Here is a 70,649-nt window from a genome sequence, read left to right as displayed (position 1 = left end):
CTGACAGCAAATTACAGCGCCTCGCCCAACGTAAATTAAACGCATGCATTATTTAGTACAGATAGCCACTGATTGACACGCGCTGACTCCATAACGCTGAGCAAACACACAAGGTCACGAGGACTTCCTTCCACTCCAGACTAAGCAACCGACCAGGCGCAGTCTTCCGGGTTCATCGACTACAAAAAGATGACACCGCGGAAGCCTATGACAAGCACCCAGCGGCAAACCCGACAGCACGCCAAAAACGCGAAGAGACAGAACCAGAACCCACGATCGCCAAAACGGCGAAGTGCACTTTTGGAACCCGCTGACACAGCAGCACAAGGCGTATAAATAGTCGCCGGCCAGAACTAAAAGGGAGCTTACGAAAGATACCAGCGATCAGTAGAGTTATCAAATTAATACAACTCAAAGTGCTAAGATATTCGTAATAAAATGTCTAATTATCAGAATAATATCCAATTGAGTAAGTTCATTCCAATTAGCCGAGGCACCGACACTACCCCACCCCAACTCCATGCACACCGTTTAATATACACGATGAGCAGCGCTCGCCCCAGCCCCGATCCACCCTCTCTAAGATAGGCCAACCCCGACGTCTCCCTCAAAGTTCCATCTACTTCGACAAATTTATTGTGGATTGACCCCTGGACGTGACTGAGCTTACCTCAGCCTGAAATAGGTCCATCACAAGTGGCGCCCGAGCAGGGACCTCAGGGAACTGCCAACACTTGCAGGCCTCCGAGGGACGACAGATCTAACATAACATACCATCGTCATGAGGGACAACCGACCCATAAAACTACCCAAAAAACCCAGCCATGCGAAGCTGATAGCCGAAGACCTAATCGAACCATCTCGGAGCCCCCACAGCGCCCGACGACGGACCCTCGACGACATCGTCATCGTCGGGAAGAGCTTTACCGAACACCTAAACAACGTAAAGGAAGTTTTCGCACGACTACGCAAGGCGAACTTACGGATCAACACGGACAAGTCTGCCTTCTTCCAGCGCCGGATTAAATAACTGGGCCACATGATCAGCGAAGAAGGTATCCACACGGACCCCGACAAAATCGCAGCCGTAAAAGATCTGAGGCCAAAGATCTGACCAACTTAACAGAACTACGACAATGCGTCGACATGGCCGGTTGGTATCGCAGATTTGCCACCGTAGTCAACCAATATCGCTACTTCTGAAGAAAGGGAAAGGGGCCAAGAACAACAAGACGCTTTCGACGAACTGAAAATAGTGCTCACCACTGCTCCAGTGCTCGCCCGCCCAGACTTCAATGTCGAATTCTCCCTGCAGACGGACGCAAGCAATCTTGGAGTGGGCGCAGTCCTCACCCAAGAGATCTAAGGGAAAGAGCGGGTCATCGCATACGTCAGTCGGCGACTCAACAAAGCTGAGGAAAACTACTCCGCCACCGACAAAGAATGCCTGGCAGTCATCTGGGTACCGATTCGATGTGATCACCGGCGACCTAGCACTAAAGTGGCTGAATACCCTCGAGAGCCGGTATGGTAGAGTAGCAAGGTGGCCGCTCGAGCTGCAACAATATCAGTACGACGTGCATTATCGGGCCGGCAACCAGAAAGTAGTTGCAGACGCGCTATCGGGACAACCATTGGAAACCCTCTCACGCATCGAGGAGCAAGACCGCGCGGCCTGCGCCTACAGCACCCTATTGCGCCCTATTGATCGCCCAATTCGTCGAAGAACACCAGAATTCGTGTGACGAACTCCTACCTGAAATGACACTGGTAATCAACTCAAGCGTCTGCGAGACGACCGTATTCAGCAACGCGATCCTCCTACAAGGAAGGAAACCCTGACTCCCCAGACAGGAAGCACTCCAGAGACGGCCACCAGCAAAGCAACGAGGCTGAAAGAAGTATTCGCCATCGTCCGGAATAACATCCATAGAGCCAGCCAAGAGCAAGGGAGACAACCTCCGCCAGCGTTTATGGCGCCCCGCCATCGGGTCATTAGTACTGTTACGCCAACACCACCTACCGGGACAAAAGTTTCCCGTCGCCGAATATCGCCAAGTTACAACATTGCGAAAGCCGGAAACAGAAAGCAGCGAACATCAACGACCTGACGGAATTAAACGGCCACAAGTCCGCAGCGAAGCACGCGATCGCCAATTAACCGAACAGCGCTGACGCCAGCAAAAGAAGTAACGTAACGCTCACTAGACGCCACGACTATGCACCCCACGAATTAGCTGACGAAGCGAAGAGAACGCGGAAACCCCAACGGAGACCACTGAAGAAACATGACGCCGAGCCACAAACGGCGACACCGCCGAAGAGGAGTTTCCCAGATAAAAAAAACAAGAAAAGGGCACGCGGCTGACCCAAAACACACCCACCGCCGAGAACACAGGCGCAGCGAAGTACGCGATCGCCAATTAACCAAACAGCGCTGACGCCAGCAAGAGAAGTAACGTAACGCTCACTAGACGCCACGACCATGCACCCCACGAATTAGCTGACGAAGCGAAGAGAACGCGGGGATCCCAACGCAGACCACTGAAGAAACATGACGCCGAGCAACAAACGGCGACACCGCCGAAGAGGAGTTTCCCAGATAAAAAAAACAAGAAAAGGGCACGCGGCTGACCCAAAACACACCCACGGTGCAGCACAGAAGACCAAAGAAGAGCTGGCTCCGCGAAAATCGACTCCCAAAAACGACTTAAATAGCCCAAACTCGAGCTCCCATCCATCAGTACGCCCTCAGCAGAAGAAGACGAAGCCACCTGAACCCACAACCTCAGTCAGAGACTCGCCCGACGCCGCCAAACCAATCACCCTACCGAAACATTCCGCTCCCCTCCGGTGTCACCCAACGTGAGAAAACATACAAGCTATGAACACCCTTTTGCCTCTCCTCGTCCTCGCGGCCACCGCACACGTGTCGGTCAAACTCAACGATTACTCCACTGCGAACTACATCCCAATCGTCGACAGAGTGCTGCTTCTACGCGAACACCCACTGGCTGTATGATTATCCGATTATCACACGTAGAACCAACATTTTTGTATCTTACCGATCGATCTGTTGCAGCAGTTCACTACAACAAATATAAATCCCATTACTTTAAAAATTGCAGTAACGAGAATCGTCATTCATCTGTCAATCCAAATACGCAAAGCAACAAATTTTTTAAAACTCAGTATAGTGTGAAACTATTGTCAAAATAGGACGTAACCCAAGTGGTGGTATTTTTGTAAGATATTTTTACAGGAAAATGGGTAGAATTTAGTAAAAAACGAGGGGGAACGTTGTGAGTGGCTGCGTACACCGCAACTATACATTTATACCCGATACTTAGTCAGTATGGCTCTCCTCCGGCAGACGCAGCTAATATTAAACGACACGACAAAGAGTGCGTGCGAGAGAGACAGAAAATCAGTCTGAGCGTGACGTCGGGCGCTGCGTAGCCAGTGCAAAATGATTTGTTCCTTTTGGCTATAAAAATTATCTGATCTGATCCACATTCAGCAATCTGATAGATATGGTCGTTATCTATGATTCTGCGTTTTTAGTTTTCTCGAATCTGCCATATTGTGGATGCAACAGATTTTCGTCCTTTGTGTGGGCGGAAGGGGGTGGCGCGATATTTTGAGATATACGTTTTATAGTGAGATCTAACAGAAGTGCGGATACCAAATTTGGTTACTCTAGCCTTAATAGTCTCTGAGATTTGTGAATATCCCCAGATTTTCGTCCATTGCGGTGGCGGAAGGGGTTGTGGCGAAATTTTGAAACAAACTCGTCTCGGTCCGATATGTTAGGAGTGTGGATACCAAATTCGTTTTGTAGCACATATCCAAAGAAGGCGCCAAGCGATTGGCACCGCCCAGCGATAGCGTAGAAAGAAAATAGATTGTCGATTTATTCAAAAATTGCTATGACGCCGGTGATTTCCTATCTCAGCTGCCAGTGCTACATGATGGGGCATTCGTTATATTTCACATGCGCCCACATCTATGAAAAACTCTCTATTCTGCGAGAAAAAACCAGATTCTAAATTTTAAATTTACATAAACGTGTTTAACCCACCATAGCCGTTAGCTTTTTGTCTTGTAACGAACCTAAAAGGGTTCCCCCGACATATTATAAGCATAAAACCTGATACTAAATTACGGAGCCTCGTCCCACGTAAATTGAACGCATGCATTATTTACTACACGAGCACACCCCCCCTCCACACATAGATCCCGATCGACATGCGACGACTCCATAACGCTGCCCAAATACACCAGGTCACGCGGACTTCCCCCACTCCAGACCAAGCAACCGGCTTGGCGCAGCCACCCTCTCTAAGATAGGCCAACCCCGACGTCTCCTCAAAGTTCCATCTACTTCTACGAATTTCTTGTGGATTGACCCCTGGACGTGAATGAGCTTACCTCAGCCTGAAATAGGTCTATCACAAGTGGCGCCCGAGCAGGGACCTGAGGGAACGTCGACGAGGGTTTGTGGAATAAAACCCCACGGCCGCTAGAGAAACAGGAAAAACTAAGCGAAGTAAACCACGACTTCGCGCAATTTTGCGGTGCGGGTTGCGCAACGAGCTAACGAAAGCGCGGCTCAGCGACAGAGAAACGCGAACGGTGCCATCACCCCGAGAAGAAATTCGAAAGCCCGCGGCGAAGCTTGACCCAGTGGCCCAGTGCCCCAGTGCCGGAAAGCGCAAGCCAAACGAAATAGCAAACGCGAGCAATAAACGGAGCAATGGAATCCCATACAGACGAACAGCCCGGTTAATATTATCCTGGATCCGCCAACCCAAGGGTGAGTACCGGAAGGGTGAGCTGGAATCCTTCCCCGAGGAATTCGAATTCAGCCGCGAGGGAAACGTGGAAGATTTGCGGAGAAATTTCGCCAGGACGAGCCAGATGACCACAGCCGGGCACCTCGGCGGAGAAGCGAAAGACAGACCCCGAGCTCAGCCTACCAGCGTCCCGACGACATCGATAACCGCCGCAGGTCTACCTAAGAAGGTCTTTCTCGCAGAGGGAAACGGCCCCACAGACGGCCATTACTACAGTCAAGCCGCGCAGGTGGCGGAACGGATTCGGAAGTGGGGAATCCAGTTCGACGGGCAGGATGACCCACTGTCTTTCGTTGAGCTACTGGAAGAGCGTGCCCTCTCGTACGGGTAAACATGAACTACCTGCCGCGAGCCATGGCGGAGCTCCTCACCGACCGAGCCAACCGATGGTTCCGCACCAGCCGACTACAGAGCGACTTCCGTCAGGACCGAGTTCCGTCAGGACCGAGTTCCGTCAGGACCGAGTTCCGTCAGGACCGAGTTCCGTCAGGAATTCCTAGCCTTCTTCCTGCCTCCCAGGTACTTCGAGCAGCTGGAATACCAGATCAAGGACCGCAAACAAGCGGTAGGCGAACCGTTCAAGGACTTCGTCATCGAGCTCGTTTTGCTCATGCACCACGCCGGGTACGACGCTGCCAAAAAAATTAACAGGATCTACGACAACACTCTCCCATCGTACCAGCAATACGTGCGAAGACACGAACTAGGGCCCAGTTCCGAAAACCTCACTGGAAAGCCCCGGAACCCGCAAGGGGGCCACACCATGTCGGCGCTCCAGTCCGGGAAGCTACAGATCGAATGATCACCACCCCTATCGACAACCCACACGCGGCCTGCCGCCGTTGCGGAGAAGCTGGACATGCTTCCCGCGTGCTGCACCAACCCATCGATCCTCCTCTGTTGGGAATGCGTGAAGCGCGGAACACGCACAGTGGACTGTGTGCCGTCAACACCCGTCGGGAAACGACTCGCGTCCCCAGCTGACACGGGAACAGCCGGGCACGACGCTTCCTCAGACACGCAACTTAGGAACCCGCTACAAGTACACGACGGTCGGATAGTGGCGAGAATAAACATCGAAGGACGCCGCACGGAAGCCACGGTCGACACTGGAGCCTCGCGAAGCTTCATCAACGCCGACCTCGCCCGCCAACTCGATCACAACAACGACCTGCGAGAGGCGTGCGTCCAGATCTGCCTGGCCGACGGCTCCGCACGCGAGATAACTCAGATCTTGCTAGCGCGCGTCCGACTAGACGAGCGGGAGGTTCAGATGCCGCTCTTAGTACTATCGAATATGCTCGAGCAAGTCCCGATGATACAGTGCGGCACGCCTCCTCCATCAAGGTCACCAACGCCCCTTCTCAAACACGCCGATGATCACCGCCAGCCAAGTACACACCCCAGGACCCATGAACTCGAGAACCCCACCGCCGACGAATCCCCCGAAACGAAACGAGACACAAGCACAAGAAACGAGGAACACAAAACCCACGGCAGCAATGAGGCGCACTAGCCCCACGCCGATAAACCAAAAATCAAGCAAAGCAACGAAGAAAGCGACCACCGCCACACGAGGCGCAGGAGCCAACACTCCATTGATCGCCACCGACATCATGGAACGCCTCCCAGGCAACCCCTCGCACAGCGGCGGCATGCGGCCCAACACTACGCCTGGAGCCATGTCGCCACCTGCGTCGCCCAAACTAGCCGTCGGTCCAAAGCTAGGATCGCCACCGTGACCCACACGGGCACCCCTCCCATGGTCGACACCCCCGCTGTCGTCGCCAGCATAAGCGAATACACTCGCGAAGTCGAACCAACAAGCGCATTCGATGCGACAGTCCTCCCCGAGGACCCCGACCACACTTACAACCCAGCAATCGACAACCCGCCCGAAGATGATCCGGAACAAGTCCCCGACCCGTGGCCTCCCGACATCGCACCAGGGATACAGGAATGTCTGGACGAGGAGCTGGCAGCACTCGCAGACCACCGAGCGAGGCTCAGCTTACCATTCTTACGATAATCGAGCTTGAAGAATCTCAACCACAGTAACGACCTGAAGAAATTCCGCGAACGCGAGCCCGGAGAACCCACCGACCTACATGAGAATGCTGACACCGACGAGGAAAGTAACGAGACATTTACCCGACCCCAACCACGGCACCGCAGAGTCAGCAAAACCCTGGATACCCGGCCAAAAGAGACAGCATCGCCAAAACGCGAGCCGACGACATATTACCGCCGAGAACACAGGCGCAGCGAAGTACGCGATCGCCAATTAACCAACAGCGCTGACGCCAGCAAGAGAAGTAACGTAACGCTCACTAGACGCCACTACCATGCACCCCACGAATTAGCTGACGAAGCGAAGAGAACGCGGAAATCCCAACGCAGACCACAGAAGAAACATGACGCCGAGCCACAACCGGCGACACCGCCAAAGAGGAGTTTCCCAAATAAAAAAAAGAATAGGGCACGCGGCTGACCCAAAACACACCCACGGTGCAGCACAGAAGACCAAAGAAGAGCTGGCTCCGCAAAAATCGACTCCCAAAAACGACTTAAATAGCCCAAACTCGAGCTCGCATCCATCAGTACGCCCTCAGCAGAAGAAGACGAAGCCACCTGAACCCACAACCTCAGTCAGAGACTCGCCCAACGCCGCCAAACCAATCACCCTACGGAAACATTCCGCTCCCCTCCGGTGTCACCCAACGTGAGAAAACATACAAGCTATGAACACCCTTTTGCCACTCCTCGTCCTCGCGGCCGCCGCACACGTGTCGGTCAAACTCAACGATTACCCCACTGCGAACTACATCCCAATCGTCGACAGAGTGCTGCTTCTACGCGAACACCCACTGGCTGTATGATTATCTGATTATCACACGTAGAACCAACATTTTTGTATCTTACCGATCGATCTGTTGCAGCAGTTCACTACAACAAATATAAATCCCATTACTTTAAAAATTGCAGTAACGAGAATCGTCATTCATCTGTCAATACAAATACGCAAAGCAACAAATTTTTTAAAACTCAGTATAGTGTGAAACTATTGTCAAAATAGGACGTAACCCAAGTGGTGGATCTTTTGTAAAATACTTTTACAGGCAAAAATTTAGTAAAAAATAGCGAAATACAAAGTATCCCAAGATATATTCGGCAGCTTGCTCATTCCCATCATTCGCAGTAGAGATGCAAAATCGGACCAGAACCGGGTCCGGAATCGCAGAAGTTCGAGCACCGGAGAGGATAGCGGGCCATGCTGATAGATATGATGAGAACAGGCAACATACTGACAAGGTCTTCAATTAGAAGTCACTTAACAGGCCACCAGCCTTTGTCAATCTTTCCATATTTCCAGCCTTAATGGTGGGTTGTTTTACCACACACATACATATGTTTAATATTGATATATTTATACCTGAATCGTTTTGTAGCACATATCCAAAGAAGGCGCCAAGCGATTGGCACCGCCCAGAGATACCGTAAAAAGAAAATACATTGTCGATTTATTCAAGAACTGCTATGATGCCGGTGATTTCCTATCTCATCTGCCAGTGCCCCGAGATGGGGCATTCGTTATATTTCACATGCGTCCAAATCTATGAAAAACTCTCTAATCTGCGAGAAAAAACCAGATTCTAAATTTTAAATTTACGTAAACAAGTTTAACCCATCATAGCAGTTAGTTTTTAGTCTTGTAACGAACCTAAAAGGATTCCCCCGACATATTATAAGCATAAAACCTGATACTAAATTACAGCGCCTCGCCCAACGTAAATTGAACGCATACATTATTTACTACACGAGCACACCCCCCTCCACACATAGATCCCGATCGACATGCGCCGACTCCATTTCGCTGACCAAACACACCAGGTCACGCGGACTTCCCCCACTCCGACGTCTCCTCAAAGTTCCATCTACTTCTAAAAATTTCTTGTGGATTGACCCCTGGACGTGAATGAGCTTACCTCAGCCTGAAATAGGTCCATCACAAGTGGCGCCCGAGCAGGGACCTGAGGGAACGTCGACGAGGGTTTGTGGAATAAAACTCCACGGCCGCTAGAAAAACAGGAAAAACAACGCGAAGGAAACCCCGACTTCGCGCAATTTCCAGCGGTGCGGGTTACGCAACGAGATAACGAAAGCGCGGCTCAACGGTGCCATCACCCCGACCAGTGTCCCAGTGCCGGAAAACGCAAGCCAAACGAAATAGCAAACGCGAGAAATAAACGGAGCAATGGAATCCCATACAGACGAACAGCCCGGTGAGTATTACCCTGGATTCGCCAACCCAAGGGTGAGTACCGGAAGGGTGAGCTGGAATCCTTCGCCGAGGAATTCGGATTCAGCCGCGAGGGAAACGTGGAAGATTAGCGGAGAAATTTCGCCGAACTAGTAGACAGATCACCAGGACGAGCCAGATGACCACAGCCGGGCACCTCGGCGGAGAAGCGAAACACAGACCCCGAGCTCAGCCTACGACCCCGTGGAACCACGGGGGACAAAAGCAGCGTCCCGCCGACATCGATAACCGCCGCAGGTCTACCAAAGAAGGTCTTTCTCGCAGAAGGAAACGGCCCCACAGACGGCCATTACTACAGTCACGTCGCGCAGATGGCGGAACGGATTCGAAAGTGGGGAATCCAGTTCGACGGGCAGGATGACCCACTGCTTTTCGTTGAGCTACTGGAAGAGCGTGCCCTCTCGTACGGGTAAACATGAACTTCCTGCCGCGATCCATGGCGGAGCTCCTCACCGACCGAGCCAACCGATGGTTCCGCACCAGCCGACTACAGAGCGCCTCATGGACCGACTTCCGTCAGGACCGAGTTCCGTCAGGACCGAGTTCCGTCAGGACCGAGTTCCGTCAGGACCGAGTTCCGTCAGGAATTCCTAGCCTTCTTCCTGCCTCCCAGGTACTTCGAGCAGCTGGAAGACCAGATCAAGAACCGCAAGCAAGCGGTAGGCGAACCGTTCAAGGACTTCGTCATCGAGCTCCTTTTGCTCATGCACCACGTCGGGTACGACGCTGCCAAAAAATTTAACAGGATCTACGACAACACTCTCCCATCGTATCAGCTATACGTGCGAAGACACGAACTACGAAGCCTAGCACAACTCACGATATTGGCCATGGAATACGAAAGTATACAGGAGAGGAATATCTTAGCAACGCCCATCCCCCCCCGACAACCACCAAGGTACACACGGCCAATGGCACAACGAGCGCAAAACGAAGGCGAGACGAATCGGGCCCAATTCCGAAAAACCCACTGGAACGTCCCGGAACCCGCAAGGGTGCCACACCTTGTCGGCGCTCCAGTCCAGGAAGCTACGCAGCCCCCGCTACAAGTACAAGACGGCCGGATAGTGGCGAGAGTAACCATCGGAGCACGGTGCACGGATGCCACGGTCGACACCGGAGCCTCGCGAAGCTTCATCAACGCCGACCTCGCCCGCCAACTCGATCACAACAACGACCTGCGAGAGGCGTGCGTCCAGATCCTCCTGGCCGACGGCTGCGCACGCGAGATAACTCAGATCTTGCTAGCGCGCGTCCGACTAGACGAGCGGAAGGTTCAGATGCCGCTCTTAGTACTATCGAATATGCTCGAGCAAGTCATAGTAAAGATGGATTTCCTATGCGCCACCGACACGATGATACAGTGCGGCACCACACGCCTCTTCCATCAAGGTCACCAACGCCCCGTCTCAAACACGCCGATGATCACCGCCTGCCAAGTACACACCCCAGGACCCATGAACTCCAGACCCCCGCCGCCGACGAATCCCCCGATACGAAACGAGACACAAGCACAAGAAACGAGGAACACAAAACCCACGGCAGCAATGAGGCGCACTAGCCCCACGCCGATAAACCAAAAATCAAGCAAAGCAACGAAGAAAGCGAGCCGGTCCTCCGAGGCAACCGACGCGGCTCCACCAACGAAGGAAAAAGAATGAAGGACGCCCCTCCAGAAGACAGACCACCGAGAGAGGCTCAGCTTACCATTCTTACGATAATCGAGCTTGAAGAATCTCAACCACAGTAACGACCTGAAGAAATTCCGCGATCGCGAGCCCGAAGAACCCGCCGACCTACATGAGAATGCTGACCTAGACGAGCAAAGCAACGAGACATTAACCCGACGCCCCAACCACGGCACCGAGTGAGTCAGCCACGACCATGCACCCCACGAATTAGCTGACGAAGCGAAGAGAACGCGGACATCCCAACGTAGACCACAGAAGAAACATGACGCCGAGCCACAACCGGCGACACCGCCGAAGAGGAGTTTCCCAAATAAAAAAACAAGAAAAGGGCACGCGGCTGACCCAATACACACCCCCGGTGCAGCACAGAAGACCAAAGAAGAGCTGGCTCCGCAAAAATCGACTCCCAAAAACGACTTAAATAGCCCAAACTCGAGCTCCCATCCATCAGTACGCCCTCAGCAAGAGAAGACGAAGTCCCCTGAACCCACAACCTCAGTCAGAGACTCGCCCGACGCCGCCAAACCAATCACCCTTCCGAAACAATCCGCTCCCCTCCGGTGTCACCCAACGTGAGAAAACATACAAGCTATGAACACCCTTTTGCCACTCCTCGTCCTCGCGGCCGCCGCACACGTGTCGGTCTTACTCAACGATTACCCCACTGCGAACTACATCCCAATCGTCGACAGAGTGCTGCTTCTACGCGAACACCCACTGGCTGTATGATTATCGGATTATCACACGTAGAACCAACATTTTTGTATCTTACCGATCGATCTGTTGCAGCAGTTCACTACAACAAATATAAATCCCATTACTTTAAAAATTGCAGTAACGAGAATCGTCATTCATCTGTCAATACAAATACGCAAAGCAACAAATTTTTTAAAACTCAGTATAGTGTGAAACTATTGTCAAAATAGGACGTAACCCAAGTGGTGGATCTTTTGTAAAATACTTTTACAGGCAAAAATTTAGTAAAAAATAGCGAAATACAAAGTATCCCAAGATATATTCGGCAGCTTGCTCATTCCCATCATTCGCAGTAGAGATGCAAAATCGGACCAGAACCGGGTCCGGAATCGCAGAAGTTCGAGCACCGGAGAGGATAGCGGGCCATGCTGATAGATATGATGAGAACAGGCAACATACTGACAAGGTCTTCAATTAGAAGTCACTTAACAGGCCACCAGCCTTTGTCAATCTTTCCATATTTCCAGCCTTAATGGTGGGTTGCTTTACCACACACATACATATGTTTAATATTGATATATTTATACCTGAATCGTTTTGTAGCACATATCCAAAGAAGGCGCCAAGCGATTGGCACCGCCCAGAGATACCGTAAAAAGAAAATACATTGTCGATTTATTCAAGAACTGCTATGATGCCGGTGATTTCCTATCTCATCTGCCAGTGCCCCGAGATGGGGCATTCGTTATATTTCACATGCGTCCAAATCTATGAAAAACTCTCTAATCTGCGAGAAAAAACCAGATTCTAAATTTTAAATTTACGTAAACAAGTTTAACCCATCATAGCAGTTAGTTTTTAGTCTTGTAACGAACCTAAAAGGATTCCCCCGACATATTATAAGCATAAAACCTGATACTAAATTACAGCGCCTCGCCCAACGTAAATTGAACGCATACATTATTTACTACACGAGCACACCCCCCTCCACACATAGATCCCGATCGACATGCGCCGACTCCATTTCGCTGACCAAACACACCAGGTCACGCGGACTTCCCCCACTCCGACGTCTCCTCAAAGTTCCATCTACTTCTAAAAATTTCTTGTGGATTGACCCCTGGACGTGAATGAGCTTACCTCAGCCTGAAATAGGTCCATCACAAGTGGCGCCCGAGCAGGGACCTGAGGGAACGTCGACGAGGGTTTGTGGAATAAAACTCCACGGCCGCTAGAAAAACAGGAAAAACAACGCGAAGGAAACACCGACTTCGCGCAATTTCCAGCGGTGCGGGTTACGCAACGAGATAACGAAAGCGCGGCTCAACGGTGCCATCACCCCGAGAAGATATTCAAAAAGCCCGCGGCGAAGCTCGACCCAGTGTCCCAGTGCCGGAAAACGCAAGCCAAACGAAATAGCAAACGCGAGAAATAAACGGAGCAATGGAATCCCATACAGACGAACAGCCCGGTGAGTATTACCCTGGATTCGCCAACCCAAGGGTGAGTACCGGAAGGGTGAGCTGGAATCCTTCGCCGAGGAATTCGGATTCAGCCGCGAGGGAAACGTGGAAGATTTGCGGAGAAATTTCGCCGAACTAGTAGACAGATCACCAGGACGAGCCAGATGACCACAGCCGGGCACCTCGGCGGAGAAGCGAAACACAGACCCCGAGCTCAGCCTACGACCCCGTGGAACCACGGGGGACAAAAGCAGCGTCCCGCCGACATCGATAACCGCCGCAGGTCTACCAAAGAAGGTCTTTCTCGCAGAAGGAAACGGCCCCACAGACGGCCATTACTACAGTCACGTCGCGCAGATGGCGGAACGGATTCGAAAGTGGGGAATCCAGTTCGACGGGCAGGATGACCCACTGCTTTTCGTTGAGCTACTGGAAGAGCGTGCCCTCTCGTACGGGTAAACATGAACTTCCTGCCGCGAGCCATGGCGGAGCTCCTCACCGACCGAGCCAACCGATGGTTCCGCACCAGCCGACTACAGAGCGACTTCCGTCAGGACCGAGTTCCGTCAGGACCGAGTTCCGTCAGGACCGAGTTCCGTCAGGAATTCCTAGCCTTCTTCCTGCCTCCCAGGTACTTCGAGCAGCTGGAAGACCAGATCAAGAACCGCAAGCAAGCGGTAGGCGAACCGTTCAAGGACTTCGTCATCGAGCTCCTTTTGCTCATGCACCACGTCGGGTACGACGCTGCCAAAAAATTTAACAGGATCTACGACAACACTCTCCCATCGTATCAGCTATACGTGCGAAGACACGAACTACGAAGCCTAGCACAACTCACGATATTGGCCATGGAATACGAAAGTATACAGGAGAGGAATATCTTAGCAACGCCCATCCCCCCCCGACAACCACCAAGGTACACACGGCCAATGGCACAACGAGCGCAAAACGAAGGCGAGACGAATCGGGCCCAATTCCGAAAAACCCACTGGAACGTCCCGGAACCCGCAAGGGTGCCACACCATGTCGGCGCTCCAGTCCAGGAAGCTACGCAGCCCCCGCTACAAGTACAAGACGGCCGGATAGGCCATCGGAGCACGGTGCACGGATGCCACGGTCGACACCGGAGCCTCGCGAAGCTTCATCAACGCCGACCTCGCCCGCCAACTCGATCACAACAACGACCTGCGAGAGGCGTGCGTCCAGATCCTCCTGGCCGACGGCTGCGCACGCGAGATAACTCAGATCTTGCTAGCGCGCGTCCGACTAGACGAGCGGGAGGTTCAGATGCCGCTCTTAGTACTATCGAATATGCTCGAGCAAGTCATAGTAAAGATGGATTTCCTATGCGCCACCGACACGATGATACAGTGCGGCACCACACGCCTCTTCCATCAAGGTCACCAACGCCCCGTCTCAAACACGCCGATGATCACCGCCTGCCAAGTACACACCCCAGGACCCATGAACTCCAGACCCCCGCCGCCGACGAATCCCCCGATACGAAACGAGACACAAGCACAAGAAACGAGGAACACAAAACCCACGGCAGCAATGAGGAGCACTAGCCCCACGCCGATAAACCAAAAATCAAGCAAAGCAACGAAGAAAGCGAGCCGGTCCTCCGAGGCAACCGACGCGGCTCCACCAACGAAGGAAAAAGAATGAAGGACGCCCCTCCAGAAGACAGACCACCGAGAGAGGCTCAGCTTACCATTCTTACGATAATCGAGCTTGAAGAATCTCAACCACAGTAACGCCCTGAAGAAATTCCGCGATCGCGAGCCCGAAGAACCCGCCGACCTACATGAGAATGCTGACCTAGACGAGCAAAGCAACGAGACATTAACCCGACGCCCCAACCACGGCACCGAGTGAGTCAGCCACGACCATGCACCCCACGAATTAGCTGACGAAGCGAAGAGAACGCGGACATCCCAACGCAGACCACAGAAGAAACATGACGCCGAGCCACAACCGGCGACACCGCCGAAGAGGAGTTTCCCAGATAAAAAAAACAAGAAAAGGGCACGCGGCTGACCCAAAACACACCCACCGCCGAGAACACAGGCGCAGCGAAGTACGCGATCGCCAATTAACCAAACAGCGCTGACGCCAGCAAGAGAAGTAACGTAACGCTCACTAGACGCCACGACCATGCACCCCACGAATTAGCTGACGAAGCGAAGAGAACGCGGAAATCCCAACGCAGACCACTGAAGAAACATGACGCCGAGCCACAAACGGCGACACCGCCGAAGAGGAGTTTCCCAGATAAAAAAAACAAGAAAAGGGCACGCGGCTGACCCAAAACACACCCACGGTGCAGCACAGAAGACCAAAGAAGAGCTGGCTCCGCAAAAATCGACTCCCAAAAACGAATTAAATAGCCCCAACTCGAGCTCCCATCCATCAGAACGCCCTCAGCAGGAGAAGACGAAGCCACCTGAACCCACAACCTCAGTCAGAGACTCGCCCGACGCCGCCAAACCAATCACCCTACCGAAACACTCCGCTCCCCTCCGGTGTCACCCAACGTAAGAAAACATACAAGCTGTGAACACCCTGTTGACTCTCCTCGTCCTCGCGTCCGCCGCACACGCGTCGGTCAAACTCAACGATTACTCCACTGCGAACTACATCCCAATCGTCGACGGAGTGTTGTTTCTACGCGAAAATCCACTGGCTGTATGACCAGGTCGAATATCACGCGCAGAACCAACATTTTTGTATCTTACCGATCGATCTGTTGCAGCAGTTCACTACAACAAATATAAATCCCATTACTTTAAAAATTGCAGTAACGAGAATCGTCATTCATCTGTCAATACAAATACGCAAAGCAACAAATTTTTTAAAACTCAGTATAGTGTGAAACTATTGTCAAAATAGGACGTAACCCAAGTGGTGGTATTTTTGTAAGATATTTTTACAGGAAAATGGGTAGAATTTAGTAAAAAACGAGGGGGAACGTTGTGAGTGGCTGCGTACACCGCAACTCTACATTTATACCCGATACTTAGTCAGTATGGCTCTCCTCCGGCAGACGCAGCTAATATTAAACGACACGACAAAGAGTGCGTGCGAGAGAGACAGAAAATCAGTCTGAGCGTGACGTCGGGCGCTGCGTAGCCAGTGCAAAATGATTTGTTCCTTTTGGCTATAAAAATTATCTGATCTGATCCACATTCAGCAATCTGATAGATATGGTCGTTATCTATGATTCTGCGTTTTTAGTTTTCTCGAATCTGCCATATTGTGGATGCAACAGATTTTCGTCCTTTGTGTGGGCGGAAGGGGGTGGCGCGATATTTTGAGATATACGTTTTATAGTGAGATCTAACAGAAGTGCGGATACCAAATTTGGTTACTCTAGCCTTAATAGTCTCTGAGATTTGTGAATATCCCCAGATTTTCGTCCATTGCGGTGGCGGAAGGGGTTGTGGCGAAATTTTGAAACAAACTCGTCTCGGTCCGATATGTTAGGAGTGGGGATACCAAATTCGTTTTGTAGCACATATCCAAAGAAGGCGCCAAGCGATTGGCACCGCCCAGCGATAGCGTAGAAAGAAAATAGATTGTCGATTTATTCAAAAATTGCTATGACGCCGGTGATTTCCTATCTCAGCTGCCAGTGCTACATGATGGGGCATTCGTTATATTTCACATGCGCCCACATCTATGAAAAACTCTCTATTCTGCGAGAAAAAACCAGATTCTAAATTTTAAATTTACATAAACGTGTTTAACCCACCATAGCAGTTAGCTTTTTGTCTTGTAACGAACCTAAAAGGGTTCCCCCGACATATTATAAGCATAAAACCTGATACTAAATTACAGCGCCTCGCCCAACGTAAATTGAACGCATGCATTATTTACTACACGAGCACACCCCCCTCCACACATAGATCCCGATCGACATGCGACGACTCCATAACGCTGACCAAATACACCAGGTCACGCGGACTTCCCCCACTCCAGACCAAGCAACCGGCTTGGCGCAGCCACCCTCTCTAAGATAGGCCAACCCCGACGTCTCCTCAAAGTTCCATCTACTTCTACGAATTTCTTGTGGATTGACCTCTGGACGTGAATGAGCTTACCTCAGCCTGAAATAGGTCTATCACAAGTGGCGCCCGAGCAGGGACCTGAGGGAACGTCGACGAGGGTTTGTGGAATAAAACCCCACGGCCGCTAGAGAAACAGGAAAAACTAAGCGAAGTAAACCACGACTTCGCGCAATTTTGCGGTGCGGGTTGCGCAACGAGCTAACGAAAGCGCGGCTCAGCGACAGAGAAACGCGAACGGTGCCATCACCCCGAGAAGAAATTCGAAAAGCCCGCGGCGAAGCTTGATCCAGTGGCCCAGTGCCCCAGTGCCGGAAAGCGCAAGCCAAACGAAATAGCAAACGCGAGCAATAAACGGAGCAATGGAATCCCATACAGACGAACAGCCCGGTTAATATTATCCTGGATCCGCCAACCCAAGGGTGAGTACCGGAAGGGTGAGCTGGAATCCTTCCCCGAGGAATTCGAATTCAGCCGCGAGGGAAACGTGGAAGATTTGCGGAGAAATTTCGCCAGGACGAGCCAGATGACCACAGCCGGGCACCTCGGCGGAGAAGCGAAAGACAGACCCCGAGCTCAGCCTACCAGCGTCCCGACGACATCGATAACCGCCGCAGGTCTACCTAAGAAGGTCTTTCTCGCAGAGGGAAACGGCCCCACAGACGGCCATTACTACAGTCAAGCCGCGCAGGTGGCGGAACGGATTCGGAAGTGGGGAATCCAGTTCGACGGGCAGGATGACCCACTGTCTTTCGTTGAGCTACTGGAAGAGCGTGCCCTCTCGTACGGGTAAACATGAACTACCTGCCGCGAGCCATGGCGGAGCTCCTCACCGACCGAGCCAACCGATGGTTCCGCACCAGCCGACTACAGAGCGACTTCCGTCAGGACCGAGTTCCGTCAGGACCGAGTTCCGTCAGGACCGAGTTCCGTCAGGACCGAGTTCCGTCAGGACCGAGTTCCGTCAGGAATTCCTAGCCTTCTTCCTGCCTCCCAGGTACTTCGAGCAGCTGGAATACCAGATCAAGGACCGCAAACAAGCGGTAGGCGAACCGTTCAAGGACTTCGTCATCGAGCTCGTTTTGCTCATGCACCACGCCGGGTACGACGCTGCCAAAAAAATTAACAGGATCTACGACAACACTCTCCCATCGTACCAGCAATACGTGCGAAGACACGAACTAGGGCCCAGTTCCGAAAACCTCACTGGAAAGCCCCGGAACCCGCAAGGGGGCCACACTATGTCGGCGCTCCAGTCCGGGAAGCTACAGATCGAATGATCACCACCCCTATCGACAACCCACACGCGGCCTGCCGCCGTTGCGGAGAAGCTGGACATGCTCTCCGCGTGCTGCACCAACCCATCGATCCTCTTCTGTTGGGAATGCGTGAAGCGCGGAACACGCACAGTGGACTGTGTGCCGTCAACACCCGTCGGGAAACGACTCGCGTCCCCAGCTGACACGGGAACAGCCGGGCACGACGCTTCCTCAGACACGCAACTTAGGAACCCGCTACAAGTACACGACGGTCGGATAGTGGCGAGAATAAACATCGAAGGACGCCGCACGGAAGCCACGGTCGACACTGGAGCCTCGCGAAGCTTCGTCAACGCCGACCTCGCCCGCCAACTCGATCACAACAACGACCTGCGAGAGGCGTGCGTCCAGATCGTCCTGGCCGACGGCTGCGCACGCGAGATAACTCAGATCTTGCTAGCGCGCGTCCGACTAGACGAGCGGGAGGTTCAGATGCCGCTCTTAGTACTATCGAATATGCTCGAGCAAGTCATAGTAAAAATGGATTTCCTATGCGCCACCGACACGATGATACAGTGCGGCACCACACGCCTCTTCCATCAAGGTCACCAACGCCCCGTCTCAAACACGCCGATGATCACCGCCTGCCAAGTACACACCCCAGAAACCCATGAACTCAGTAACGACCTGAAGAAATTCCGCGATCGCGAGCCCGAAGAACCCACCGACCTACATGAGAATGCTGACATCGACGAGGAAAGCAACGAGACATTAACCCGACGCCCCAACCACGGCACCGAGTGAGTCAGTCACGACCATGCACCCCACGAATTAGCTGACGAAGCGAAGAGAACGCGGAAATCCCAACGCAGCGGCGACACCGCCGAAGAGGAGTTTCCCAAATAAAAAAACGAGGGGGAACGTTGTGAGTTGCTGCGGACACCGCAACTCTACATTTATACCCGATATCTAGTCAGTAAGGCTCTCCTCCGGCAGACGCCGCTAATATTAAACGACACGACAAAGAATGCGTGCGAGAGAGACAGAAAATCAGTCTGAGCAAATTGCAAATTGATTTCTTGCTTTTGGCTATAAAATCGATTCGGTCTGATCCAGATTCAGCAACCGGATATATATGGGCATTCTCTATGATTCTGCGTTTTTAGTTTTCTCGTATCCTCATAATTGTGGATGCAACAGATTTTCGTCCTTTGTGGGGGCCCCCTTTTGTGGGGCTAGGAATTCCTGACGGAACTCGGTCCTGACGGAACTCGGTCCTGACGGAACTCGGTACTGACGGAAGTCGGTCCATGAGGCGGTCTGTAGTTGGCTGGTGCGGAACCATCGGTTGGCTCGGTCGGTGAGGAGCTCCGCCATGGCTCGCGGCAGGCAGTTTATGTCTACCCCGTACGAGAGGGTACGCACCTCCAGTAGCTCAACGAAAAACAGTGGGTCATCCTGCCCGTCGAACTGGATTCCCCACTTTCGAATCCATTCCGCCATCTGGGCGGCGTGACTGTAGTAAAGGCCGTCTGTGGGGCCGTTTCCTTCTGCGAGAAAGACCTTCTTTGGTAGACCTACGGCGGTTATCGATGTCGGCGGGACGCTGGTTTTGCCCCCCGTGGTTCCACGGGGTCGTAGGCTGAGCTCGGGGTCTGTCTTTCGCTTCTCCACTTGTGCCGAGGTGCCGGGCTGTGGTTATCTGGCTCGCCCTGGTGATCTGGCTGCTAGTTCGGCGAAATTTCTCCGCAAATCTTCCGCGTTACCCTCGCGGCTGAATCCGAATTCCTCGGCGAAGGATTCCAGCTCACCCTTCCGGTACTCACCCTTGGGTTGGCGAATCCATGGTAATACTTACCGGGCTGTTCCGCGTTTTCTATTTCGTTTGGCTTGCGTTTTTCGGCACTGGGGCACTGGGTCGAGCTTCGCCGCGGGCTTTTCGATTTTCATCTCGGGGTGATGGAACTGTTTCCGTTTCTCTATCGCTGAGCCGCGCTTTCGTAACCCGCACCGCTGGAAATTGCGTGAAGTCGGGGTTTCCTTCGCGTTGTTTTTCCTGTTTCTCTAGCGGCCGTGGAGTTTTATTCCACAAACCCTCGTCGACGTTCCCTCAGGTCCCTGCTCGGGCGCCACTTGTGATGGACCTATTTCAGGAGGAAGGTAAGCTCATTCACGTCCAGGGGTCAATCCACAAGAAATTTGCAGAAGTAGATGGAACTTTGAGGAGACGTCGAGGTTGGTCTATCTTAGAGGGGGTGGACCGGGGCTGGGGCGAGCGCTAAACCCGGACTGCGCCTGGTCGGTTGCTTGGTCTGGAGTGGAAGGAAGTCCGCGTGACCTGGTGTGTTTGCTCAGCGTTATGGAGTCGGCGCATGTCGATCGGTGCGATAGGAAATCAACGCATCATAGCAATTTTTGAATAAATCGACAATGTATTTTCTTTCTACGCTATCGCTGGGCGGTGCCAATCGCTGGGCGCCAGGTATAAATATATCAATTTTAAACATATGTATGTGTGTGGTAAAACAACCCACCATTAAGGATGGAAATATGGAAAGATTGACAAAGGCTGGTGGCCTGTTAAGTGACTTCTGATTGAAGACCTTGTCAGTATGTTGCATGTTCTCATCATATCTCTCAGCATGGCCCGCTATCCTCTCCGGTGCTCGAACTTCTGCGATTCCGGACCCGGTTCTGGTCCGCTTTTGCATCTCTACTGCGAATGATGGGAATGAGCAAGCCGCCGAATATATATTGGGGAACTTTGTATTTCGCTATTTTTTACTAAATTTTACACATTTTCCTGTACAAATATTTTACAAAAGTACCACCACTTGGGTTACGTCTTATTTTGACAATAGTTTTACACTATACTGAGTTTTAAAAAATTTGTTGCTTTGCGTATTTGTATTGACAGATGAATGACGATTCTCGTTACTGCAATTTTTAAAGTAATGGGATTTATATTTGTTGTAGTGAACTGCTGCAACAGATCGATCGGTAAGATACAAAAATGTTGGTTCTGCGCGTGATATTCGACCTGGTCATACAGCCAGTGGATTTTCGCGTAGAAACAACACTCCGTCGACGATTGGGATGTAGTTCGCAGTGGAGTAATCGTTGAGTTTGACCGACGCGTGTGCGGCGGACGCGAGGACGAGGAGAGTCAACAGGGTGTTCACAGCTTGTATGTTTTCTTACGTTGGGTGACACCGGAGGGGAGCGGAGTGTTTCGGTAGGGTGATTGGTTTGGCGGCGTCGGGCGAGTCTCTGACTGAGGTTGTGGGTTCAGGTGGCTTCGTCTTCTCCTGCTGAGGGCGTTCTGATGGATGGGAGCTCGAGTTGGGGCTATTTAATTCGTTTTTGGTAGTCGATTTTTGCGGAGCCAGCTCTTCTTTGGTCTTTTGTGCTGCACCGTGTGTGTGGTTTGGGTCAGCCGCGTGCCCTTTTCTTGTTATACCCGATACTCAAAATGAATATTGGGGTATATAGATTTGTGGTGAAAGTGGATGTGTGTAACGGCCAGAAGGAATCGTTTCCGACCCCATAAAGTATATATATTCTTGATCAGCATCAATAGCCGAGTCGATTGAGAACTGTCTGTCTGTCTGTCTGTCTGTCCGTCTGTCCGTCTGTCCGTCTGTCCGTCTGTCCGTCCGTCCGTCTGTCCGTCCCTATCAGCGCCTAGTGCTCAAAGACTATAAGAGCTACAGCAACGACGTTTTATATCCGGACTTCTGTGATATGTCACTGCTACAAGTATATTTCAAAACTTTGCCCCGCCCCTTCCGCCCCCACAAAGGGCGAAAATCTGTGGCATCCACAAATTCAAAGATACAGGAAAACTGAAAACGCAGAATCGTAGAGGAGACTATATGTTTTAGATTGTAAAATCTGAACCTGGTCGTATAATTATTAAAGCCAGAATCAAGAAAACAATTTCATTCTTTCTGCCAATTGCAAAATATGAGTTCAAGGATATCAGAACCCATAAGAGCTAGAGCAACCAAATTTGGTATCCACACTCCTGTGATATCGGACCTTGACCGTTTTGTGTCAGAATTTCGCCACACCCCCTTCCGCCCACGCAAAGGAGGAAAATCTGGGGCATCCACAAATCTCAGAGACTATTAAGGCTAGAGTAATCAAATTTGGTATCCGCACTCCTGTTAGATCTCACTATAAAACGTTTATCTCAAAATTTCGCCCCACAAAAGGGGGCCCCCACAAAGGACGAAAATCTGTTGCATCCACAATTATGAGGATACGAGAAAACTAAAAACGCAGAATCATAGAGAATGCCCATATATATCCGGTTGCTGAATCTGGATCAGACCGAATCGATTTTATAGCCAAAAGCAAGAAATCAATTTGCAATTTGCTCAGACTGATTTTCTGTCTCTCTCGCACGCATTCTTTGTCGTGTCGTTTAATATTAGCGGCGTCTGCCGGAGAAGAGCCTTACTGACTAGATATCGGGTATAAATGTAGAGTTGCGGTGTCCGCAGCAACTCACAACGTTCCCCCTCGTTTTTTTATTTGGGAAACTCCTCTTCGGCGGTGTCGCCGCTGCGTTGGGATTTCCGCGTTCTCTTCGCTTCGTCAGCTAATTCGTGGGGTGCATGGTCGTGACTGACTCACTCGGTGCCGTGGTTGGGGCGTCGGGTTAATGTCTCGTTGCTTTCCTCGTCGATGTCAGCATTCTCATGTAGGTCGGTGGGTTCTTCGGGCTCGCGATCGCGGAATTTCTTCAGGTCGTTACTGAGTTCATGGGTTTCTGGGGTGTGTACTTGGCAGGCGGTGATCATCGGCGTGTTTGAGACGGGGCGTTGGTGACCTTGATGGAGCAGGCGTGTGGTGCCGCACTGTATCATCGTGTCGATGGCGCATAGGAAATCCATCCCCACGATGACTTGCTCGAGCATATTCGATAGTACTAAGAGCGGCATCTGAACCTCCCGCTCGTCTAGTCGGACGCGCGCTAGCAAGATCTGAGTTATCTCGCGTGCGCAGCCGTCGGCCAGGACGATCTGGACGCACGCCTCTCGCAGGTCGTTGTTGTGATCGAGTTGGCGGGCGAGGTCGGCGTTGATGAAGCTTCGCGAGGCTCCTGTGTCGACCGTGGCTTCCGTGCACCGTGCTCCGATGGTTATTCTCGCCACTTTCCGGCCGTCGTGTACTTGTAGCGGGGGAGGTGGGGACGCGAGTCGTTTCCCGACGGGTGTTGACGGCAACAGTCCACAGTGCGTGTTCCGCGCTTGCCGCATTCCCAACAGAAGACAATCGATGGGTTGGTGCAGTCGCGGGCAGCATGTCAAGCTACTCCGCAACGGCGGTAGGCCGCGTGTGGGTTGGCGATAGGGGTGGTGATCATTCGATGCGTAGCTTCCTGGACTGGAGCGCCGACATGGTGTGGCACCCTTGCGGGTCCCGGGACGTTCCAGTGGGTTTTTCGGAATTGGGCCCGATTCGTCTCGCCTTCGTTTTGCGCTCGTTGTGCCGTTGGCCGTGTGTATCCTGCCCAGTGGGTAATCCTGCCCGTCGAACTGGATTCCCCACTTCCGAATCCGCTCCGCCATCTGCGCGGCGTGACTGTAGTAATGGCCGTCTGTGGGGCCATTTCCTTTTGCGAGGACCTTCTTGGATAGACCTGCGGCGGTTATCGATGTCGGCGGGACGCTGGTTTTGCCCCCCGTGGTTCCACGGGGTCGTAGGCTGAGCTCGGGGTCTGTCTTTCGCTTCTCCGCTTGTGCCGAGGTGCCGGGCTGTGGTGATCTGGCTCGTCCTGGTGATCTGGCGTACTGTCGCTCGAGCTCCGTCAGTCTGACCCAGTTGTCGTGTTCGAGGGGCCCGGCGACTAGTTCGGCGAAATTTCTCCGCAAATCTTCCGCGTTACCCTCGCGGCTGAATCCGAATTCCTCGGCGCAGGATTCCAGCTCACCCTTCCGGTACTCACCCTTGGGTTGGCGAGTCCAGGGTAATACTCACCGGGCTGCTCTTCTGTATGGGATTCCATTGTTCCGTTTATTGCTTGCGTTTGCTATTTCGTTTGGCTTGCGTTTTCCGGCACTGGGGCACTGGGTCGAGCTTCGCCGCGGGCTTTTCGAATTTCTTCTCGGAGTGATGGCACCGTTCGTGTAGTAAGTAATGCATGCGTTTAATTTACGTTGGGCGACGCGTATCAGGTTTTATGCTTATAATATGTCAGGGGAACCCTTTAATGTTCGTTACAAGACAAAAAATTAACTGCTATGCTGGGTTAAACACGTTTATGTAAATTTAAAATTTAGAATCTGGTTTTTTCTCGCAGAATAGAGAGTTTTTCATAGATGTGGGCGCATGTGAAATATAACGAATGCCCCATCATGTAGCACTGGCAGCTGAAATAGAAAATCACCGGCATCATAGCAATTTTTGAATAAATCGACAATGTATTTTCTTTCTACGCTATCGCTGGGTGGTGCCAATCGCTTGGCGCCTTCTTTGGATATGTGCTACAAAAGGATTCAGGGATAATTAGATCAATATTAAACATATGTATGTAGGAAACGAAGGAAACAGAGAGACACGAAGCGGTCGTGTTTTCGTCGTGTCGTCGGGATAGAGCAGTAATCGGCTCTGAGAGAGCCGATAGCAAGAGAGAGAGATCAGTCAGTTGTCAGTTCAGCCACGCATCAGACGTACACGCATATAATTAGTCACAAACATACTTGTAAAACTTGGAGCTGTTATAATTTTAAGTCCAACATACTTATCAAATAAATGTTACTCGTTGCCATCAAGCAACTTAAACTACTACATGTATGTGTGTGGTAAAACAACCCACCATTAAGGCTGGAAATATGGAAAGATTGACAAAGGCTGGTGGCCTTCTGATTGAAGACCTTGTCAGTATGTTGCCTGTTCTCATCATATCTCTCAGCATGGCCCGCTATCCTCTCCGGTGCTCGAACTTCTGCGATTCCGGACCCGGTTCTGGTCCGATTTTGCATCTCTACTGCGAATGATGGGAATGAGCAAGCTGCCGAATATATCTTGGGATACTTTGTATTTCGCTATTTTTTACTAAATTTTACCCATTTGCCTGTAAAAGTATTTTACAAAAGTTCCACCACTTGGGTTACGTCTTATTTTGACAATAGTTTCACACTATACTGAGTTTTAAAAAATTTGTTGCTTTGCGTATTTGTATTGACAGATGAATGACGATTCTCGTTACTGAAATTTTTAAAGTAATGGGATTTATATTTGTTGTAGTGAGCTGCTGCAACAGATCGATCGGTAAGATACAAAAATGTTGGTTCTGCGCGTGATAATCGACCTGGTCATACAGCCAGTGGATGTTCGCGTAGAAACAACACTCCGTCGACGATTGGGATGTAGTTCGCAGTGGAGGTCAACAGGGTGTTCATAGCTTGTATGTTTTCTTTCGTTGGGTGACACCGGAGGGGAGCGGATTGTTTCGGAAGGGTGATTGGTTTGGCGGCGTCGGGCGAGTCTCTGACTGAGGTTGTGGGTTCAGGGGACTTCGTCTTCTCCTGCTGAGGGCGTACTGATGGATGGGAGCTCGAGTTTGGGCAATTTAAGTCGTTTTTGGGAGTCGATTATTGCGGAGCCAGCTCTACTTTGGTCTTCTGTGCTGCACCGGGGGTGTGTATTGGGTCAGCCGCGTGCCCTTTTCTTGTTTTTTTATTTGGGAAACTCCTCTTCGGCGGTGTCGCCGGTTGTGGCTCGGCGTCATGTTTCTTCTGTGGTCTACGTTGGGATGTCCGCGTTCTCTTCGCTTCGTCAGCTAATTCGTGGGGTGCATGGTCGTGGCTGACTCACTCGGTGCCGTGGTTGGGGCGTCGGGTTAATGTCTCGTTGCTTTGCTCGTCTAGGTCAGCATTCTCATGTAGGTCGGCGGGTTCTTCGGGCTCGCGATCGCGGAATTTCTTCAGGTCGTTACTGTGGTTGAGATTCTTCAAGCTCGATTATCGTAAGAATGGTAAGCTGAGCCTCTCTCGGTGGTCTGTCTTCTGGAGGGGCGTCCTTCATTCTTTTTCCTTCGTTGGTGGAGCCGCGTCGGTTGCCTCGGAGGACCGGCTCGCTTTCTTCGTTGCTTTGCTTGATTTTTGGTTTATCGGCGTGGGGCTAGTGCGCCTCATTGCTGCCGTGGGTTTTGTGTTCCTCGTTTCTTGTGCTTGTGTCTCGTTTCGTATCGGGGGATTCGTCGGCGGCGGGGGTCTGGAGTTCATGGGTCCTGGGGAGTGTACTTGGCAGGCGGTGATCATCGGCGTGTTTGAGACGGGGCGTTGGTGACCTTGATGGAAGAGGCGTGTGGTGCCGCACTGTATCATCGTGTCGGTGGCGCATAGGAAATCCATCTTTACTATGACTTGCTCGAGCATATTCGATAGTACTAAGAGCGGCATCTGAACCTCCCGCTCGTCTAGTCGGACGCGCGCTAGCAAGATCTGAGTTATCTCGCGTGCGCAGCCGTCGGCCAGGAGGATCTGGACGCACGCCTCTCGCAGGTCGTTGTTGTGATCGAGTTGGCGGGCGAGGTCGGCGTTGATGAAGCTTCGCGAGGCTCCGGTGTCGACCGTGGCATCCGTGCACCGTGCTCCGATGGTTACTCTCGCCACTATCCGGCCGTCTTGTACTTGTAGCGGGGGCTGCGTAGCTTCCTGGACTGGAGCGCCGACATGGTGTGGAACCCTTGCGGGTTCCGGGACGTTCCAGTGGGTTTTTCGGAATTGGGCCCGATTCGTCTCGCCTTCGTTTTGCGCTCGTTGTGCCATTGGCCGTGTGTACCTTGGTGGTTGTCGGGGGGGATGGGCGTTGCTAAGATATTCCTCTCCTGTATACTTTCGTATTCCATGGCCAATATCGTGAGTTGTGCTAGGCTTCGTAGTTCGTGTCTTCGCACGTATAGCTGATACGATGGGAGTGTGTTGTCGTAGATCCTGTTAAATTTTTTGGCAGCGTCGTACCCGACGTGGTGCATGAGCAAAAGGAGCTCGATGACGAAGTCCTTGAACGGTTCGCCTACCGCTTGCTTGCGGTTCTTGATCTGGTCTTCCAGCTGCTCGAAGTACCTGGGAGGCAGGAAGAAGGCTAGGAATTCCTGACGGAACTCGGTCCTGACGGAACTCGGTCCTGACGGAACTCGGTCCTGACGGAACTCGGTCCTGACGGAAGTCGGTCCATGAGGCGCTCTGTAGTCGGCTGGTGCGGAACCATCGGTTGGCTCGGTCGGTGAGGAGCTCCGCCATGGATCGCGGCAGGAAGTTCATGTTTACCCGTACGAGAGGGCACGCTCTTCCAGTAGCTCAACGAAAAGCAGTGGGTCATCCTGCCCGTCGAACTGGATTCCCCACTTTCGAATCCGTTCCGCCATCTGCGCGACGTGACTGTAGTAATGGCCGTCTGTGGGGCCGTTTCCTTCTGCGAGAAAGACCTTCTTTGGTAGACCTGCGGCGGTTATCGATGTCGGCGGGACGCTGCTTTTGTCCCCCGTGGTTCCACGGGGTCGTAGGCTGAGCTCGGGGTCTGTGTTTCGCTTCTCCGCCGAGGTGCCCGGCTGTGGTCATCTGGCTCGTCCTGGTGATCTGTCTACTAGTTCGGCGAAATTTCTCCGCAAATCTTCAACGTTTCCCTCGCGGCTGAATCCGAATTCCTCGGCGAAGGATTCCAGCTCACCCTTCCGGTACTCACCCTTGGGTTGGCGAATCCAGGGTAATACTCACCGGGCTGTTCGTCTGTATGGGATTCCATTGCTCCGTTTATTTCTCGCGTTTGCTATTTCGTTTGGCTTGCGTTTTCCGGCACTGGGACACTGGGTCGAGCTTCGCCGCGGGCTTTTTGAATATCTTCTCGGGGTGATGGCACCGTTGAGCCGCGCTTTCGTTATCTCGTTGCGTAACCCGCACCGCTGGAAATTGCGCGAAGTCGGTGTTTCCTTCGCGTTGTTTTTCCTGTTTTTCTAGCGGCCGTGGAGTTTTATTCCACAAACCCTCGTCGACGTTCCCTCAGGTCCCTGCTCGGGCGCCACTTGTGATGGACCTATTTCAGGCTGAGGTAAGCTCATTCACGTCCAGGGGTCAATCCACAAGAAATTTTTAGAAGTAGATGGAACTTTGAGGAGACGTCGGAGTGGGGGAAGTCCGCGTGACCTGGTGTGTTTGGTCAGCGAAATGGAGTCGGCGCATGTCGATCGGGATCTATGTGTGGAGGGGGGGTGTGCTCGTGTAGTAAATAATGTATGCGTTCAATTTACGTTGGGCGAGGCGCTGTAATTTAGTATCAGGTTTTATGCTTATAATATGTCGGGGAATCCTTTTAGGTTCGTTACAAGACTAAAAACTAACTGCTATGATGGGTTAAACTTGTTTACGTAAATTTAAAATTTAGAATCTGGTTTTTTCTCGCAGATTAGAGAGTTTTTCATAGATTTGGACGCATGTGAAATATAACGAATGCCCCATCTCGGGGCACTGGCAGATGAGATAGGAAATCACCGGCATCATAGCAGTTCTTGAATAAATCGACAATGTATTTTCTTTTTACGGTATCTCTGGGCGGTGCCAATCGCTTGGCGCCTTCTTTGGATATGTGCTACAAAACGATTCAGGTATAAATATATCAATATTAAACATATGTATGTGTGTGGTAAAGCAACCCACCATTAAGGCTGGAAATATGGAAAGATTGACAAAGGCTGGTGGCCTGTTAAGTGACTTCTAATTGAAGACCTTGTCAGTATGTTGCCTGTTCTCATCATATCTATCAGCATGGCCCGCTATCCTCTCCGGTGCTCGAACTTCTGCGATTCCGGACCCGGTTCTGGTCCGATTTTGCATCTCTACTGCGAATGATGGGAATGAGCAAGCTGCCGAATATATCTTGGGATACTTTGTATTTCGCTATTTTTTACTAAATTTTTGCCTGTAAAAGTATTTTACAAAAGATCCACCACTTGGGTTACGTCCTATTTTGACAATAGTTTCACACTATACTGAGTTTTAAAAAATTTGTTGCTTTGCGTATTTGTATTGACAGATGAATGACGATTCTCGTTACTGCAATTTTTAAAGTAATGGGATTTATATTTGTTGTAGTGAACTGCTGCAACAGATCGATCGGTAAGATACAAAAATGTTGGTTCTACGTGTGATAATCAGATAATCATACAGCCAGTGGGTGTTCGCGTAGAAGCAGCACTCTGTCGACGATTGGGATGTAGTTCGCAGTGGGGTAATCGTTGAGTTTGACCGACACGTGTGCGGCGGCCGCGAGGACGAGGAGTGGCAAAAGGGTGTTCATAGCTTGTATGTTTTCTCACGTTGGGTGACACCGGAGGGGAGCGGAATGTTTCGGTAGGGTGATTGGTTTGGCGGCGTCGGGCGAGTCTCTGACTGAGGTTGTGGGTTCAGGTGGCTTCGTCTTCTTCTGCTGAGGGCGTACTGATGGATGGGAGCTCGAGTTTGGGCTATTTAAGTCGTTTTTGGGAGTCGATTTTTGCGGAGCCAGCTCTTCTTTGGTCTTCTGTGCTGCACCGTGGGTGTGTTTTGGGTCAGCCGCGTGCCCTATTCTTTTTTTTATTTGGGAAACTCCTCTTCGGCGGTGTCGCCGGTTGTGGCTCGGCGTCATGTTTCTTCTGTGGTCTGCGTTGGGATTTCCGCGTTCTCTTCGCTTCGTCAGCTAATTCGTGGGGTGCATGGTAGTGGCGTCTAGTGAGCGTTACGTTACTTCTCTTGCTGGCGTCAGCGCTGTTGGTTAATTGGCGATCGCGTACTTCGCTGCGCCTGTGTTCTCGGCGGTAATATGTCGTCGGCTCGCGTTTTGGCGATGCTGTCTCTTTTGGCCGGGTATCCAGGGTTTTGCTGACTCTGCGGTGCCGTGGTTGGGGTCGGGTAAATGTCTCGTTACTTTCCTCGTCGGTGTCAGCATTCTCATGTAGGTCGGTGGGTTCTCCGGGCTCGCGTTCGCGGAATTTCTTCAGGTCGTTACTGTGGTTGAGATTCTTCAAGCTCGATTATCGTAAGAATGGTAAGCTGAGCCTCGCTCGGTGGTCTGCGAGTGCTGCCAGCTCCTCGTCCAGACATTCCTGTATCCCTGGTGCGATGTCGGGAGGCCACGGGTCGGGGACTTGTTCCGGATCATCTTCGGGCGGGTTGTCGATTGCTGGGTTGTAAGTGTGGTCGGGGTCCTCGGGAGGACTGTCGCATCGAATGCGCTTGTTGGTTCGACTTCGCGAGTGTATTCGCTTATGCTGGCGACGACAGCGGGGGTGTCGACCATGGGAGGGGTGCCCGTGTGGGTCACGGTGGCGATCCTAGCTTTGGACCGACGGCTAGTTTGGGCGACGCAGGTGGCGACATGGCTCCAGGCGTAGTGTTGGGCCGCATGCCGCCGCTGTGCGAGGGGTTGCCTGGGAGGCGTTCCATGATGTCGGTGGCGATCAATGGAGTGTTGCTCCTGCGCCTCGTGTGGCGGTGGTCGCTTTCTTCGTTGCTTTGCTTGATTTTTGGTTTATCGGCGTGGGGCTAGTGCGCCTCATTGCTGCCGTGGGTTTTGTGTTCCTCGTTTCTTGTGCTTGTGTCTCGTTTCGTTTCGGGGGATTCGTCGGCGGTGGGGTTCTCGAGTTCATGGGTCCTGGGGTGTGTACTTGGCTGGCGGTGATCATCGGCGTGTTTGAGACGGGGCGTTGATCTTGACCTTGATGGAGGAGGCGTGCCGCACTGTATCATCGTGACTTGCTCGAGCATATTCGATAGTACTAAGAGCGGCATCTGAACCTCCCGCTCGTCTAGTCGGACGCGCGCTAGCAAGATCTGAGTTATCTCGCGTGCGCAGCCGTCGGCCAGGAGGATCTGGACGCACGCCTCTCGCAGGTCGTTGTTGTGATCGAGTTGGCGGGCGAGGTCGGCGTTGATGAAGCTTCGCGAGAATCCTGTGTCGACCGTGGCTTCCGTGCACCGTGCTCCGATGGTTACTCTCGCCGCTATCCGGCCGTCGTGTACTTGTAGCGGGGGAGGTGGGGACGCGAGTCGTTTCCCGACGGGTGTTGACGGCAACAGTCCACAGTGCGTGTTCCGCGCTTGCCGCATTCCCAACAGAAGACAATCGATGGGTTGGTGCAGTCGCGGGCAGCATGTCAAGCTTCTCCGCAACGGCGGTAGGCCGCGTGTGGGTTGGCGATAGGGGTGGTGATCATTCGATGCGTAGCTTCCTGGACTGGAGCGCCGACATGGTGTGGCACCCTTGCGGGTTCCGGGACGTTCCAGTGGGTCCTTCGTTTTGCGCTCGTTGTGCCATTGGCCGTGTGTACCTTGGTGGTTGTCGAGGGGGGATGGGCGTTGCTAAGATATTCCGCTCCTGTATACTTTCGTATTCCGTGGCCAATATCGTGCGTTGTGCTGGGCTTCGTAGTTCGTGTCTTCGCACGTATAGCTGGTACGGTGGGGAGTGTTGTCGTAGATCCTACTGAGTTCTTTGGCAGCGTCGTACCCGGCGTGGTGCATGAGCAAACGGAGCTCGATGGTGAAGTCCTTGAACGGTTCGCCTACCGCTTGTTTGCGGTCCTTGATCTGGACTTCCAGCTGCTCGAAGTACCTGGGAGGCAGGAAGAAGGCTAGGAATTCCTGACGGAACTCGGTCCTGACGGAACTCGGTCCTGACGGAACTCGGTCCTGACGGAACTCGGTCCTGACGGAAGTCGGTCCATGAGGCGGTCTGTAGTTGGCTGGTGCGGAACCATCGGTTGGCTCGGTCGGTGAGGAGCTCCGCCATGGCTCGCGGCAGGTAGTTCATGTTTACCCGTACGAGAGGGCACGCTCTTCCAGTAGCTCAACGAAAGACAGTGGGTCATCCTGCCCGTCGAACTGGATTCCCCACTTCCGAATCCGTTCCGCCACCTGCGCGGCTTGACTGTAGTAATGGCCGTCTGTGGGGCCGTTTCCCTCTGCGAGAAAGACCTTCTTAGGTAGACCTGCGGCGGTTATCGATGTCGTCGGGACGCTGGTAGGCTGAGCTCGGGGTCTGTCTTTCGCTTCTCCGCCGAGGTGCCCGGCTGTGGTCATCTGGCTCGTCCTGGCGAAATTTCTCCGCAAATCTTCCACGTTTCCCTCGCGGCTGAATTCGAATTCCTCGGGGAAGGATTCCAGCTCACCCTTCCGGTACTCACCCTTGGGTTGGCGGATCCAGGATAATATTAACCGGGCTGTTCGTCTGTATGGGATTCCATTGCTCCGTTTATTGCTCGCGTTTGCTATTTCGTTTGGCTTGCGCTTTCCGGCACTGGGGCACTGGGCCACTGGATCAAGCTTCGCCGCGGGCTTTTCGAATTTCTTCTCGGGGTGATGGCACCGTTCGCGTTTCTCTGTCGCTGAGCCGCGCTTTCGTTAGCTCGTTGCGCAACCCGCACCGCAAAATTGCGCGAAGTCGTGGTTTACTTCGCTTAGTTTTTCCTGTTTCTCTAGCGGCCGTGGGGTTTTATTCCACAAACCCTCGTCGACGTTCCCTCAGGTCCCTGCTCGGGCGCCACTTGTGATAGACCTATTTCAGGCTGAGGTAAGCTCATTCACGTCCAGGGGTCAATCCACAAGAAATTCGTAGAAGTAGATGGAACTTTGAGGAGACGTCGGGGTTGGCCTATCTTAGAGAGGGTGGCTGCGCCAAGCCGGTTGCTTGGTCTGGAGTGGGGGAAGTCCGCGTGACCTGGTGTATTTGGTCAGCGTTATGGAGTCGTCGCATGTCGATCGGGATCTATGTGTGGAGGGGGGTGTGCTCGTGTAGTAAATAATGCATGCGTTCAATTTACGTTGGGCGAGGCGCGGTAATTTAGGATCAGGTTTTATGCTTATAATATGTCGGGGAACCCTTTTAGGTTCGTTACAAGACAAAAAGCTAACTGCTATGGTGGGTTAAACACGTTTATGTAAATTTAAAATTTAGAATCTGGTTTTTTCTCGCAGAATAGAGAGTTTTTCATAGATGTGGGCGCATGTGAAATATAACGAATGCCCCATCATGTAGCACTGGCAGCTGAGATAGGAAATCACCGGCGTCATAGCAATTTTTGAATAAATCGACAATCTATTTTCTTTCTACGCTATCGCTGGGCGGTGCCAATCGCTTGGCGCCTTCTTTGGATATGTGCTACAAAACGAATTTGGTATCCACACTCCTAACATATCGGACCGAGACGAGTTTGTTTCAAAATTTCGCCACAACCCCTTCCGCCACCGCAATGGACGAAAATCTGGGGATATTCACAAATCTCAGAGACTATTAAGGCTAGAGTAACCAAATTTGGTATCCGCACTTCTGTTAGATCTCACTATAAAACGTATATCTCAAAATATCGCGCCACCCCCTTCCGCCCACACAAAGGACGAAAATCTGTTGCATCCACAATATGGCAGATTCGAGAAAACTAAAAACGCAGAATCATAGATAACGACCATATCTGTCAGATTGCTGAATGTGGATCAGATCAGATAATTTTTATAGCCAAAAGGAACAAATCATTTTGCACTGGCTACGCAGCGCCCGACGTCACGCTCAGACTGATTTTCTGTCTCTCTCGCACGCACTCTTTGTCGTGTCGTTTAATATTAGCTGCGTCTGCCGGAGGAGAGCCATACTGACTAAGTATCGGGTATAAATGTAGAGTTGCGGTGTACGCAGCCACTCACAACGTTCCCCTTCGTTTTTTACTAAATTCTACCCATTTTCCTGTAAAAATATCTTACAAAAATACCACCACTTGGGTTACGTCTATTTTGACAATAGTTTCACACTATACTGAGTTTTAAAAAATTTGTTGCTTTGCGTATTTGTATTGACAGATGAATGACGATTCTCGTTACTGCAATTTTTAAAGTACTGGGATTTATATTTGTTGTAGTGAACTGCTGCAACAGATCGATCGGTAAGATACAAAAATGTTGGTTCTACGTGTGATAATCGGATAATCATACAGCCAGTGGGTGTTCGCGTAGAAGCAGCACTCTGTCGACGATTGGGATGTAGTTCGCAGTGGAGTAATCGTTGAGTTTGACCGACACGTGTGCGGTGGCCGCGAGGACGAGGAGAGGCAAAAGGGTGTTCATAGCTTGTATGTTTTCTCACGTTGGGTGACACCGGAGGGGAGCGGAATGTTTCGGTAGGGTGATTGGTTTGGCGGCGTCGGGCGAGTCTCTGACTGAGGTTGTGGGTTCAGGTGGCTTCGTCTTCTTCTGCTGAGGGCGTACTGATGGATGGGAGCTCGAGTTTGGGCTATTTAAGTCGTTTTTGGGAGTCGATTTTTGCGGAGCCAGCTCTTCTTTGGTCTTCTGTGCTGCACCGTGGGTGTGTTTTGGGTCAGCCGCGTGCCCTTTTCTTGTTTTTTTTATCTGGGAAACTCCTCTTCGGCGGTGTCGCCGTTTGTGGCTCGGCGTCATGTTTCTTCAGTGGTCTGCGTTGGGATTTCCGCGTTCTCTTCGCTTCGTCAGCTAATTCGTGGGGTGCATGGTCGTGGCGTCTAGTGAGCGTTACGTTACTTCTCTTGCTGGCGTCAGCGCTGTTTGGTTAATTGGCGATCGCGTACTTCGCTGCGCCTGTGTTCTCGGCGGTGGGTGTGTTTTGGGTCAGCCGCGTGCCCTTTTCTTGTTTTTTTTATCTGGGAAACTCCTCTTCGGCGGTGTCGCCGTTTGTGGCTCGGCGTCATGTTTCTTCAGTGGTCTCCGTTGGGGTTTCCGCGTTCTCTTCGCTTCGTCAGCTAATTCGTGGGGTGCATAGTCGTGGCGTCTAGTGAGCGTTACGTTACTTCTTTTGCTGGCGTCAGCGCTGTTCGGTTAATTGGCGATCGCGTGCTTCGCTGCGGACTTGTGGCCGTTTAATTCCGTCAGGTCGTTGATGTTCGCTGCTTTCTGTTTCCGGCTTTCGCAATGTTGTAACTTGGCGATATTCGGCGACGGGAAACTTCTGTCCCGGTAGGTGGTGTTGGCGTAACAGTACTAATGACCCGATGGCGGGGCGCCATAAACGCTGGCGGAGGTTGTCTCCCTTGCTCTTGGCTGGCTCTATGGATGTTATTCCGGACGATGGCGAATACTTCTTTCAGCCTCGTTGCTTTGCTGGTGGCCGTCTCTGGAGTGCTTCCTGTCTGGGGAGTCAGGGTTTCCTTCCTTGTAGGAGGATCGCGTTGCTGAATACGGTCGTCTCGCAGACGCTTGAGTTGATTACCAGTGTCATTTCAGGTAGGAGTTCGTCACACGAATTCTGGTGTTCTTCGACGAATTGGGCGATCAATAGGGCGCAATAGGGTGCTGTAGGCGCAGGCCGCGCGGTCTTGCTCCTCGATGCGTGAGAGGGTTTCCAATGGTTGTCCCGATAGCGCGTCTGCAACTACTTTCTGGTTGCCGGCCCGATAATGCACGTCGTACTGATATTGTTGCAGCTCGAGCGGCCACCTTGCTACTCTACCATACCGGCTCTCGAGGGTATTCAGCCACTTTAGTGCTAGGTCGCCGGTGATCACATCGAATCGGTACCCAGATGACTGCCAGGCATTCTTTGTCGGTGGCGGAGTAGTTTTCCTCAGCTTTGTTGAGTCGCCGACTGACGTATGCGATGACCCGCTCTTTCCCTTAGATCTCTTGGGTGAGGACTGCGCCCACTCCAAGATTGCTTGCGTCCGTCTGCAGGGAGAATTCGACATTAAAGTCTGGGCGGGCGAGCACTGGAGCAGTGGTGAGCACTATTTTCAGTTCGTCGAAAGCGTCTTGTTGTTCTTGGCCCCTTTCCCTTTCTTCAGAAGTAGCGATATTGGTTGACTACGGTGGCAAATCTGCGATACCAACCGGCCATGTCGACGCATTGTCGTAGTTCTGTTAAGTTGGTCAGATCTTTGGCCTCAGATCTTTTACGGCCGCGATTTTGTCGGGGTCCGTGTGGATACCTTCTTCGCTGATCATGTGGCCCAGTTATTTAATCCGGCGCTGGAAGAAGGCAGACTTGTCCGTGTTGATCCGTAAGTTCGGTGAAGCTCTTCCCGACGATGACGATGTCGTCGAGGGTCCGTCGTCGGGCGCTGTGGGGGCTCCGAGATGGTTCGATTAGGTCTTCGGCTATCAGCTTCGCATGGCTGGGTTTTTTGGGTAGTTTTATGGGTCGGTTGTCCCTCATGACGATGGTATGTTATGTTAGATCTGTCGTCCCTCGGAGGCCTGCAAGTGTTGGCAGTTCCCTGAGGTCCCTGCTCGGGCGCCACTTGTGATGGACCTATTTCAGGCTGAGGTAAGCTCAGTCACGTCCAGGGGTCAATCCACAATAAATTTGTCGAAGTAGATGGAACTTTGAGGGAGACGTCGGGGTTGGCCTATCTTAGAGAGGGTGGATCGGGGCTGGGGCGAGCGCTGCTCATCGTGTATATTAAACGGTGTGCATGGAGTTGGGGTGGGGTAGTGTCGGTGCCTCGGCTAATTGGAATGAACTTACTCAATTGGATATTATTCTGATAATTAGACATTTTATTACGAATATCTTAGCACTTTGAGTTGTATTAATTTGATAACTCTACTGATCGCTGGTATCTTTCGTAAGCTCCCTTTTAGTTCTGGCCGGCGACTATTTATACGCCTTGTGCTGCTGTGTCAGCGGGTTCCAAAAGTGCACTTCGCCGTTTTGGCGATCGTGGGTTCTGGTTCTGTCTCTTCGCGTTTTTGGCGTGCTGTCGGGTTTGCCGCTGGGTGCTTGTCATAGGCTTCCGCGGTGTCATCTTTTTGTAGTCGATGAACCCGGAAGACTGCGCCTGGTCGGTTGCTTAGTCTGGAGTGGAAGGAAGTCCTCGTGACCTTGTGTGTTTGCTCAGCGTTATGGAGTCAGCGCGTGTCAATCAGTGGCTATCTGTAGTAAATAATGCATGCGTTTAATTTACGTTGGGCGAGGCGCTGTAATTTGCTGTCAGGTTTTATGCTTATAATATGTCGCGGGAACCCTTTTAGGTTCGTTACAAAACAAAAAGCTAACTGCTATGGGGGGTTAAATACGTTTATGTAAATTTAAAATTTAGAAGCCGGGTTTTCCTCGCAGAATATAGAGTTTTTCATAGATTTGGGCGCATGTGAAATATAACGAATCTCGGGGCACTGGCAGCTGCGATAGGAAATCACCATAAAGGAAATCATATAAATTTTTTAATAAATCGTCAATGTATTTTCATTCTTCGCTATTGCTGGGCGGTGCCTATCTCTTGGCGCCTTCTTCGGATATGTGCTACAAAACGATTCAGGTATAATTATATCAATATTAAACATATGTATGTGTGTGGTAAAACAACCCACCATTACGGCTGGAAATAAGGAAAGATTGCCAAAGAGTGGTGGCCTGTTAAATGACTTCTGATTGCGAATGATGGGAATGAGCAAGCCGCCGAAAATATATTGGGGAACTTTGTATTTATCTATTTTTTACTGAATTTTACCCATTTTCCTGTAAAAATATCTTACAAAAGTACCACCACTCGTGTTACGTCTTATTTTGATAACAGTTTCACACTATACTGAGTTTTAAAAAAATGTTTGCTTTGCGTATTTGTATTGACAGATGAATGACGATTCTCGTTGCTGCAATTTCTAAAGCGACTCTCCTTTTTTCTGCTGGCGCTTTTGCAACATTCTATGTACTTCTACGGACGACAGTTTAACACTAAACTCATCCAACAGAGCTGCCTTCAACGAATTCCAGTTACGAATATCACGTAAACTACGAGCGAAAGATTTTGCTGCACCAACTAACAACTGCTTGGCATAAATGAATAATTGTAATTGACTCCATTGAACAGTAGCTGCGCATTCTTCTAATTCCTCTATCCATTGATTGATGTCGGGGTTATTAGAACCAGAAAATTGTGACACACTACCTTCCACTTCTTTTAGCGTAAACCAAGATTTATACTCTGCCTGTCGCGTACCTGGTTGAACTGCTACGGTATCATCCACTGCTGTTACTACGGACTCAACTGGAAAGCCGTTATGTATTAATAGTCTATCTTGCATATCGCGCTTTCGTCCCGTCGTCTGCAACGCAAGCTCTCTTAACTTCTCTCGCAAACTTGCATCGTGACGATTTAAACACAAAATAATTGATATTAGCTTATATCTAAGAAAATGTGATTAAATCAACTTAAACAACCTTATTACTGCTGGCCTTATTACTCTTCAACTTGCATCGTGACGATTTAAACACAAAATAATTGATATTAGCTTATATCTAAGAAAATGTGATTAAATCAACTTAAACAACCTTATTACTGCTGGCCTGTTAACAATTTTCCAGTTAACATCGACTCCGAAAACGCCTTTAAAGTCGTCACTGTTAACGATCGCTTCTCTGTTAACGCTCACCTTACTATGGGTTTACCCTTGTTAACTCTCGCTTCTGCGCAGAACTTTCCAGACTCCAAATTTGACGCACACACACTACCACATCCAGATCTCGCTTGCCTGTCGATGTCGCTGTTGCCGTCCTCTCTTTGTTGCCTTGCCTTGCTCTCGCTGTTCGCCGTTAACTCGTTGTCGCTTCCCGAATCGTCGCTGCTTTCGCTGTTACAAAATGGTCGTCTCCTTGCTGCTTGTCTCTTCTTGTACTTGTAGTCTCCGTCCAACGCAGTGCAACACAACAACAATCAATGTTCTTTGATTCTTGCTGTTTGCTGCCATCGTTTTGTCGCTTCTGCTCTCTTTGGAACGAACGCGCTCAGATTGTCGTCTCTGTGCCGCTTGTCTCCTTGTAGCTCTAGCCTCTCAGACGCAATGCACAACAACAACGAAGGTTTTGATTCTTGCTGTGTTTGCTGCCGTCTGCCGTCGCTTTGTCGCTTCTTCTCTCTTTGGAACGAACGCGCTCAGATTGTCGTCTCTGTGCCGCTTGTCTCCTTGTAGCTCTAGCCTCTCAGACGCAATGCACAACAACAACAACGAAGGTTTTGATTCTTGCTGTGTTTGCTGCCGTCTGCCGTAGTTTTGTCGCTCCAGCTCTCTTGAATGTCTGCTCACACTAATGCGCCTTCTTCGACAAGTGTCTCTCTCGCACTTATAGGCCAGACTGCAATTCAATTTCGCACCGCGACCGATCTCTTGTGTCACCAGTCTCGTGTACGCCAAAATTTCCAAATACACGCACAAATCTCACTTGCAAATGTTGTTGTCTTGGGCTTATTTTCGGACGAGCCCCCAATTTGTAGTAGTTTAAGTTGCTTGATGGCATCGAGTAACATTTATTTGATAAGTATGTTTGACTTAAAATTATAACAGCTCCAAGTTTTACAAGTGTGTTTGTGACTAATTATATGCGTGTACGTCTGATGCGTGGCTGAACTGACAACTGACTGATCTCTCTCTCTTGCTATCGGCTCTCTCAGAGCCGATTACTGCTCTATCCCGACGACACGACGAAAACACGACCGCTTCGTGTCTCTCTGTTTCCTTCGTTTCCTACATACATATGTTTAATATTGATCTAATTATACCTGAATCCTTTTGTAGCACATATCCAAAGAAGGCGCCAAGCGATTGGCACCACCCAGCGATAGCGTAGAAAGAAAATACATTGTCGATTTATTCAAAAATTGCTATGATGCCGGTGATTTTCTATCTCAGCTGCCAGTGCTACATGATGGGGCATTCGTTATATTTCACATGCGCCCACATCTATGAAAAACTCTCTATTCTGCGAGAAAAAACCAGATTCTAAATTTTAAATTTACATAAACGTGTTTAACCCAGCATAGCAGTTAATTTTTTGTCTTGTAACGAACATTAAAGGGTTCCCCTGACATATTATAAGCATAAAACCTGATACGCGTCGCCCAACGTAAATTAAACGCATGCATTACTTACTACACGAACGGTGCCATCACTCCGAGAAGAAATTCGAAAAGCCCGCGGCGAAGCTCGACCCAGTGCCCCAGTGCCGGAAAACGCAAGCCAAACGAAATAGCAAACGCAAGCAATAAACGGAACAATGGAATCCCATACAGAAGAGCAGCCCGGTGAGTATTACCCTGGACTCGCCAACCCAAGGGTGAGTACCGGAAGGGTGAGCTGGAATCCTGCGCCGAGGAATTCGGATTCAGCCGCGAGGGTAACGCGGAAGATTTGCGGAGAAATTTCGCCGAACTAGTCGCCGGGCCCCTCGAACACGACAACTGGGTCAGACTGACGGAGCTCGAGCGACAGTACGCCAGATCACCAGGACGAGCCAGATCACCACAGCCCGGCACCTCGGCACAAGCGGAGAAGCGAAAGACAGACCCCGAGCTCAGCCTACGACCCCGTGGAACCACGGGGGCAAAACCAGCGTCCCGCCGACATCGATAACCGCCGCAGGTCTATCCAAGAAGGTCCTCGCAAAAGGAAATGGCCCCACAGACGGCCATTACTACAGTCACGCCGCGCAGATGGCGGAGCGGATTCGGAAGTGGGGAATCCAGTTCGACGGGCAGGATTACCCACTGGGCAGGATACACACGGCCAACGGCACAACGAGCGCAAAACGAAGGCGAGACGAATCGGGCCCAATTCCGAAAAACCCACTGGAACGTCCCGGGACCCGCAAGGGTGCCACACCATGTCGGCGCTCCAGTCCAGGAAGCTACGCATCGAATGATCACCACCCCTATCGCCAACCCACACGCGGCCTACCGCCGTTGCGGAGAAGCTTGACATGCTGCCCGCGACTGCACCAACCCATCGATTGTCTTCTGTTGGGAATGCGGCAAGCGCGGAACACGCACTGTGGACTGTTGCCGTCAACACCCGTCGGGAAACGACTCGCGTCCCCACCTCCCCCGCTACAAGTACACGACGGCCGGAAAGTGGCGAGAGTAACCATCGGAGCACGGTGCCCGGAAGCCACGGTCGAGACAGGATTCTCGCGAAGCTTCATCAACGCCGACCTCGCCCGCCAACTCGATCACAACAACGACCTGCGAGAGGCGTGCGTCCAGATCCTCCTGGCCGACGGCTGCGCACGCGAGATAACTCAGATCTTGCTAGCGCGCGTCCGACTAGACGAGCGGGAGGTTCAGATGCCGCTCTTAGTACTATCGAATATGCTCGAGCAAGTCATCGTGGGGATGGATTTCCTATGCGCCATCGACACGATGATACAGTGCGGCACCACACGCCTCCTCCATCAAGGTCAAGATCAACGCCCCGTCTCAAACACGCCGATGATCACCGCTAGCCAAGTACACACCCCAGGACCCATGAACTCGAGACACCCGAAACGAAACGAGACACAGGCAGAAGAAACGAGGAACACAAAACCCACGGCAGCAATGAGGCACACAAGCCCCACGCCGAGAAACCAAAAATCAAGCAAAGCAACGAAGAAAGCGAGCCGGTCCTCCGAGGCCACCGACGCGGCTCCACCAACGAAGGGAAAAGAATCCAGGACGCAGCAGCCAGACGCTCGACGTACCACCTCCACCCGCCACCCTGGCCCAGGACTGCAGCGACAACGCCATCGACACAAGAAACAAGACCTCAAAGACAGAGACCGACCAGCAACTCCAGAGTCCTCTTAGGCAGGAAGCCAACACTTCATCGATCGACACCGACATCTTGGACCGACTCCCAGGCAACCCCTCGCACAGCGCCGGCATGCGGCCCAACACCACGTCTGGAGCCATGTCTGAAACCTGCGTCGCACAAACTAGCCGTCGGTCCAAAGCTAGGATCGCCACCGAGACCCACACGGGCACCATTCCTATGGTCGACATCCCCGCTGTCGTCGCCAGCATAAGCGAATAAACTCGCGAAGTCAAACCAACAAGCGCATTCGATGCGACAATCCTCCCCGAGGACCCCGACCACACTTACAACCCAGAAATCGACAAAACGCCCAAAGATGATCCGGAACGAGTCCCCGACCCGTGGCCTCCCGCCATCGCGGCAGGGCTACAGGAATGTCTGGACGAGGAGCTGACAGCACTCGCAGACCACCGAGAGAGGCTCGGCTTACCATTCTTACGAAAATCGAGCTTGAAGAATCTCAACCACAGTAGCGACCTGAGGAAATTCCGCGATCGCGATCCCGAAGAACCCACCGACCTACATGAGAATGCTGACATCGACGAGGAAAGCAACGAGACATTAACCCGACGCCCCAACCACGGTACAGCAGAGTCAGCAAAACCCGAGATACCCGGACAAAAAAGACAGCATCGGCAAAACGCGGCACGCGTCTGACCCAAAACACCCCCCGGTGCAGCACAGAAGACCAAAGAAGAGCTGGCTCCGCAAAAATCGACTCCCCAAAACGGCTTTAATAGCCCCAACACGAGCTCCCATCCATCAGTACGCCCTCAGCAGGAGAAGACGAGGCCACGTGAACCCACAACCTCAGTCAGAGACTCGCCCGACGCCGCCAAACCAATCACCCTACCGAAACACTCCGCTCCCCTCCGGTGTCACCCAACGTAAGAAAACATACAAGCTATGAACACCGTGTAGACTCTCCTCGTCCTCGCGGCCGCCGCAGACGCGTCGGTCAAACTCTACGATTACTCCACTGCGAACTACATCCCAATCGTCGACGGAGTGTTGTTTCTACGCGAACATCCACTGGCTGTATGACCAGGTCGATTATCACGCGCAGAACCAACATTTTTGTATCTTACCGATCGATCTGTTGCAGCAGTTCACTACAACAAATATAAATCCCATTACTTTAAAAATTGCAGTAACGAGAATCGACATTCATCTGTCAATACAAATACGAAAACCAACAAATTTTTTAAAACTCAGTATAGTGTGAAACTGTTGTCAAAATAAGACATAACCCAAGTGTTGGTACTTTTGTAAAATATTTTTACAGGAAAATGGGTAAAATTTAGTAAATAATAGCGAAATACAAAGTTCCCCAATATATATTCGGCGGCTGGCTCATTTTCATCATTCGTAGTAGAGATGAAAAATCGGACCAGAACCGGGTCCGGAATCGCAGAAGTTCGAGCACCGGAGAGGATAGCGGGCCATGCTGAGAGATGTGATGAGAAGAGGCAACATACTGACAAGGTCTTCAATCAGAAGTCACTTAACAGGCCACCCTTTGGCAATCTTTCTATATTTCCAGCCGTAATGGTGGGTTGTTTTACCACACACATACATATGTTTAATATTGATCTAATTATACCTTAATCCTTTTGTAGCACATATCCAAAGAAGGCGCCAAGCGATTACCACCGCCCAGCGATAGCGTAGAAAGAAAATACATTGTCGATTTATTCAAGAACTGCTATGATGCCGGTGATTTCCTATCGCAGCTGCCAGTGCCCCGAGATGGGGCATTCGTTATATTTCACATGCGCCCAAATCTACGAAAAACTCTCTAATCTGCGAGAAAAAACCAGATTCTAAATTTTAAATTTACATAAACGTGTTTAACCCACCATAGCAGTTAGCTTTTTGTCTTGTAACGAACATTAAAGGGTTCCCCTGACATATTATAAGCATAAAACCTGATACTAAATTACAGCGCCTCGCCCAACGTAAATTGAACGCATGCATAACGAAAGCGCAGCTCAGCGATAGAGAAACGCGAAGGGTTCCATCATCCCGAGAAGAAATTCGAAAAGCCCGCGGCAAAGCTCGACCCAGTGCCCCAGTGCCGGAAAACGCAAGCCAAACGAAATAGCAATCGCGAGCAATAAACGGAGCAATGGAATCCCATACAAAGGAACAGCCCGGTGAGTATTACCCTGGATTCGCCAACCCAAGGGTGAGTACCGGAAGGGTGAGCTGGAATCCTTCGCCAAGGAATTCGGATTCAGCCGCGAGGGTAACGCGGAAGATTTTCGGAGAAATTTCGCCGAACTAGTCGGCGGGCCCCTCGAACACGACGCCTGGGTCAGACTGGCGGAGCTCGAGCGACAGTACGCCAGATCACCAGGACGAGCCAGATCACCACAGCTCGGCACCTCGGCACAAGCGGAGAAGCGAAAGACAGACCCCGAGCTCAGCCTACGACCCCGTGGAACCACAGGGGCAAAACCAGCGTCCCGCCGACATCGATAACCGCCGTAGGTCTACCAAAGAAGGTCTTTCTCGCAGAAGGAAACGGCCCCACAGACGGCCTTTACTACAGTCACGCCGCCCAGATGGCGGAATGGATTCGAAAGTGGGGAATCCAGTTCGACGGGCAGGATGACCCACTGTTTTTCGTTGAGCTACTGGAGGTGCGTACCCTCTCGTACGGGGTAGACATAAACTGCCTGCCGCGAGCCATGGCGGAGCTCCTCACCGACCGAGCCAACCGATGGTTCCGCACCAGCCAACTACAGACCGCCTCATGGACCGACTTCCGTCAGGACCGAGTTCCGTCAGGACCGAGTTCCGTCAGGACCGAGTTCCGTCAGGACCGAGTTCCGTCAGGAATTCCTAGCCTTCTTCCTGCCTCCCAGGTACTTCGAGCAGCTGGAAGACCAGATCAAGGACCGCAAACAAGCGGTAGGCGAACCGTTCAAGGACTTCACCATCGAGCTCCGTTTGCTCATGCACCACGCCGGGTACGACGCTGCCAAAGAACTCAGTAGGATCTACGACAACACTCCCCACCGTACCAGCTATACGTGCGAAGACACGAACTACGAAGCCCAGCACAACGCACGATATTGGCCACGGAATACGAAAGTATACAGGAGCGGAATATCTTAGCAACGCCCATCCCCCCTCGACAACCACCAAGGTACACACGGCCAATGGCACAACGAGCGCAAAACGAAGGACCCACTGGAACGTCCCGGAACCCGCAAGGGTGCCACACCATGTCGGCGCTCCAGTCCAGGAAGCTACGCATCGAATGATCACCACCCCTATCGCCAACCCACACGCGGCCTACCGCCGTTGCGGAGAAGCTTGACATGCTGCCCGCGACTGCACCAACCCATCGATTGTCTTCTGTTGGGAATGCGGCAAGCGCGGAACACGCACTGTGGACTGTTGCCGTCAACACCCGTCGGGAAACGACTCGCGTCCCCACCTCCCCCGCTACAAGTACACGACGGCCGGAAAGTGGCGAGAGTAACCATCGGAGCACGGTGCACGGAAGCCACGGTCGACACAGGAGCCTCGCGAAGCTTCATCAACGCCGACCTCGCCCGCCAACTCGATCACAACAACGACCTGCGAGAGGCGTGCGTCCAGATCGTCCTGGCCGACGGCTGCGCACGCGAGATAACTCAGATCTTGCTAGCGCGCGTCCGACTAGACGAGCGGGAGGTTCAGATGCCGCTCTTAGTACTATCGAATATGCTCGAGCAAGTCATCGTGGGGATGGATTTCCTATGCGCCAATCAGTCTGAGCAAATTGCAAATTGATTTCTTGCTTTTGGCTATAAAATCGATTCGGTCTGATCCAGATTCAGCAACCGGATATATATGGGCATTCTCTATGATTCTGCGTTTTTAGTTTTCTCGTATCCTCATAATTGTGGATGCAACAGATTTTCGTCCTTTGTGGGGGCCCCCTTTTGTGGGGCGAAATTTTGAGATAAACGTTTTATAGTGAGATCTAACAGGAGTGCGGATACCAAATTTGGTTACTCTAGCCTTAATAGTCTCTGAGATTTGTGGATGCCCCAGATTTTCCTCCTTTGCGTGGGCGGAAGAGGGTGTGGCGAAATTCTGAGATATACGTTTTATAGTGAGATTTAACAGAAGTGCGGATACCAAATTTGGTTACTCTAGCCTTAATAGTCTCTGAGATTTGTGGATGCCCCAGATTTTCCTCCTTTGCGTGGGCGGAAGAGGGTGTGGCGAAATTCTGACACAAAACGGTCAAGGTCCGATATCACAGGAGTGTGGATACCAAATTTGGTTGCTCTAGCTCTTATGGGTTCTGATATCCTTGAACTCATATTTTGCAATTGGCAAAACCGACCATGAAACCTGTGTGTTAGAGAGAGACAGAGCGAGAAAGAATGAAATTGTTTTCTTGATTCTGGCTTTAATAATTATACGACCAGGTTCAGATTTTACAATCTAAAACATATAGTCTCCTCTACGATTCTGCGTTTTCAGTTTTCCTGTATCTTTGAATTTGTGGATGCCACAGATTTTCGCCCTTTGTGGGGGCGGAAGGGGGCGGGGCAAAGTTTTGAAATATACTTGTAGCAGTGACATATCACAGAAGTCCGGATATAAAACGTCGTTGCTGTAGCTCTTATAGTCTTTGAGCACTAGGCGCTGATAGGGACGGACAGACGGACGGACGGACAGACGGACAGACGGACAGACAGACAGACAGACAGACAGTTCTCAATCGACTCGGCTATTGATGCTGATCAAGAATATATATACTTTATGGGGTCGGAAACGATTCCTTCTGGCCGTTACACACATCCACTTTCACCACAAATCTATATACCCCAATACTCATTTTGAGTATCGGGTATAACAAGAAAAGGGCACGCGGCTGACCCAAACCACACACACGGTGCAGCACAAAAGACCAAAGAAGAGCTGGCTCCGCAAAAATCGACTACCAAAAACGAATTAAATAGCCCCAACTCGAGCTCCCATCCATCAGAACGCCCTCAGCAGGAGAAGACGAAGCCACCTGAACCCACAACCTCAGTCAGAGACTCGCTTGACGCCGCCAAACCAATCACCCTACCGAAACACTCCGCTCCCCTCCGGTGTCACCCAACGTAAGAAAACATACAAGCTGTGAACACCCTGTTGACTCTCCTCGTCCTCGCGTCCGCCGCACACGCGTCGGTCAAACTCTACGATTACTCCACTGCGAACTACATCCCAATCGTCGACGGAGAGTTGTTTCTACGCGAAAATCCACTGGCTGTATGACCAGGTCGAATATCACGCGCAGAACCAACATTTTTGTATCTTACCGATCGATCTGTTGCAGCAGTTCACTACAACAAATATAAATCCCATTACTTTAAAAATTGCAGTAACGAGAATCGTCATTCATCTGTCAATACAAATACGCAAAGCAACAAATTTTTTCTAAAACTCAGTATAGTGTGAAACTATTGTCAAAATAAGACGTAACCCAAGTGGTGGTACTTTTGTAAAATATTTGTACAGGAAAATGTGTAAAATTTAGTAAAAAATAGCGAAATACAAAGTTCCCCAATATATATTCGGCGGCTTGCTCATTCCCATCATTCGCAGTAGAGATGCAAAAGCGGACCAGAACCGGGTCCGGAATCGCAGAAGTTCGAGCACCGGAGAGGATAGCGGGCCATGCTGAGAGATATGATGAGAACATGCAACATACTGACAAGGTCTTCAATCAGAAGTCACTTAACAGGCCACCAGCCTTTGTCAATCTTTCCATATTTCCATCCTTAATGGTGGGTTGTTTTACCACACACATACATATGTTTAAAATTGATATATTTATACCTGGCGCCCAGCGATTGGCACCGCCCAGCGATAGCGTAGAAAGAAAATACATTGTCGATTTATTCAAAAATTGCTATGATGCGTTGATTTCCTATCGCACCGATCGACATGCGCCGACTCCATAACGCTGAGCAAACACCAGGTCACGCGGACTTCCTTCCACTCCAGACCAAGCAACCGACCAGGCGCAGTCCGGGTTTAGCGCTCGCCCCAGCCCCGGTCCACCCCCTCTAATATAGACCAACCTCGACGTCTCCTCAAAGTTCCATCTACTTCTGCAAATTTCTTGTGGATTGACCCCTGGACGTGAATGAGCTTACCTTCCTCCTGAAATAGGTCCATCACAAGTGGCGCCCGAGCAGGGACCTGAGGGAACGTCGACGAGGGTTTGTGGAATAAAACTCCACGGCCGCTAGAGAAACAGGAAAAACAACGCGAAGGAAACCCCGACTTCTCGCAATTTCCAGCGGTGCGGGTTACGAAAGCGCGGCTTAGCGATAGAGAAACGGAAACAGTTCCATCACCCCGAGATGAAAATCGAAAAGCCCGCGGCGAAGCTCGACCCAGTGCCCCAGTGCCGAAAAACGCAAGCCAAACGAAATAGAAAACGCGGAACAGCCCGATAAGTATTACCATGGATTCGCCAACCCAAGGGTGAGTACCGGAAGGGTGAGCTGGAATCCTTCGCCGAGGAATTCGGATTCAGCCGCGAGGGTAACGCGGAAGATTTGCGGAGAAATTTCGCCGAACTAGCAGCCAGATCACCAGGGCGAGCCAGATAACCACAGCCCGGCACCTCGGCACAAGTGGAGAAGCGAAAGACAGACCCCGAGCTCAGCCTACGACCCCGTGGAACCACAGGGGGCAAAACCAGCGTCCCGCCGACATCGATAACCGCCGTAGGTCTACCAAAGAAGGTCTTTCTCGCAGAAGGAAACGGCCCCACAGACGGCCTTTACTACAGTCACGCCGCCCAGATGGCGGAATGGATTCGAAAGTGGGGAATCCAGTTCGACGGGCAGGATGACCCACTGTTTTTCGTTGAGCTACTGGAGGTGCGTACCCTCTCGTACGGGGTAGACATAAACTGCCTGCCGCGAGCCATGGCGGAGCTCCTCACCGACCGAGCCAACCGATGGTTCCGCACCAGCCAACTACAGACCGCCTCATGGACCGACTTCCGTCAGGACCGAGTTCCGTCAGGACCGAGTTCCGTCAGGACCGAGTTCCGTCAGGACCGAGTTCCGTCAGGACCGAGTTCCGTCAGGACCGAGTTCCGTCAGGAATTCCTAGCCTTCTTCCTGCCTCCCAGGTACTTCGAGCAGCTGGAAGACCAGATCAAGGACCGCAAACAAGCGGTAGGCGAACCGTTCAAGGACTTCACCATCGAGCTCCGTTTGCTCATGCACCACGCCGGGTACGACGCTGCCAAAGAACTCAGTAGGATCTACGACAACACTCCCCACCGTACCAGCTATACGTGCGAAGACACGAACTACGAAGCCCAGCACAACGCACGATATTGGCCACGGAATACGAAAGTATACAGGAGCGGAATATCTTAGCAACGCCCATCCCCCCTCGACAACCACCAAGGTACACACGGCCAATGGCACAACGAGCGCAAAACGAAGGACCCACTGGAACGTCCCGGAACCCGCAAGGGTGCCACACCATGTCGGCGCTCCAGTCCAGGAAGCTACGCATCGAATGATCACCACCCCTATCGCCAACCCACACGCGGCCTACCGCCGTTGCGGAGAAGCTTGACATGCTGCCCGCGACTGCACCAACCCATCGATTGTCTTCTGTTGGGAATGCGGCAAGCGCGGAACACGCACTGTGGACTGTTGCCGTCAACACCCGTCGGGAAACGACTCGCGTCCCCACCTCCCCCGCTACAAGTACACGACGGCCGGATAGCGGCGAGAGGAACCATCGGAGCACGGTGCACGGAAGCCACGGTCGACACAGGATTCTCGCGAAGCTTCATCAACGCCGACCTCGCCCGCCAACTCGATCACAACAACGACCTGCGAGAGGCGTGCGTCCAGATCCTCCTGGCCGACGGCTGCGCACGCGAGATAACTCAGATCTTGCTAGCGCGCGTCCGACTAGACGAGCGGGAGGTTCAGATGCCGCTCTTAGTACTATCGAATATGCTCGAGCAAGTCATCGTGGGGATGGATTTCCTATGCGCCATCGACACGATGATACAGTGCGGCACCACACGCCTCCTCCATCAAGGTCAAGATCAACGCCCCGTCTCAAACACGCCGATGATCACCGCTAGCCAAGTACACACCCCAGGACCCATGAACTCGAGACACCCGAAACGAAACGAGACACAGGCAGAAGAAACGAGGAACACAAAACCCACGGCAGCAATGAGGCACACAAGCCCCACGCCGAGAAACCAAAAATCAAGCAAAGCAACGAAGAAAGCGAGCCGGTCCTCCGAGGCCACCGACGCGGCTCCACCAACGAAGGGAAAAGAATCCAGGACGCAGCAGCCAGACGCTCGACGTACCACCTCCACCCGCCACCCTGGCCCAGGACTGCAGCGACAACGCCATCGACACAAGAAACAAGCCCTCAAAGACAGAGACCGACCAGCAACTCCAGAGTCCTCTTAGGCAGGAAGCCAACACTTCATCGATCGACACCGACATCTTGGACCGACTCCCAGGCAACCCCTCGCACAGCGCCGGCATGCGGCCCAACACCACGTCTGGAGCCATGTCTGAAACCTGCGTCGCACAAACTAGCCGTCGGTCCAAAGCTAGGATCGCCACCGAGACCCACACGGGCACCATTCCTATGGTCGACATCCCCGCTGTCGTCGCCAGCATAAGCGAATAAACTCGCGAAGTCAAACCAACAAGCGCATTCGATGCGACAATCCTCCCCGAGGACCCCGACCACACTTACAACCCAGAAATCGACAAAACGCCCAAAGATGATCCGGAACGAGTCCCCGACCCGTGGCCTCCCGCCATCGCGGCAGGGATACAGGAATGTCTGGACGAGGAGCTGACAGCACTCGCAGACCACCGAGAGAGGCTCGGCTTACCATTCTTACGAAAATCGAGCTTGAAGAATCTCAACCACAGTAGCGACCTGAGGAAATTCCGCGATCGCGATCCCGAAGAACCCACCGACCTACATGAGAATGCTGACATCGACGAGGAAAGCAACGAGACATTAACCCGACGCCCCAACCACGGTACAGCAGAGTCAGCAAAACCCGAGATACCCGGACAAAAAAGACAGCATCGGCAAAACGCGGCACGCGTCTGACCCAAAACACCCCCCCGGTGCAGCACAGAAGACCAAAGAAGAGCTGGCTCCGCAAAAATCGACTCCCCAAAACGGCTTTAATAGCCCCAACACGAGCTCCCATCCATCAGTACGCCCTCAGCAGGAGAAGACGAGGCCACGTGAACCCACAACCTCAGTCAGAGACTCGCCCGACGCCGCCAAACCAATCACCCTACCGAAACACTCCGCTCCCCTCCGGTGTCACCCAACGTAAGAAAACATACAAGCTATGAACACCGTGTAGACTCTCCTCGTCCTCGCGGCCGCCGCAGACGCGTCGGTCAAACTCTACGATTACTCCACTGCGAACTACATCCCAATCGTCGACGGAGTGTTGTTTCTACGCGAACATCCACTGGCTGTATGACCAGGTCGATTATCACGCGCAGAACCAACATTTTTGTATCTTACCGATCGATCTGTTGCAGCAGTTCACTACAACAAATATAAATCCCATTACTTTAAAAATTGCAGTAACGAGAATCGACATTCATCTGTCAATACAAATACGAAAAGCAACAAATTTTTTAAAACTCAGTATAGTGTGAAACTATTGTCAAAATAAGACATAACCCAAGTGTTGGTACTTTTGTAAAATATTTTTACAGGAAAATGGGTAAAATTTAGTAAATAATAGCGAAATACAAAGTTCCCCAATATATATTCGGCGGCTGGCTCATTTTCATCATTCGTAGTAGAGATGAAAAATCGGACCAGAACCGGGTCCGGAATCGCAGAAGTTCGAGCACCGGAGAGGATAGCGGGCCATGCTGAGAGATGTGATGAGAAGAGGCAACATACTGACAAGGTCTTCAATCAGAAGTCACTTAACAGGCCACCCTTTGGCAATCTTTCTATATTTCCAGCCGTAATGGTGGGTTGTTTTACCACACACATACATATGTTTAATATTGATCTAATTATACCTTAATCCTTTTGTAGCACATATCCAAAGAAGGCGCCAAGCGATTACCACCGCCCAGCGATAGCGTAGAAAGAAAATACATTGTCGATTTATTCAAGAACTGCTATGATGCCGGTGATTTCCTATCGCAGCTGCCAGTGCTACATGATGGGGCATTCGTTATATTTCACATGCGCCCACATCTATGAAAAACTCTCTATTCTGCGAGAAAAAACCAGATTCTAAATTTTAAATTTACATAAACGTGTTTAACCCACCATAGCAGTTAGCTTTTTGTCTTGTAACGAACCTAAAAGGGTTCCCGCGACATATTATAAGCATAAAACCTGATACTAAATTACAGCGCCTCGCCCAACGTAAATTGAACGCATGAATTCGAAAAGCCCGCGGCAAAGCTCGACCCAGTGCCCCAGTGCCGGAAAACGCAAGCCAAACGAAATAGCAATCGCGAGCAATAACGGAGCAATGGAATCCCATACAAAGGAACAGCCCGGTGAGTATTACCCTGGATTCGCCAACCCAAGGGTGAGTACCGGAAGGGTGAGCTGGAATCCTTCGCCAAGGAATTCGGATTCAGCCGCGAGGGTAACGCGGAAGATTTGCGGAGAAATTTCGCCGAACTAGTCGCCGGGCCCCTCGAACACGACGCCTGGGTCAGACTGGCGGAGCTCGAGCGACAGTACGCCAGATCACCAGGACGAGGCAGATCACCAAAGCCCGGCACCTCGGTACAAGCGGCGAAGCGAAAGACAGACCCCGAGCTCAGCCTACGACCCCGTGGAACCACGGGGGCAAAACCAGCGTCTACCAAAGCCCCCGCCCCCTGAGTCGAGGCCTTCGCCCCTGAGAAGGCTCCACAGACGGCCATTACTACAGTCACGCCGCGCAGATGGCGGAACGGATTCGGAAGTGGGGAATCCAGTTCGACGGCAGGATGAACCACTGTCTTTCGTTGAGCTACTGGAGGTGCGTACCCTCTTGTACGGGGTAGACATAAACTGCCTGCCGCGAGCCATGGCGGAGCTCCTCACCGACCGAGCCAACCGATGGTTCCGCACCAGCCAACTACAGACCGCCTCATGGACCGACTTCCGTCAGGACCGAGTTCCGTCAGGACCGAGTTCCGTCAGGAATTCCTAGCCTTCTTCCTGCCTCCCAGGTACTTCGAGCAGCTGGAAGACCAGATCAAGGACCGCAAACAAGCGGTAGGCGAACCGTTCAAGGACTTCGTCATCGAGCTCCTTTTGCTCATGCACCACGCCGGGTACGACGCTGCCAAAAAACTCAGTAGGATCTACGACAACACTCTCCCATCGTATCAGCTATACGTGCGATGATACGAACTACGAAGCCTAGCACAACTCACGATATTGGCCACGGAATACGAAAGTATACAGGAGCGGAATATCTTAGCAACGCCCATCCCCCTCGACAACCACCAAGGTACACACGGCCAACGGCACAACGAGCGTAAAACGAAGGCGAGACGAATCGGGCCCAATCCCGAAACCTCACTGGAACGCCCCGGAACCCGCAAGGGGGCCACACCATGTCGGCGCTCCAGTCCAGGAAGCTACGCATCGAATGATCACCACCCCTATCGCCAACCCACACGCGGCCTACCGCCGTTGCGGAGAAGCTGGACATGCTGCCCGCGACTGCACCAACCCATCGATCCTCTTCTGTTGGGACTGTTGCCATCAACACCCGTCGGGACACGACTCGCGTCACCAGCTGACACGGGAACATCCGGGCACGACGCTTCCTCAGACATGCAACTAAAAAACCCGCTACAAGTAGACGACGGCCGGATAGTGGCGAGAGTAACCACCGGAGGACGCCGCACGGAAGCCACGGTCGACACCGGACACGCGAAGCTTCATCAACGCCGACCTCGCTCGCCAACTCGATCACAGCAACGACCTGCGCGAAGCGTGCGTCCAGAACCACCTGGCCGACGGCTCCGCACGCGAGATAACTCAGATCTTGCTAGCGCGCGTCCGACTAGAGCGGGAGGTTCAGATAATCAGATTGGATTGGTCGAGTAGGCTACTTGAACGTGTCCGCTGCTTTCGTAAAGCCGAGATTGCGAAGCTTAATAACCTTATTAGGGATTTTGATTGGTCCGCTTTGTACAAACATTTTTTACAATGCTCTTGGCACATTTTTTGATTCTTGTGTCCCGCTTTCTTGTCCGACTAGATCTGGAAAACCCCCTTGGTTTACCAAAGAGTTATCCAGTCTAAAAAACTGTAACGGACCTGCTTCTTGGTTCGCTTGAGTTTGCTGGGCTCGCTCAGCGGTCGGCCGATTCGTCGCAACGTATTTTTATTGTTGCCCCCAACGACAAATGATTAGACCTTCCTTTTCTTTAATCGAATCTCTCTTTATTCGTACTTATATTAGGACTTAGGGCTAGATGCTACAATTCAGCTTATCTATGGATCTCCACCACGCGTGGGCTCTCGTCGGGTGTGGCAGCGTTGAGGCTAATGATTGGGGCAGTTTGACCTCCGCTATTGCTTTAGCCCGCCACGCAAATCCGCACTCTACGTCTCGCACTCCCCTCTTAGCCTCCGCCGGCAACTGTGGATCACCTCTTAACTTAGACTCACTCTGGGGGCAGGCGGGGCCTGTCTTCCTGTTGTTATTCGCTTCACTGCACTTCTTCGAACCGTACCGGGTATTACTCTCACGTTTCGACGGGGTTTCAACGTGCGCGCGCGATCACTTCTCCACGGAAAAAAGAGAGCCGCTTCGTTGCCGCAGCCTCCTTTTATAGCCCCTTGACGGGCCCCGGCTCGGCGTTGGTAGTTTTCCATCGCCGTCTCCTGGTTTCCACGGCCTTCGTAACGGGGCCTGGCCGGTGGCGTGATCCCATGCCCCTATTTGGTCATGCGTCGGATCGCTGCCGGCCCGATCCCGCCGTCTCCTCTGCCTCTCGCGTTTCTCTTGCTCCGAGAGCGGGACACTTCTCCTCTCGGGGCCCTTGGCCTCTTCGCCGCATCCGGCTATCCGTGGGTATCTGGGCTGACCTTCGCCTTATCCAGCCAGCCATCAGCCTTTATCCGACCGTCCCACCGCCTCTATCCGGCTATGCTTTGGTCGAATTCGGCCTGTGGGAACCACGGTTCCTCACACCCCCCTCTTTCTTCACACAGCGGAATACTCCCGTTTTCCGCGACCTTGCGACGGAGTGTGCTTTCCTCATTCAAACGGCCCCATTTTACGCGCGCTCCTTACGGCATCTGGGATCACGGGCGCCCTGGCGCCCTCTGGCGCCTTTGCTCGGGCGGCGCTGCCAGCCCTTGCAATTTTCTGGCTGGGGCCGAATCCCCACCTATCGATAAGGTGTAGGGGCGCTTAGGCGATCCACTCGATATCTCTCCCCTGTAAGTATTCCACTTTTCTCTTTTTCTTCTCTCTTTATTCATTTTCTTCCCGCGTGTTTCGCCCCTGATTTTTTCTTTCTTTTTTTTTCTTTTGCTCTTTTTTTTCCTTTCCCCTTTTTTCCCTTACTTTAGCTCGCGGAACACCTCCGTGCGTGTGGCCGACATCGCAATGCGGTACCGGGTACCCCGCTCGCTCACCAGCTTCTTCACCCTCCTACCCACGAGGCGAATCTGGGTCTGCGCGCGGACCACCGCCGCCGGCCACTCCTCCCGCGGGATCGCCGTCCAGTGGACCGTGGCTGCTGGTGCCGAGCTCTGCCGTTGCAGGGCCGGTCGCTTCGGTCCTGCACAGGGCTCCGGGCAGGAGGCCTGCCGCTTCAGAGCCGGGCGCTCGGCCGCCGTCGACCTCTCCGGTGCGGGCCACACCCACGGTCCGCGCTCCCACGCCTCGAGTTCCACCTCCGTCGGTGCTGTCGCTGCCGTCGCCGTTTCCGCGGCCCGCGTCTCGGCTTCTGCCGCTGCCTCGGCCGTCGCCGTCTGGGCCGCCGTCGCCGTTTCCGCGGTCTGCGTCTCTGCTGCCGCCGTCGCCGCCTCTTCCGCTGTCTCGGCCGTCGCTGTCTGGACCGCCGTCGCCGTTTCCGCGGTATGCGTCCCTGCTGCCGTCGTCGCCACCACTGCCGTTCGCATCGCCGCCTCCGCCGTCGCCGCGGCTGCCGCTGCTTCGGCCGTCGCCGTCGGGACCGCCGTCGCCATTTCCGCGGCCTGCGTCTCTGCTGTCACCTTCGCCGCTTCTGCAGTCCGCATCGCTGCCTCCGCCGTCGCCATTGCTGCCGCTGAGGTCGTGGGGGCGGGTCCGATGTCCCTCCTCCGCGGGTCCCTGTTGTTGCTGCCGCGTGGACTCTCCTCCCACACCCGGGCGCCGGCCTCTGGCTGGGCTTCGCTCGGGGCGGGCCCCGAGGCCCACGTGATGTGCAGGGTCTGGTGGTCCCACACCATCCCCTGGCGCACGGCGGTCCGCACCTCCTGCGATACATACGGACCCATTACGGCCGCCTCCGGTCCCCTCCACTGTGGTTGCTGCTGCCACTGCTCCTGCCCCTGCTGCTGGTGATGCGGCTGCTGGTGCTGCTGCTGCTGTTGCTGCTGCTGGTGCTGCTGCTGCTGGTGCTGCTGCTGCTGGTGCTGCTGCTGCTGGTGCTGCCGTTGCTGCTGCTGCTGGTGCTGCTGCTGCTGGTGCTGCTGGTGCTGCTGCTGCTGGTGCTGCTGCTGGTGCTGGTGCTGCTGGTGCTGCTCCTCCTCGGCCTGCGGCTGCCGCCTCTCGGAGCCCTCGTCATCCTCGGCCGGTGGCGTAGGTTGCCACAGCTCGCCTTCCTCCTCCTCGGCCTGCTGCTGCCGCCGCTGCCACTCGGCCTCTGGGTTCGTAGCCTGCTTGCCCGTGGCCTGGGGCGGCGTTCCCTCGGTCTCCGCCTCGTCGGTCCGGGGCTGCATCGGCCTCGTCGCTCTCTTGGCCGTGCTCCTCCGTACTGGCGGCTCTTTCCGCCTGTCGCCGCCGCGCCTCCATCCGCTCGTCCTTCCGCCGCCTGATCGCCCGCGCCCTCTCCAGCACTTGGTGCATCCGGCGCTTCTCCTCCGGCGTCGCCTCCTGAAACCTCCGCCTCACCGCCTCAATTTTGTCGCGCAGGGTCAACGGCCTTCCATTCCTCGTCTCCGGCTCCGCCCTTTGCTGCCGTCTCCATCTGGCCTTCTCCTGAGCGGTTGGCGCGCGCGGGCCGTCGGTGCATATGACCTCGTCGTCTTCCTCCTCCTCCTCATCCGATGACACCGTCGGCGACACCGAGTCGTGCCCCAATGGCGCCGGTGACACCAACGGCGAGGCCAGCAGTTGAAGGAACTGGGAGCCATCGCACCAATCCTCCTCGTCGCTACGCGAGAGCAGAGACGCCCGTCGCTGACGAGAAGTACCGGCGCGATAGCCCCCTCCTCCCACGATCGCCTGTTGCTCCTCCAGGAAGGCCCTCATATCATCCATCTTTTTCCTGCCATCCTCGTGGTTGAGCCCGCGTTTCATCTCCATTTTTTTTTGCTGCCTTTCTTGCGTTCTTTCTGGTGATAACTACCTTCAAGTGTTCGCTGTTCCGTTTTCCACCCGCCTATATACACGCGTTGCATTGCCAATCGTTCCCTCTACCGGTGCCGGTGCTCCGTGCCTCGGTCTCTCCCGCCTGGTTCTAACGGTTGTTGCGTCTGTACTCATGGCCCTCAGCCTCGTCTCTCTGCCGGCCGCGCTCTCTAACGGCATCTTTCCCCTGGTTGTGCGAGTGCCGGCGCGCTCTCCGCTCTCTAGCCGATTTCGCCTTATCCCTTCTTTTTTGGATACTGTTGTGTTCTCGCCGCGTTTCTCTGTTGGCTCATGGATAAAACTTTTCCATCTTTGATGGACCCACCCCCTTCCCGTTCATGATTATTTTGCTTTTTATTCCCCCATTTTATTTTTGCTTATTCACAACTTTTATTCAGCCCTTTATTCTTGTTTATTTTAATTGCTATTTAATGGATTGATGGATTGCTAATTATTTACTTTTAATTGTTATAAAAAAATTGCTATTTATTCTTACATGCTACCGCCGACCTGTCTTCTTCATCCCGTGCTGCTCGGACCCTCCTTGGCCTGGGTGAGTTCTCCCGACCCGGATGACTTTTACTCCATCCTTTCTCCCTTTCCAGCTCGCCCTCTGCCCTCAATGCGGGCCGCTTGCCGCGATTCCGCTCGTGAACAATGGGTCATCCGACCCTCCGCCCGGGCTGGAATCTTGGGCTCACATCCCAGGGCAACTCCTATGCGCCACCGGCCGGACTCTTTTGACAGGTGTCTCCCTCACACAGTGGCTCGGACCCGAGGATCATCCGACTCCTCGCCCGGTAGTCCACGCATGAGCGGCACCCGTCGTTCCGGCCCGACGCTCGTAGTTGCCCCGTGAGTCCGCGTTGAGGCGTGAACCTGGCCCCTGGGTTTTTCCTGGTCATCCGCTGTCTGAGATTACACTCCCCGACCCTGGATTCGCCTCCCAGCTTTGGGTGACGCGTTTCCTGTTCAGGTTTGCTGAGCTTTTCCTCTTCTCGTTTTATTTTCCTTTCTTTTTACTAATTTTCGCTTTTTTCAGATTTCTCCAACCACAGTCTTCCTGTTCGCCTTTTTTTTTTTTTAATCTAAGTGCACAAGTCCATCACCCTGCGTGCTGACGAGTCTCGTGCGTGTCCTGCGCGGCACCCTTCCCCAGTGTCCTGCGTGGCACTCTACCGTTCCTGGTCCTGCGTGACCCTTTAGGGCGACCTATTACAGCCATTCTCCTTCACCCCTGTGTCTCTCGCTCCTCGGGTTGGGGTTTCAGATCTCGTATGTGTGCCGTTCTCTTCTTCCTGTCGCCCTCCTTTCTTAGGTTGCAGATAACCGGGGATATAAAGTCCTCTATCTGGTATGGCCCATCGTACCTTGGTGCCAGCTTCGCGGCGAATCCCTCCGCTGCATTGGAAAGGTGGTGCTGTTTGGCCCACACGACCTCTCCCACTTTGGGTCTCCACGGTCTTCTTCTCAGGTTGTAATGCCTGGCCTGATCCTGGGCTGCCCTTTCCAAGTTGCGTCGAACCAACTGAAACAGCTCCTTTAATTTCTTCGCATTTTCATCCGGCGTCTCTGTGCCTTGTCCCGTGCCTACCGTCTCCTCGTCATATAGGGCCTTTGGCAGCCGGGGTTCCCTTCCTTGCACCACGAACGCCGATGAATATCCCGTTGTATCCGACACTCCCGAATTCATGGCCAGCATCAGCTCCGGCCATTTTTCATCCCAACACCTTTGATCACCCTCGGTAAACTGAGCTATCATGGTCTTTACCGTTCTGTTCGTTCGCTCTGACGGATTCTCTTGCGGCGTGTATGGCGCCGTAAACTGGTGACGAACTCCTAGCTGCTCCAGGAATCTTGTAAATGCCCTGCTTGCAAACTGCACCCCATTGTCCGTAATGAAGACTTTGGGCGTGCCAAAACGGGCTATTATGCGCTCCCGACAGGCCTTTATTAGTGCCTCTGCTGTGGCCTTCCTCAGCGGCACCAACTCGGTCCACTTGGAGAATCGATCCACCAGCACCAACAACATCGAGTTCCCATGTTTCGACCTCGGCAGAGGACCCACAAAGTCCGCGCATACCGTTGCCCATGGTTCTTCCGGCACCTGTGTCAACATTTCTCCTGCCGCTTGTAGCTGACTTGGCTTATAGCGAAGACATAGTTCGCACTTCCGCACGTAGGCCCTCACGTCCCTGTACATCCCTGGCCAGTAATATCTTGCCGCCACCCGTGCCGTGGTTCTCCTTCCGCCGGCGTGGCCTGCTTCCGGACTATCGTGGCTTTCCTTTAAGACCCTTTCTCGGGCATATTTCGGCACACATAACTTCCACGAGGCGACTTCTTCGCTCCCTGCCCGGTGAGGAATGTGCCGGTACAAGTTTCCCCCCTTCTCCACATAGTCGGGGTACTTCGGGGATTCTTCTCTGATCTTTTCTACCATGCCCTCTAACCACTTGCAGGGCGGCTCGCCTACTGGTTGTGTGCCCTCCTCACTTCTTATCCGACGGCCTCGCTCCTCCACCGGTTGTCGGGAGAGTGCGTCGGCTACCACGTTGAGCTGTCCTTTCCTGTACGCGACTTCAAAGTCGTACTGCTGTAGCTCTAATGCCCATCTCGCCACTCTTCCCGACGGACTTTCTATGCTATTTAGCCATTTCAGAGCCATGTGGTCCGTGACCACCTTGAAGCGATATCCTTCCAAGTATGGCCTCAACCGGCGGATGGCCCACACAATGGCCAGACATTCTTTCTCGGTCGCCGAATAGTTCCTTTCGGGTCCATTTAGCGTCCTGCTAGCATATGATATTACCCGTTCGCCCCTTTCCGTCTCCTGCGTGAGAATCGCACCCAGCCCGTAATCACTGGCGTCTGTCTGCAGAATGAACTTCTTCGAGAAGTCGGGGCACGCCAGCACGGGGTCCGCCACTAGTCGTCTTTTCACCTCCTCGAACGCTTCTTGCCGTTCTTGTGTCCAGACCCATTCCGTCTTCTTCTTCAGGAGCCCGGACAGGGGCTGCACGAGGGTGGCGAAGTCGGGCACGAACCTCCGGTACCATGAGGCCACTCCCAAGTACTGTCTCAGCTCCTTGACATTTGTCGGCGGTTTCAATTCGGCTATGGCTGCGACTTTCTCGGGGTCTGTACATATCCCCTCACCGGTCACCTTGTGGCCTAGATACCGCAGCTCTTTCCTAAAGAACTCGCACTTGTCTGCGTTCAGCCGCAGGTTCGCCAAGCGCAGCCGTCGAAACACCTCTTTCAGGTTTCTTCGGTGTTCTTCCTCTGTTCGCCCGATGACCACTATGTCATCCTGGTATGCGAACGCGTGCGGCATCATTTCTGGCCCAATCACTTGGTCTAACGCCCGTTGGAAGGTGGCCGACGCGGAGTGTAACCCAAACGGCATCACCTTCCATTGGTATAGCCCCTTTCCGGGCACCGTGAACGCCGTGATCGGCCGGCTGCTCTCGGCCAGGGGGATCTGCCAATATCCATCCTTCAGATCTAGGCTACTTATGAATTTCGCTTCCCGCAGTTGATCGAGGATGTAATCGATCCTGGGCATTGGGTACGCGTCCTTTACTGATCTCGCGTTAACTTGACGAAAGTCCACGCACAATCTCCATTTGCCATTTTTCTTCTTTACCATCACTATAGGCGAACTGTAGGGGCTCTTTGACGGCTCTATGCATCCCATTTCTACTAGTTCGTCCACTTTCTGGTTAATCTCGGCCTGCATTTTGGGGTTCTTCGGGTAATATCTTTGCTTAATCGGTTGCGGGTCACTCATGGTGATTGTGTGCACCGCCACATTAGACACCCCCTCGATCTTGGAAAATGCCTCTAACTCTCGGGCTAAGAATTCCTCCACTGGCTCTTCCCTCGCCCCCTTATTCTGCCTCATGCCCGCTGACACCCCTCTGGCGGCCATTCTTAGGGTCGTGTCCGTTTCGTTGTCGGACTCCGGAGCCGTGTCTCCAGCTTCGGCCTTCGCCACGGACAGTCTTTCCTCCTGGTCTCCTCGTTCCCGATCTTGGGCAGGGATTACCACCCTGTGCCCTGCACAGGTCACCACTGCCCCGACCGCGCGGAGAAAATCCCATCCCAACACTAACTCATCAATCACACCCGGCAATACGAGTAGCACCATTGGGATCTCCTTGTTCCCAAAGCATACCTTCGTTTCAATCTGGCACGTGACCTCCTGGCTATGGCCATCCGCCAACCTCACCCTTTTCCTTGCCGCCGCCTCCCGGCCTTCACCCTTTAGTCGGTCCGCCAGCTCGCGGCTCACGAAACTGCTGGTAGCTCCTGTATCCACCGTGGCTTGCAGCTCCATGCCCGCGACCTCCACTACTGCGGATAACTGTTCCTCCTCGCTGGTCAGCCTGCCGACTAGGCTTGAGGGACCGTTTCTTGCGACCCTGGCACGGCCCTCCGCGGCGTGGGTCGCGAAGCGTTTCCCGTCTTCCTGCAGCATTGCCATGCCGAGATGCCCACTTTTCCGCATCTCCAGCAGTAGGTGAGAGGTCGGCCGTTGCACTCCCGGCTCCAATGATCCGCGCTCCCACACCTTCGGCACGCCTGGGCCGGATTCTTGACATATCCGTTCTCGATATTGCCGTTGGTCGGTGTCGGCCTAATGACACGCTCTCCCCTCTCCGCCCGTGCTGCTCCGTCCAGCGGGCCGTCCTTGCATCGCCGACATGCCGTCGTCTCGGCTGGCTTGTGGAAGGGATTCGCTGCCCGGGCTTTCACGGTTGGATTCTCGCGTTGGAACTCTAGGCGGTCCCTCTCCAACGCCTCGAACTCGTCTGCCAGTTCCATCATGGTGTCGAGGTCCTTGCACCGGTGCGGCCTCATATACGCTCTCAGATCGGGCATGCTATTCTCACGAATCAGCTCCGTCTGCTCCTCTTGGGGACATTTCAGGGGTCGCATAAGTGTCTGCATCTCTACCATATACTCTTTGAATGGCTCGCCCCATTTCTGTTTCCGCATCCTCACTTCCTGCAGCAACTTCTCAAAGTATCCCCGCGGCAGAAAGTAAGCCTGGAAGCTCGACGAGAACTCTTTCCACGTTCTCCACTGTCGATTGTTCGCCACGAACCACATCAGCGCCCGCCCTTTTAGCAGCTCCGGCATCGCCCTTGGGATCAGATCCGGATCCAGACCGTACGTCTCGGCGGACCACTCGACCTGCTCCAAGAACTCGAGAGGCTTCGTCGTCCCGTCGAACCGGAACGACCACTCTCTCACCTGTTTCGCCACTCTAGCGTAGTCCAGGTGTGCTGGCCGTATTGTGGCTGGTTCGGTTCTCCCTCTTTCGGTCTCTCGGCTTCGATCCCTTCCTTGGTGGCGGGGCCTGCTAGGCGTCCCCGTGTGCGAGCGTTCCGGTATTGGCACTGAGAGACTCGCTATCAATTCTCTCTGTATGTCGACTGGGGACCTCCACAGCGTCGCCGCGGTTGCGCCGGGTGGGGGTGCCAAGTGCTCGTACGCGGCTTGTTTGTCGTCCGCCCGGGGTGTCGGCGAGGACCTGTCCGCCCGACACTCCCATACCTCAATCAGATCGGCCCACTCCGACTCATCTTCGTGTTCCCTCATCCACTCCTTAAATGTTCTTCTCATTTCGTCCACTGTGCCCTCCAGCCGCACGCCGAAGGCGTGGCCGCATTGGACAAGCTCCTCCTTTCTCAACCGGTGGATCCATTGTCCCTTCCCCATTCTCTCATCTATATTTCTTCTCCCTTTGTCCTACTATTTGTCGTTGTAGGCCCCACGTTGGGCGCCAGTTGTAACGGACCTGCTTCTTGGTTCGCTTGAGTTTGCTGGGCTCGCTCAGCGGTCGGCCGATTCGTCGCAACGTATTTTTATTGTTGCCCCCAACGACAAATGATTAGACCTTCCTTTTCTTTAATCGAATCTCTCTTTATTCGTACTTATATTAGGACTTAGGGCTAGATGCTACAATTCAGCTTATCTATGGATCTCCAACACGCGTGGGCTCTCGTCGGGTGTGGCAGCGTTGAGGCTGTTGATTGGGGCAGTTTGACCTCCGCTATTGCTTTGGCCCGCCACGCAAATCCGCACTCTACGTCTCGCACTCCCCTCTTAGCTTCCGCCGGCAACTGTGGATCACCTCTTAACTTAGACTCACTCTGGGGGCAGGCGGGGCCTGTCTTCCTGTTGTTATTCGCTTCACTGCACTTCTTCGAACCGTACCGGGTATTACTCTCACGTTTCGACGGGGTTTCAACGTGCGCGCGCGATCACTTCTCCACGGAAAAAAGAGAGCCGCTTCGTTGCCGCAGCCTCCTTTTATAACCCCTTGACGGGCCCCGGCTCGGCGTTGGTAGTTTTCCATCGCCGTCTCCTGGTTTCCACGGCCTTCGTAACGGGGCCTGGCCGGTGGCGTGATCCCATGCCCCTATTTGGTCATGCGTCGGATAGCTGCCGGCCCGATCCCGCCGTCTCCTCTGCCTCTCGCGTTTCTCTTGCTCCGAGAGCGGGACACTTCTCCTCTCGGGGCCCTTGGCCTCTTCGCCGCATCCGGCTATCCGTGGGTATCTGGGCTGACCTTCGCCTTATCCAGCCAGCCATCAGCCTTTATCCGACCGTCCCACCGCCTTTATCCGGCTATGCTTTGGTCGAATTCGGCCTGTGGGAACCACGGTTCCTCACAAAACTTAAAATCAAGGCTTTATAAAAAATTTCAAGAAGTGGGTTCTCCTACTTCTCACTCTCGCTATGTAATAGCTCGGTCAAACTTTTCAGTTCTTAATGCTCAATGCTATAAGAACTACCTATCTCGATGCAGGATACGTTTTTCTCAGGACCCTAAACAGTTTTACTGCTTCGTAAACAGTAAGCGCAGAACGTCCGCACACCCATCCTCGCTATCATTTTGTAAGATTGCCGATCTTTTTGCCCAATTTTTCCAACCCACCTATTCTGAGGAAAGCTACTCTGGTCATCCGTACCCATACGGTTTACCGAGGTCGAACGGCGTTTTCAGTCCCTTGTTAAATGAATGTTCCCTACTTCATGATCTTCGACTAGTTAAGCCGGTGTTTTCACCGGGTCCAGACGGGGTTCCAGGTTGTTTACTCAGGTACTGCGCCGAGGCTCTGTGTGGACCTTTGCTTAAACTATTCACCCTATCCATTGATTCTTCTTGCTTCCCCCCGATCTGGAAGGAATCGTTTATAATTCCTCTCCATAAAAAAGGTAGCAAGTCTGATGCAAAAAATTGTAGAGGTATAGCAAAAATGTTTGAGAAGGTTTTAACTCCGCACTTGCAACATCTCTGCAAGTTACTTATATCTCGAATCAACTTTCATAGAGATCGGTTGTGTCGCGCTTGTGCAAAATGTTTTCTTTATTCTGCTTTAGCGGAGCATTCTCTTGTGTGCTAAAAATAGCATACATCGTAAATTCGGGTGCTGCTTTGTGCGGTGTCGGCAATTGGACAAAAACAAAAAACACATTTGTGAACGTTTTTACAACTGTATTCACTGCCCTTCGGGCAAGACATTCCCCTTAGTCTGCGCACAGCCGCACAAGAGGGGCAATAAAAACTTCGCTTATCAGCTACGGTATAATGAATGCGAATAGTTCATCTGACTCTCGGCTTAGAAATAAGCGGACTGATCATGAGAGAATGCTTCTAATATCAGGCAAATTACCTTCTGAGATTCGTTCTGAGTACCGTTCAGACGCTGAACGATCTACATGCACAGAAACCACAACAACAGTAACATTCACTAGTGCCACCAACAACACCACCTACACCATGGCAACTGCTACAATAAGCAGTATCTGCCCTGCACTAAGCTTTGATAGCCAAGAAAACTCCATATCCACATGCCCCGACGACACTGAGGCAAAAACACTTCGCACTGCTGCCGAACGACTTCTGGATGCTCAAAAACGGAGAACGGGCAAAAGAAAAAACGATCAGACTTTGTCATCTAAATCTAAACGAGGGAGCGGCGGCCGGGACCTGGTCTTGCCCCCCACTACAAGCCAACAGGCAAACACCAACAACAGATTTTCCATTCTTGACACGAACATCCCAAGTGATAGTAATAATGAGGAAGTTCGGATGAATGTAGATGCAGACGCTGGAAATGACCAACTGCATGAACACCTTTATGAAGCAGTTAATACAGACCAGTGTCTTCAAGGAGAATCAACGAGCTCTGGTAATCAGCTTAAAGGCCCTCCAAAACCACCGCAAATAGTTGTCAATATTAGCAACTTAAATGACTTATTTGATGTCATAAAGGACGTTGCAAATTTGAATAACGTTGTCGTCAAAGCTAACCAGGGGGAAACGGTCAGAATCCTCCCCAAAGACAGTGATACCTATAGAGCAATTGTGGATTGTTTCGATGCCATTGGAATAGAATTCCACACATACCAATTGCAGACTGAAAAGCCTCTTAGAATTGTTGTAAGAGACCTACATCATAGCACCCTAAACAATGATAATACCGCCGATTTTAAAATGTTGGGCTTCGAGGTCCTTCACATCCATAATCCAAGCTCAAGGACTAACAAGGACGAAAAACTTAATATTTTTTTCATTAATATTAAGCCTTGTGCAAAAATTAACGAAATTTACCAAGTCAAGACCCTTTGCCGCCAAAATATAAGGATTGAAAGGATGCGAAAATCCACAGAGATTGCTCAATGTCGTCGATGCCAGGATTTCGGCCACACAGCCAAATACTGCCGCCGACATCACAACTGTGCCAGATGCGGTGAAAATCACCAGACCTCACAATGCACACGCCCCCTAGATGCACAGCCAACCTGCATTCACTGCTCTGGAAGCCATATGGCCAGTTACAAAGGATGCCAATGGGCTCCGCAAAGAAGGAAATTAATACGAACAGGACGGGTCATGTCCCCTTAAATAATCAAGTGGCATATGCTTACTCTACCACACTTCCTGGAGACCAGCAACAGTTTCCTACCTTGCAGTCTAGTCACAAAAAGGGGGCTAATAGACCAACAATACAGCAGCACCAGCGAAATATTGTTCAGCACCAACCTTTGGTAGGCACTAGAAGTAATACAGGAGCCTCCTATGCTGCCGTAGCAAATGGTAATTCAAATGCAATACCTGCTACACCTGCTCAGCGTCGTTTTCATAGTCTACAAGCGCATCAGCCACAAGGATTGAATAACCAGCAACAGAATTCATATGAAGTTCATGCACTGCTACAACAACAGCAGACAAAATTTCAACAATGGCAACAACAGCTCCAACAGCAGCAGCAGCAGCAGTTTCTTATGTGGCTACAGCAACAGCAGCAAGAACAGCAGCAGCATAAAAGTCAAGCCAATCAACGCCTTGAAAAACTTGAAAAAATGGTTTTTGAATTGGCCAACACGATTAAGCAATGGGCTGGATCTAATCTTCAGCTCCAGAACAACGTTTCAGCATCTCAATGAACCCACTAAAGGTTCTCATCTGGAATGCTAACGGCATTTCAGGAAAAGCAAAAGAAGTTGAGCTCTTCGCGCACAAGAATAGCGTTGACATTCTTCTTTTGACGGAGATCAGAATTCAAAGAGGGGCAGCTGTAAAAATACATGGATATGCCTTCTATCCAGCCTTCAAGCCATCGCGGAATAATAATAGCGTTGGTGGAGTTGCGGTTTTAGTTAAGACTTCGCTTCGTCTTTTTCCACAAAGGGTCATTGAGACACGCAGCATGCAAATGTCAGCAGTAAAAGTAGCCACAGGACTGGGCGATGTGGAGTTCAGCGCCATTTACTGCCCTCCCAGAGTCAGGATTGAGGAAAGACATTACATCGATGCACTCCGTGCTTGCGGGCAAAGGTATTTGGTTGGTGGTGACTGGAATGCCCGACACTGGCTGTGGGGAGACACTTACAATTCCCCTAGGGGGCGAGAGCTAGCGAAAGCCATCTCTGCTACTGGCGCTAAGATCCTTGCAACTGGATCACCAACCAGGTACCCATATGTACTCAATCACACGCCGTCCTGCATAGACTTCGCAGTACATCATGGTATTCCGGATTCTCGAGCAACAATAAGTCAGAGCTGGGATCTGGACTCCGACCATCTGGCCTTAGTCATCAGCATTAAAACAGATGGCATTATAGAAAATCCAAGCCCTCATCTAGTCACCAAGCACACTGATCTGCTCGCATTTAGGCAACATTTGGAGAGGTCGATTCAACTGAACGTCACGCTAAACTCTGAGGAAGATATCGAGATGGCTGTAGATAACATCACAGAGAGTATACACATGGCTGCTGCTGCCTCAACGCCCTCGCATCCTCCGACAAATAGTTCTTACAAGAGAGGCCAGAGAGCTTTTGTCACAAAAAAGGAGACTTCGCAGACGCGCAATCCGATCTCAAGACCCATGGGACCGAATTCTATGGAACCGGGCTGCCAAGCAACTTCGAAACACCCTGAGAGAACTTCGAAGCAACTTCTTTGAACAAAAGCTTGCTTCCATGGACTACACCGTGGATGCTGGATATTCGCTTTGGAAGACCACTAAGTCTCTTAAGAGACAACCGTTCAGACAGATTCCCATCCGGTGTCCCAACGGTGAACTTGCTAGAAACGAAGAAGAGCAGGCCAATTCGTTTACACATCAGTTAGGGGACAGGTTCACCCATTACCAATTCGCCACGGAGGCGCAGTACAAAGAGACAAAAGATAGTCTGCAAACACCTCTACAAATGGCCTTACCCATTAAACCAGCCAGGGCTGAGGAGATTGTTGAAGTCATCAAGTCCCTACCGAGGAAGAAGGCTCCTGGCATTGACAGAGTGTGCAATTCCACACTGAAAGCATTGCCTACTCGGGCGATACTTTACATAGTGCTCATTTTTAACGCCATGTTAAGGATGCAGTTTTTCCCTAAGCAGTGGAAGATAGCAACAATCCTGATGATCCATAAGCCTGGAAAACCGGAGGACGACCCTGAGTCGTATCGGCCAATAAGTCTTTTGTCTTCCTTATCTAAGGTATGGGAGAGGCTTCTTGCCAATCGTCTTGGTAGTATAATCAAGGAATGCCGTATCTTGCCGGATCACCAGTTTGGCTTTCGGGAGGGACACGGCACAGTGGAGCAAGTCCACAGATTGGCAGGACACATCCTACAGGCCTATGATGATCTAGAATACTGCAATGCAGTCTTCATTGATATGCAGCAAGCCTTCGATAGAGTTTGGCATATCGGCCTACTGAGCAAAATTAAAAAACTGTTCCCAGCGCCATACTACGGTGTCCTACGATCATACTTGGAAGGACGTCAGCTTATGGTCAGGTTCAGGAACACACATTCAACACCTTGCCAAATGAGAGATGGAGTTCCACAGGGCAGCGTCCTTGGCCCGCTGCTTTACTCTATCTATACTGCAGATCTACCCTCCCCAAGCGAGCAACATATGGAGGCCCCCCGTAAGGCTCTGCTTGCTACCTACGCGGACGATATAGCACTGCTCTACAGCTCCAAGTGCCGCCTTGAGGCAGCAGATGGTCTCCAAGAGGACCTCTACTCTTTGGCAGCTTGGTGCAAAAGATGGAATTTAAAAGTCAGCCCACTGAAGACCACCAATCCATGCTTCACCCTGAAAGCGCTAATAGACCACACCCCACCCATAAAGCTTAAAGGCGTAACTTTGGACCAACCAGAGCAAGCAAAGTATCTCGGTATCACCCTTGATAAGCGTCTTACTTTTGGTCCACACTTGAAAGCTACGGCTCGTAAATGTGGGCAAAGAATGCAGCAATTGCGGTGGCTGATTAACAGAAGAAGCACCATGTCACCGAGAGCCAAAAGAGCAGTTTATGTACACTGTGTAGCCCCGATCTGGCTCTACGGTGTGCAGATTTGGGGTATAGCTTCCAAATCGAACTATAAACGGATACAGGTCTTGCAGAATCGCGACATGAGGCAAATAACGAACTGCCCTTGGTACGTGCGCGGCTCCACCCTACATCGGGATTTGAATCTGCATACAGTAGAGGAGCAGATTGGAAGGCACACCAGCAGATACAGTGACAGGCTAATTAGACACCATAGTATGCTCGCCAGACGATTACTACCTGCCAGGCCTTTGAGGCGGTTGAAGAGATTGGGTTTTGCCAAAACTATTGGCCAACTCTAAGTTTCCCTCCCAATATTATAATATTATATTTTTTGTAAGTCCTCTCGCATTAAGCATTAGGTTTGGCTACCCCAATATTATTTACCAGTGATGTTAAGATACGTTATATGCAATGTACGGATTCAACGCTTAATAAAAAAAAAAAATAAAAAAAAAAACTTATATCTCCAACTCAGCATGGATTTATAAGGCGGCGATCAACCACCACGAACTTGCTAGAGTTTACCTCTTTCATTATAAAAGGCTTTCAAGGTAACTTACAGACGGATGTTATTTACACCGACTTTAGTAAAGCATTCGACTCTGTAAACCAGTCCCTTTTAGCGCATAATCTTGACCTTTTAGGGTTTCCGCCCAACCTTCTGAGATGGATTTCTAGCTATCTTTGTTCCAGGTCTCAAAGAGTCCTCTTCAAAAACTCCCTCTCTTTACCAGTAAAGGTTTCTTCGGGAGTACCACAGGGCAGCCATCTACTCACACTCTTTATTAATGACTTGCCTTCAGTATTAACATACTCTCGAGTACTTAAGTATGCGGATGATGTTAAACTCTGTGTCCAGTACAAAGACATTTCATTTCATTCTCGCTGGCAATCCGATCTCAATAACTTTCAGTCATGGTGTTGTGCAAACTTGTTACACCTTAATGCCTCGAAATGCAAAGTTATGACATTTCATCGTTCTAGCCCTTTGTTGGCTCCCAATAGCCCATTTGGTGGTTCTCTTGAGAGAATTACCCTGGTGGATGATCTGGGTGTTATGTTAGACCCCAAGTTAAAGTTTTCCGAACACATTTCTACCATGGTAAATAAGGCCATGGGCGTGCTTGGGTTTATAAAGGGGTGGTCAAAGGAATTTGACGACCCCTATATAACAAAGAATACGGCTCCTGTGTATGGTGCCCTCAGTACAAAGTACACCAGAACCGTATAGAATCAGTACAGAAAAACTTTTTACTCTTTGC

The 70,649-nt window shown here is 52.0% G+C and overlaps 4 protein-coding genes and 2 long non-coding RNA genes across 9 annotated transcripts; 5 read left to right on the top strand and 1 right to left on the bottom strand.

Annotated features, from left to right (window-relative positions):
* Positions 1 to 7,897: 7,897 nt before the first annotated feature.
* Positions 7,898 to 8,624, top strand: LOC117191817. Its single transcript, XR_004474082.1, has 2 exons — positions 7,898 to 8,237; positions 8,306 to 8,624. It is a non-coding gene; the product is annotated as an uncharacterized LOC117191817 (long non-coding RNA).
* A 67-nt stretch (positions 8,625 to 8,691) lies between these two features.
* On the top strand, positions 8,692 to 16,633 carry LOC117191816. 2 transcript variants are annotated; one of them, XM_033396581.1, is made up of 2 exons: positions 8,692 to 12,099; positions 16,542 to 16,633. In XM_033396581.1, exon 1 carries the CDS (start codon positions 9,882 to 9,884, stop codon positions 10,836 to 10,838), a length of 957 nt encoding a protein of 318 aa, XP_033252472.1. In that variant the 5' UTR covers positions 8,692 to 9,881; the 3' UTR covers positions 10,839 to 12,099; positions 16,542 to 16,633. The 2 variants fall into 2 exon arrangements, with proteins under 2 accessions (XP_033252472.1, XP_033252471.1); XM_033396580.1 differs by lacking the exon at positions 16,542 to 16,633 and adding an exon at positions 12,168 to 12,486.
* Positions 16,634 to 28,872: 12,239 nt separating this feature from the next.
* LOC117191910 lies at positions 28,873 to 29,362 on the bottom strand. Its single transcript, XR_004474109.1, has 2 exons — positions 29,021 to 29,362; positions 28,873 to 28,952 (listed from the first exon to the last, which is right to left on the bottom strand). It is a non-coding gene; the product is annotated as an uncharacterized LOC117191910 (long non-coding RNA).
* Positions 29,363 to 43,124: 13,762 nt separating this feature from the next.
* On the top strand, positions 43,125 to 43,825 carry LOC117192078. Of its 2 annotated transcripts, none has more exons than XM_033396782.1 (3): positions 43,125 to 43,213; positions 43,296 to 43,471; positions 43,540 to 43,825. In XM_033396782.1, exons 1-3 carry the CDS (start codon positions 43,210 to 43,212, stop codon positions 43,720 to 43,722), a joined length of 363 nt encoding a protein of 120 aa, XP_033252673.1. In that variant the 5' UTR covers positions 43,125 to 43,209; the 3' UTR covers positions 43,723 to 43,825. The 2 variants fall into 2 exon arrangements, with proteins under 2 accessions (XP_033252673.1, XP_033252672.1); XM_033396781.1 differs by having other exon boundaries at positions 43,130 to 43,213; positions 43,293 to 43,471.
* Positions 43,826 to 47,382: 3,557 nt separating this feature from the next.
* Positions 47,383 to 49,677, top strand: LOC117191871. Its single transcript, XM_033396637.1, has 2 exons — positions 47,383 to 47,706; positions 47,770 to 49,677. Exon 2 carries the CDS (start codon positions 48,736 to 48,738, stop codon positions 49,321 to 49,323), a length of 588 nt encoding a protein of 195 aa, XP_033252528.1. The 5' UTR covers positions 47,383 to 47,706; positions 47,770 to 48,735; the 3' UTR covers positions 49,324 to 49,677.
* A 1,921-nt stretch (positions 49,678 to 51,598) lies between these two features.
* On the top strand, positions 51,599 to 52,265 carry LOC117191870. Of its 2 annotated transcripts, none has more exons than XM_033396635.1 (3): positions 51,599 to 51,695; positions 51,775 to 51,953; positions 52,022 to 52,265. In XM_033396635.1, exons 1-3 carry the CDS (start codon positions 51,692 to 51,694, stop codon positions 52,190 to 52,192), a joined length of 354 nt encoding a protein of 117 aa, XP_033252526.1. In that variant the 5' UTR covers positions 51,599 to 51,691; the 3' UTR covers positions 52,193 to 52,265. The 2 variants fall into 2 exon arrangements, with proteins under 2 accessions (XP_033252526.1, XP_033252527.1); XM_033396636.1 differs by having other exon boundaries at positions 51,614 to 51,695; positions 51,778 to 51,953.
* Positions 52,266 to 70,649: the final 18,384 nt, after the last annotated feature.

The sequence above is a fragment of the Drosophila miranda genome, assembly GCF_003369915.1.
Source record: "Drosophila miranda strain MSH22 chromosome Y unlocalized genomic scaffold, D.miranda_PacBio2.1 Contig_Y1_pilon, whole genome shotgun sequence".
Classification (NCBI taxonomy): domain Eukaryota; kingdom Metazoa; phylum Arthropoda; class Insecta; order Diptera; family Drosophilidae; genus Drosophila; species Drosophila miranda.
The sequence above is the reverse complement of the archived record's forward strand: the minus strand, read 5'-3'. Positions and strand labels throughout refer to the sequence as shown.

Coding starts and splice junctions, on each gene's coding strand:
- LOC117192078 (XM_033396781.1), top strand. Junction 43,472..43,539: donor CTATATTTCCAGCCGTAATG/GTGGGTTGTTTT, acceptor ATCCTTTTGTAG/CACATATCCAAAGAAGGCGC.
- LOC117191871 (XM_033396637.1), top strand. CDS start 48,736: ATGGCGGAATGGATTCGAAAGTGGGGAATCCAGTTCGACGGGCAGGAT.
- LOC117191870 (XM_033396635.1), top strand. Junction 51,954..52,021: donor CTATATTTCCAGCCGTAATG/GTGGGTTGTTTT, acceptor ATCCTTTTGTAG/CACATATCCAAAGAAGGCGC.
- LOC117191816 (XM_033396581.1), top strand. CDS start 9,882: ATGCACCACGTCGGGTACGACGCTGCCAAAAAATTTAACAGGATCTAC.